The 70,326-nt window shown below is 45.3% G+C and overlaps 4 protein-coding genes, 2 long non-coding RNA genes, 1 other non-coding gene and 1 pseudogene across 57 annotated transcripts in view; 2 read left to right on the top strand and 6 right to left on the bottom strand.

The window, feature by feature from the left end:
- The window catches only part of LOC125517947 (uncharacterized), an 8,819-nt gene extending 4,978 nt beyond the window's left edge, over positions 1-3,841 (top strand). The window contains exons 6-11 of the mRNA XM_048682907.2: positions 1-192; positions 261-439; positions 540-628; positions 720-769; positions 2,664-2,716; positions 3,602-3,841. The exon at positions 1-192 is cut by the window's left edge and continues 124 nt beyond it. Coding sequence (XP_048538864.2) covers positions 1-192; positions 261-439; positions 540-628; positions 720-769; positions 2,664-2,716; positions 3,602-3,700 — 662 coding nt within the window. The 3' untranslated portion in view covers positions 3,701-3,841. The remainder of the gene's footprint in view (positions 193-260; positions 440-539; positions 629-719; positions 770-2,663; positions 2,717-3,601) is intronic.
- An 18,301-nt stretch (positions 3,842-22,142) lies between these two features.
- On the top strand, positions 22,143-25,061 carry LOC147958839 (uncharacterized). Its single transcript, XM_087537272.1, has 2 exons — positions 22,143-22,888; positions 24,443-25,061. Exons 1-2 carry the CDS (start codon positions 22,143-22,145, stop codon positions 25,059-25,061), a joined length of 1,365 nt encoding a protein of 454 aa, XP_087393398.1.
- A 2,986-nt stretch (positions 25,062-28,047) lies between these two features.
- On the bottom strand, positions 28,048-32,359 carry LOC125522212 (uncharacterized). The gene is made up of 2 exons (XR_015612090.1): positions 28,925-32,359; positions 28,048-28,825 (listed from the first exon to the last, which is right to left on the bottom strand). It is a non-coding gene; the product is annotated as an uncharacterized LOC125522212 (long non-coding RNA).
- Positions 32,360-42,644: 10,285 nt separating this feature from the next.
- On the bottom strand, positions 42,645-47,762 carry LOC125521318 (uncharacterized). 4 transcript variants are annotated; one of them, XR_007289205.2, is made up of 5 exons: positions 45,880-47,762; positions 45,318-45,664; positions 45,137-45,233; positions 44,777-45,023; positions 42,645-44,679 (listed from the first exon to the last, which is right to left on the bottom strand). It is a non-coding gene; the product is annotated as an uncharacterized LOC125521318 (long non-coding RNA). The 4 variants fall into 4 exon arrangements; XR_007289206.2 differs by having other exon boundaries at positions 44,777-45,019; XR_007289203.2 differs by having other exon boundaries at positions 44,777-45,233.
- A 1,247-nt stretch (positions 47,763-49,009) lies between these two features.
- On the bottom strand, positions 49,010-60,166 carry LOC125521296 (uncharacterized). 7 transcript variants are annotated; one of them, XM_087537411.1, is made up of 23 exons: positions 59,613-60,166; positions 59,244-59,311; positions 58,981-59,152; positions 58,140-58,363; positions 58,012-58,059; positions 56,873-56,955; positions 54,818-54,923; positions 54,609-54,731; positions 54,408-54,521; positions 54,136-54,276; positions 53,974-54,057; positions 53,625-53,716; positions 53,240-53,312; positions 52,740-53,140; positions 52,526-52,668; positions 51,896-52,006; positions 51,705-51,817; positions 51,052-51,225; positions 50,399-50,465; positions 50,223-50,290; positions 50,047-50,114; positions 49,641-49,691; positions 49,010-49,309 (listed from the first exon to the last, which is right to left on the bottom strand). In XM_087537411.1, the coding sequence occupies exons 10-16, from the start codon at positions 54,188-54,190 to the stop codon at positions 51,940-51,942; spliced, it is 915 nt and encodes a 304-aa protein (XP_087393537.1). In that variant the 5' UTR covers positions 54,191-54,276; positions 54,408-54,521; positions 54,609-54,731; positions 54,818-54,923; positions 56,873-56,955; positions 58,012-58,059; positions 58,140-58,363; positions 58,981-59,152; positions 59,244-59,311; positions 59,613-60,166; the 3' UTR covers positions 49,010-49,309; positions 49,641-49,691; positions 50,047-50,114; positions 50,223-50,290; positions 50,399-50,465; positions 51,052-51,225; positions 51,705-51,817; positions 51,896-51,939. The 7 variants fall into 7 exon arrangements, with proteins under 7 accessions (XP_087393537.1, XP_087393538.1, XP_087393536.1 ...); XM_087537412.1 differs by having other exon boundaries at positions 54,408-54,456; XM_087537410.1 differs by lacking the exon at positions 54,408-54,521.
- LOC125526098 (small nucleolar RNA Z118/Z121/Z120) lies at positions 55,598-55,703 on the bottom strand. The gene has a single exon (XR_007291561.1). It is a non-coding gene; the product is annotated as a small nucleolar RNA Z118/Z121/Z120 (small nucleolar RNA).
- LOC125526099 (small nucleolar RNA Z118/Z121/Z120) lies at positions 59,538-59,652 on the bottom strand (annotated as a pseudogene).
- A 506-nt stretch (positions 60,167-60,672) lies between the features above and the next one.
- LOC125521297 (uncharacterized) lies at positions 60,673-68,208 on the bottom strand. Of its 42 annotated transcripts, none has more exons than XR_015612024.1 (10): positions 67,629-68,208; positions 67,219-67,511; positions 66,215-66,632; positions 66,026-66,114; positions 65,783-65,911; positions 65,458-65,633; positions 64,778-65,141; positions 64,092-64,170; positions 61,315-64,000; positions 60,673-61,064 (listed from the first exon to the last, which is right to left on the bottom strand). XR_015612024.1 is itself a non-coding variant. In XM_087537426.1 (10 exons), the coding sequence occupies exons 5-9, from the start codon at positions 65,885-65,887 to the stop codon at positions 63,990-63,992; spliced, it is 396 nt and encodes a 131-aa protein (XP_087393552.1). In that variant the 5' UTR covers positions 65,888-65,911; positions 66,026-66,114; positions 66,215-66,632; positions 67,219-67,511; positions 67,629-68,208; the 3' UTR covers positions 60,673-61,064; positions 61,315-63,989. The 42 variants fall into 42 exon arrangements, 12 of the variants coding, with proteins under 12 accessions (XP_087393552.1, XP_087393544.1, XP_087393545.1 ...); XR_007289183.2 differs by having other exon boundaries at positions 64,840-65,141; XR_007289186.2 differs by having other exon boundaries at positions 61,315-64,170; positions 64,840-64,922; positions 65,026-65,141.
- Positions 68,209-70,326: the final 2,118 nt, after the last annotated feature.

Below are 70,326 nucleotides of genomic sequence, written 5' to 3'. Positions count from 1 at the left end.
ACCAGAATAGGGAGGTCAGAGTGAAGAAGGATTCACCACATAAATTGCGAAAAGGTGATGTGAGCAAGCTGACCTCACATGTTGATGCGAAAGTACCACAATCATCCAACCCATCTAAAGGCAAACGGAAAGCTGGAAAGACTGAAAATACCGCTGTAAATGAAAGGGCACCGAAGAGAGCACGGAAGAATCGTATGTTCTCTGACAATTTGGTTTAAGTTTGTTAATGGGTACTATTTCTTATACATGTTATTGTGCAGGTGGTGTTCTGACAAAACCTTCCAACAGAACATCTCATGGTGGTCATGCTAGAGTTCCCTATGCAGGAGAATCTTCTGGAAACATTAAACGCCCTGTGGGACCTCAATATGTAACTGGCAACCAATCTTACCCCATTGCGGGCGCATCTTCCAGATCTAAACCAAATGCTCGTGACCTGGTATACATGAAAATTCTTGATCTTAATATTCACATTCTCATAATCTTATGTCATACGTGTTTCATGTATAAATTAGTATATGCTGCCTCCATGCCTTTAGGAACCTCATGCTGGATACATCCCTCCTACAAATCGTGTTCGTGCACCTGCAAATCATGTTCCAGTCACCTATGTTTATGATCATCCGAGGTTTTGTTTCCAATCAACTTTCTGCTTACTTGGTACTGATGAGATCTTTGCCAAATATTTAAATTATCTGGGGTTTTCCATGGTTTTGCAGAAGCGCACCATCCACTATCCATCACATTGACGGTCTTCCTTATGCTAGAGGTACAATCTTGAAAATTGTTATTACATGTACATGTGCATATTTTAATAACTGTAATAACTGCACATAATGGACATTGTAATTTAATTGTGATATACTTTTAAGTATATCTTATAGACTGGAAGTTGTAGTTTTTGTTTATCTTGGAATAAGCGTATGTTTACCACGGTCAACTAGCCTGAATCCAGAAATTACCCACCAGTTGCAAAGGCACGTTGCAACTCTCGACGACCAAAACCGGTTTGATTACAGCCGAGGCTTGTTTCATAAGCGGTTTTCTGTCTGTAGGCCGCCGCATAGCCGTTGTTTCCATGTTGCTGGACACATCCCCAGTGGGTCCATATGACAACCCTCCACCTGTTAGATTTACCCTGTCTTTCTTAGGCACCAATAAGAATGTCGACTGCAGCTCCTGCTTGCCTCAGCCATCTATGATGCACCGATACTTTGTTAAGGCCACATATCTATAGCAATACATGTATGTGACACCCGGTAACTCTCCAACATGTAAATTGGCTAGCAGATTTAAATACTTCAATTCTCAACACAGACTGTCTAATACAGCCACAGCCCATTAAGCATGTACTGCATGAAAAAAAGTAGTACACCCTGGGAGGGAGGGAGGCTTGCTCTAGCGTTTGCTCTGGATGTGTGAACATAGTTCTCATATCTCCAGAGTTGTAAAAATAAGGACAACGTTGCCTCTATCGGCAACGAGCTGCCGAGGCCTGTTGTACAGGTATTGCATCTACCCTTGCTCTATTCTTCTTCCCATCACAGGCTTCTTATCTCATCCACTGTAGCCACGACTTCTATCCAATGGGTCTTCTGCATGAGGAGACGATGACGCCACCCCTCCTGCACTACAAAATGCCTGCCGGTATCTATGTCCACGGGTAATGTATCATATTCACAATAGGTGAAGGCGGCGCGCCTGGCTGGGTCCGATCAGTCCTAATCTCCATGGGGCTCGGTGCGACTGCCTCAATGCAATTGCCCTCGATCTGGAGCTGGAGGACTTGTTGGCCTCCCCCCCCCCCCCCCCCCCCCCCCCTTCCCCTGTGGAAAGATGTCATCAGCAGCGCTGGCTGTAACCGAGCCCTTGGCCGTGGCTGAAGATCATTTAGCCCCACACTTGCTCAAGAGCCCACATAACCGAATAGCTAAATTTTATACATATGGTACTCAAAGTGGCGTTGTGTGATTCTGTGGGGGAAGAATAATTTCGGCGGTACATCAGAGAATCCTTGAACCTTTCCCCCCCATTACCTTAGGTCCATACTGCTGAGATAGCAGTAGTTAGAATACCTTGTTTTTCTTTTAAGGCATTCTACCTTTTTGCTTGGTCAGTCTTCAGCTGTTTTTTCTTTATTTTTTTAAATTGCATTACTCAAAAGCCAAAGGCCAGCTTACATAAGATCATTACAACGAGAAGCAAGATATAGACCATGACATGGCGGTCGTCTTTTTTGACTTTGGTCCCTAACACAAAAAGTCGAAAGGGTGAAACCCAAAACAATGTTTAAAATGGGTGAGCGGTAGACCACCTCGTTTCGGACACTATCGGAGAACATGTGCACTTTCAACGAGCAAAGGCCCAGCTGAGAGCAGTTCAAAATGTTTTTTGCCGAAAACCGGTGGTCAAATTAACCAACATTAGACTTGGGACAATGGTTTTTGTGTTGAATAGTAACCACAGTGGAGAACACCAACTCAGTCTTCAGCTATGAATTTGAGAACTTGATTAGAATTGAGTTGGATACATTTTAGGTGGTGCTATTGAATTGATTTTGTTTGAACTCTTACGTTAGGTTCATTGTTTATTGTATCCTAGTACTTGCTCTCAGTTAGGCAAAGATAGTTCAGTTTGTAATACATTTTTGTTGCATTTGACAGAAATAGCAGCTCCACCACCAGCCTATGGGTACACAAGCAATCCTCAATACCAGGTTTGTATACTTGTCCTACTCATTCACTGCAATGTCTTTGTATTTTCAGTCTGAAGTAGTATCAATGTACAGTATGCATACCCCACAAGAGCACAATGCTGGTTCTGTTCCGAAGTATTTGTGTCTGCTGCTAAAAGATACTGCATTTGTTGGAAAATTAAATTGATATAATTTGCCAAATACACTTTATTGTGTCAGTATAACTGTATTCATCCTGATGTCATAATTAAAGGTAGTTATTCATATATTGGGAATTTCTTTTAGAAACCAGATATGTCACTTCTTTCTGGGACCAACCATCTTAGAAATCGTTAAACCCACATCCAACTCAGTGGTTGACTTTTCACCCTACTTCAAGATTTCAAGCATCGTTTTAGTAGTGCATACTAGAGAAGTAAAAAAGTATATACCATGGAGTTACTTTCCATGATAAATCTTTATTATGTATCCTATATGACTAGATAGGTGATCCTGATCCCTACTAACATATTTCCCTCAACATGCATGGGAAAAGTCCACCTCAACATGCTACCATCTATGCGAAAAGACTCAGCCGTTTACATTTTATCACGCTAACTTGTATTAATTAAATATTTTACAACTCAACAATATACAATAACTCGTGTATTTTCAGTTTCATTGTCATATTATTGATCTAGATATGCATATACCGTGCAATCAAAACTCTGGAATATATTGCAACCAATTCTAGTATCTAGTATTAGTGGTGAAGCTGTTAGAAATTTGGTAGTATTACTATGTATGTTAGTTATGGAAGTGTCAGAATGGCCTTTTGAGAACGTGAGTAATGTTTGTAAACCTTTGTTTATCATCTTCCTGAAATCTGTGGTCGGTGGTCCGTAACCGAGCTATTTTGGTGCGCAGGATGGATATGCATACGCCTACCACCCCCCGCCTCATCCAAGTGGATCTTACCACTACCCAGGAACCGGCGCATATAGCCCTCGAAGGAGATACTACTGACTAAAATCCTAGTGCCAAGTCAATGCTTTCATCTCATGTAATACTACAAATACAGAACGTTTGCAGTTTTCAGGGACCCTCATGTTGTTTTGCTAGATGGCTGACGCTGGAAAGAAGTAAAGTTCAGTTTTGTCGGCGCTTAGATCTTCGGTTTATATTTGAATGAAAGTGCATCATTAGGAGAATGGCGTTTTGGATCTCGGCCTCCATGGAGGCTGGATTTTTGAAAAATTCAAAATTAAAAAAAAATTGGTTTCAAAAAAATCTGATTTTTTTTTACAAGTAAACAAGGATGTGAGGCATATGTGTGTAAAATTTCATGATGAAATATGTTGAAACGCGATTTGTACAAAAAGACAAATTCATGGCCTGGGAGGATGAATGGTATCATGTGTTGCTTCACATAGTTGCTCCTTGATCTTTCCAACCATGTCGCTTGATCGTTGCCTTTGCATCACTCGCCATAGTATAGTTAGCAACGAAAGTTGTGATTGCCATTGCTATGAACTTAGGTTCATGGACCTTTTCATTATGCACTAACTTTCTCCTCTCCCAGAATTAATACCAAGAACCAATAGCAATTGCTTTCATTGAATTTTCCAGATGGAGTACACTTCCTCCCAAGGCACTACATCGAGCACCACATGGCACATGCGCAAGCCAGCAAGTGCCTTGCATGCTTGCCTCCACACTGCCGATGAATGTCCTACCTGCGCAGAGTCCCCCGATATCGTAGGCCCGGGCATGTGTGCTTGATCATGTGGCCGCGTTTACCACACAACACACTCCCCGAATTGACTGTCAGAGAGGAGGGGCAAAAAGACGCGGCGAGTGTTGTGAAGGTCCCTGACTCGTCAAGTATTTCATTTTTTGGGGAACATAACATAGGGTATTTTTCCATGATTACGGAGTACAGTCGGTAGCGACAAGTCCAAAACAAGCAGGGTTGGTTAAGTTAGCACACAGTGTTATCCCCGCTACGGTGAAAGTTGTTTTTGACATCAACGGCAAAAGATAACTAAACAAATTGTAACCCTATTTCGTTCATGAATAAATTTTTGGAGGAGTAAACAACCCATCATTCATTGTTGATCTCAGCAATGTAATGGCCATAAGCAAACCTGGTCAAGGAGCCATCCTTGATTGCTGACAATGCAACAATGCAATCAGACTGGAGCAGCACAGACAAGAGCCCTTTAGGGTATCTGCTCGCAAGATCATACCAAAAGCCCACCTTAGCAGTCTTCTTGGAGAAAGAGCCATGCACAGACAAGGCAAACCATCCACCCGGCAGCACGACCATGGCCAGGCTCGGTGGCTTCGGAGCAGGCTACTTTAGGGGGCGTTCGATGAACACTAGAGACTTCCCTGTAATGAACTCATCGACGCTGAGCTGATGAACTTAAGGAGAGAGTTGAGGTATCTGCTCAAGAAAAGACACGACGTCTCTGTCATGGGAGTAGATTTTGTTGAGTAAATTAGCAATTTTATGATAGTCCAGAAATAAATCATGAGCATGGCATTGACAGCTTTAAACTCATACAAAAATCTTACCATGTAAGCACACCCTAGACATATAGCGAAAACATCTACATGAACAACTAGTGCGGCCAACACAGTAATAAACAAGAGTGGGATAAAAACATTATACCCTTTGGTCGGCCAAGTGATAGCCTCGGCGGCGGCAGTCTCCTCAGCAAACATCTTGGCTCCAGATTGCCGACTTCTCGAGCGGCACGTGCTGGTGCGCCTGCGCCTTGTCGAGCAGGCTGGCGTCGTTGGCGCCAAGAACACCATCACTGTCGTCGGGTCTGTGCCTCCTTCGACAGCCTCCTCTAGCACCTTCAGCGCCCAACGCGTGTTGTACCCGCTGAGCTTGCATAGCACCACACCCGCCTAATCAGCAAAAATCCTATGTCACGCCTACACACACAACAAGCTAGTGCAGGTGCAACCGGCAAGGGGAAGAGGTACCTTGGATGTACTTACCCCGCAAAGTGGGCATCCATCGGGTAGTAGTACACCCGAGCCCCTGCCGTGGCCGCCTTGATGTCAGGAGGATTGTCGCTGTCTCTTCGGCGCCACGAATGAAGGACGACGGTGACGACACCACAGACTGGTTGACCTCCTCGTCTATCTCTCTGTCGCCACACGACGAGGAGAGAGGACGATGATGAAGCCGCCACGAATTGCATCCCTTCCTCAGGTGGCAAGCGCAACAACGGCGAAGGATTAGGATGGGAGGTGGTGGCGGCAACCCTAGCCGGAGAAGACAAGAGAGAGGACGTTGGGTGTTGGGAGAAAGAATCGCAACCCAATCACCGCACTTGACTAAAACGCGTTTTTCTTCCCTCGCCAGCTCCTAGTGCCCACGTGGCTAGCGTGAGGAGACACCCTTTGTACGACCCTTAATGGGGGTTAATATGACCAAGAACACATGCCAAGACATGTGTGAAGCTACATACAGACACGGGTGTACAAATGTACACCCATTATTTTAGCAAAAGGTTATCTACATGGATCTAATTCACATATAACATCAATTGGATTTGTAGAAATCATAACCGAATTGTTAGCTAACAGACTACATAAGCTCATTCTCAGTATGGTCCAGAAAAATCAATATGGTTTTCTTAACCACAGATGTATCCAAGATTGCATGGCATGGTCATATGAGTATATCCACCAATGTCAACAAAGCAGAAAGGAATCCATTCTACTCAAGTTAGACTTTGAGAAAGCTTTTGACATGTTGAACCATAACACCATTATTGAGATTCTACAAGCTAAAGGTTTTGGTGAAAGATGGATTCATTGGATTAAAATGATATATGGCTCTGGCTTTTCTTCTGTTCTGCTTAATGGAGTTCCTAGTAAACAATTCCTTTACAACAATGGTGTGAGGCAAGGAGACCCACTGTCCCCACTGATTTTTGTGATTGCTGCTGATCTGCTACAGTCAATTTTTAATGGAGCCTGCAATGTTGCCATGATTGAGTCTCCACTCACTCACACCACTTGCCCAGATTACCCAATTATTCAATATGCAGATGATACCATTTTAGTGGCCAAGGCTAATCACAGACATATCCAGCACATCAAAAACCTCCTCTTACACTATGCCCAATACACTGGACTCAGGGTGAGCTATGCAAAGTCCACAATGATCTCAATCAATACACCTGCTGAGAAAATGAATGCTCTATCACATCTTCTAGGCTGCAAGATTGGTATATGTTGGGAAACGTAGTAATTTCAAAAAATTTCCTACGCACACGCAAGATCATGGTGATGCATAGCAACGAGAGGGGAGAGTGTTGTCTATGTACCCTCATAGACCGACAGCGGAAGCGTTATGACAACGCGGTTGATGTAGTCATACGTCTTCACGGCCCGACCGATTAAGCACCGAAACTACGGCACCTCCGAGTTTTAGCACACGTTTAGCTCGATGACGATCCCCGGACTCCGATCCAGCAAAGTGTCGGGGAAGAGTTCCGTCGCAGGGCTTCGCCTAAGCACCGCTACAATATTATCGAGGAGTATGGTGGAAGAGGGCACCGCACATGGCTAAGAAAACGATCACGAGGATCAACTTGTGTGTGTAGAGGTGCCCCCTGCCCCCGTATATAAAGGAGCAAAGGGGGGGGGGGGTGCGGCCGGCCCTAGGAGGAGGCGCGCCGGAGGAGTCCTACTCCCAGGAGGCGCGCCGGAGGAGTCCTACTCCTACTGGGAGTAGGACTCCCCCCTTTCCCTAGTTGGATTAGGACTTGGGGGGAAGGAGGAGAGGGAAGAAAGGAAAGGGGGGGGCGCCGCCCCCCTCCTTGTCCAATTCAGACTTGGGGGGGAGGGGCGCGCGGCAGCTCCTAGGCCTCCTCTCCTCTTCCTCCACTAGGCCCATTAAGGCCCATTAGGTTACCGGGGGGGGGGGGGGTTCCGGTACTCCGGTAAAATGCCGATTTCATCCGGAACACTTCCGATGTCCAAACATAGGCTTCCAATATATCAATCTTTATGTCTCGACCATTTCGAGACTCCTCGTCATGTCCGTGATCACATCCGGGACTCCGAACAAACTTCGGTACATCAAAATATATAAACTCATAATGAAACTGTCATCGTAACGTTAAGCGTGCGGACCCTACGGGTTCGAGAACAATGTAGACATGACCGAGACATGTCTTCGGTCAATAACCAATAGCGGAACCTGGATGCTCATATTGGCTCCCACATATTCTACGAAGATCTTTTATCGGTCAGACCGCATAACAACATACTTTGTTCCCTTTGTCATCGGTATGTTACTTGCCCGAGATTCGATCGTCGGTATCTCAATACCTAGTTCAATCTCGTTACCGGCAAGTCTCTTTACTCGTTTCGTAATACATCATCTCGCAACTAACTCATTAGTTGCAATGCTTATGTAATGTGCATTACCGAGAGGGCCCAGAGATACCTCTCCGACGATCGGAGTGACAAATCCTAATCTCGAAATACGCCAACCCAACATGTACCTTTGGAGACACCTGTAGAGCTCCTTTATAATCACCCAGTTACGTTGTGACGTTTGGTAGCACACAAAGTGTTCCTCCGGCAAACGGGAGTTGCATAATCTCATAGTCATAGGAACATGTATAAGTCATGAAGAAAGCAATAACAACATACTAAACGATCGGGTGCTAAGCTAATGGAATGGGTCATGTCAATCACATCATTCTTCTAATGACGTGATCCCGTTAATCAAATGACAACACATGTCTATGGTTAGGAAACATAACCATCTTTGATTAACGAGCTAGTCAAGTAGAGGCACACTAGTGACGTTTAGTTTGTCTATGTATTCACACAAGTATTATGTTTCCGGATAATACAATTCTAGCATGAATAATAAACATTTATCATGATATAAGGAAATAAAATAATAACTTTATTATTGCCTCTAGGGCATATTTCCTTCAGTCTCCCACTTGCACTAGAGTCAATAATCTAGATTACACAGTAATGATTCTAACACCCATGGAGCTTTGGTGCTGATCATGTTTTGCCCGTGGAAGAGGCTTAGTCAACGGGTCTACGACATTCAGATCCATATGTATCTTGCAAATCTCTATGTCTCCCACCTGGACTAGATCCCGGATGGAATTGAAGCGTCTCTTGATGTGCTTGGTTCTCTTGTGAAATCTGGATTCCTTTGCCAAGGCAATTGCACCAGTATTGTCACAAAAGATTTTCATTGGACCCGATGCACTAGGTATGACACCTAGATCGGATATGAACTCCTTCATCCAGACTCCTTCGTTTGCTGCTTCCGAAGCAGCTATGTACTCCGCTTCACATGTAGATCCCGCCACAACGCTTTGTTTAGAACTGCACCAACTGCCAGCTCCACCATTTAACGTAAACACGTATCCGGTTTGCGATTTAGAATCGTCCGGATCAGTGTCAAAGCTTGCATCAACGTAACCATTTACGATGAGCTCTTTTTCACCTCCATATACAAGAAACATATCCTTAGTCCATTTCAGGTATTTCAGGATGTTCTTGTCCGCTGTCCAGTGATCCACTCCTGGATTACTTTGGTACCTCCCTGCTAGACTTATAGCAAGACACACATCAGGTCTGGTACATAGCATTGCATACATGATAGAGCCTATGGCTGAAGCATAGCGAACATCTTTCATTTTCTCTCTATCTTCTGCATTGGTCGGGCATCGAGTCTTACTCAATTTCACACCTTGTAACACAGGCAAGAATCCTTTCTTTGCTTGATCCATTTTGAACTTCTTCAAAACTTTGTCAAGGTATGTGCTTTGTGAAAGTCCAATTAAGCGTCTTGATCTATCTCTATAGATTTTAATGCCCAATATGTAAGCAGCTTCACCGAGGTCTTTCATTGAAAAACTCTTATTCAAGTATCCCTTTATGCTATCCAGAAATTCTATATCATTTCCGATTAGTAATATATCATATACATATAATATCAGAAATGCTACAGAGCTCCCACTCACTTTCTTGTAAATACAGACTTCTCCAAAAGTCTGTACAAAACCAAATGCTTTGATCACATTATCAAAGCGTTTATTCCAACTCCGAGAGGCTTGCACCAGTCCATAAATGGATCGCTGGAGCTTGCACACTTTGTTAGCTCCCTTTGGATCGACAAAACCTTCTGGCTGCATCATATACAACTCTTCTTCCAGAAATCCATTCAGGAATGCAGTTTTGACATCCGTCTGCCAAATTTCATAATCATAAAATGCAGCAATTGCTAACATGATTCGGACAAACTTAAGCATCGCTATGGGTGAGAAGGTCTCATCGTAGTCAATCCCTTGAACTTGTCGAAAACCTTTTGCGACAAGTCGAGCTTTGTAGACAGTAACATTACCGTCAACGTCAGTCTTCTTCTTGAAGATCCATTTATTCTTAATTGCTTGCCGATCACTGGGCAAGTCAACCAAAGTCCACACTTTGTTCTCATACATGGATCCCATCTCAGATTTCATGGCTTCAAGCCATTTTGCGGAATCTGGGCTCACCATCGCTTCTTCATAGTTCGTAGGTTCATCATGATCTAGTAGCATGACTTCCAGAACAGGATTACCGTACCACTCTGGTGCGGATCTTACTCTGGTTGATCTACGAGGTTCAGTAGTATCTTGTTCTGAAGTTTCATGATCATCATCATTAGCTTCCTCACTAATTGGTGTAGGTGTCACAGAAACCGGTTTCTGTGATGTACTGCTTTCCAATAAGGGAGCAGGTACAGTTACCTCATCAAGTTCTACTTTCCTCCCACTCACTTCTTTCGAGAGAAACTCCTTCTCTAGAAAGTTTCTGAATTTAGCAACAAAAGTCTTGCCTTCGGATCTGTGATAGAAGGTGTATCCAATAGTTTCCTTTGGATATCCTATGACGACACATTTCTCCGATTTGGGTTCGAGCTTATTAGGTTGAAGCTTTTTCACATAAGCATCGCAGCCCCAAACTTTCAGAAACGACAACTTTGGTTTCTTGCCAAGCCACAGTTCATAAGGCGTCGTCTCAACGGATTTTGATGGTGCCCTATTTAACGTGAATGCGGCCGTATCTAAAGCATAACCCCAAAATGATAGCGGTAAATCAGTAAGAGACATCATAGATCGCACCATATCTTAGTAAAGTACGATTACGACGTTTGGACACACCATTACGCTGTGGTGTTCCGGGTGGCGTGAGTTGCGAAACTATTCCGCATTGTTTCAAATGTACACCAAACTCGTAACTCAAATATTCTCCTCCACGATCAGATCGTAGGAATTTTATTTTCTTGTTACGATGATTTTCAACTTCACTCTGAAATTCTTTGAACTTTTCAAATGTTTCAGACTTATGTTTCATTAAGAAGATATACCCATATCTGCTTAAGTCATCTGTGAAGGTGAGAAAATAACGATATCCGCCACGAGCCTCAACATTCATCGGACCACATACATCTGTATGTATGATTTCCAACAAATCTGTTGCTCTCTCCATAGTACCGGAGAACGGTGTTTTGGTCATCTTGCCCATAAGACACGGTTCGCAAGTACCAACTGATTCATAATCAAGTGGTTCCAAAAGTCCATCAGTATGGAGTTTCTTCATGCGCTTTACTCCAATATGACCTAAACGGCAGTGCCACAAATAAGTTGCACTATCATTATCAACTCTGCATCTTTTGGCTTCAATATTATGAATATGTGTATCACCACTATCGAGATTTAGCAAAATAGACCACTCTTCAAGGGTGCATGACAATAAAAGATATTACTCATATAAATAGAACAACAATTATTCTCTGATTTAAATGAATAACCGTCTCGCATCAAACAAGATCCAGATATAATGTTCATGCTCAACGCTGGCACCAAATAACAGTTATTTAGGTCTAATACTAATCCCGAAGGTAGATGTAGAGGTAGCGTGCCGACCGCGATCACATCGACTTTGGAACCATTTCCCAAGCGCATCGTCACCTCGTCCTTAGCCAATCTTCGCTTAATCCGTAGTCCCTGTTTCGAGTTGCAAATATTAGCAATAGAACCAGTATCAAATACCCAGGTGCTACTGCGAGCATTAGTAAGGTACACATCAATAACATGTATATCATATATACCTTTGTTCACCTTACCATCCTTCTTATCCGTCAAATACTTGGGGCAGTTCCGCTTCCAGTGACCAGTCTGCTTGCAGTAGAAGCACTCAGTTTTAGGCTTAGGTCTAGATTTGGGTTTCTTCTCCTGAGCAGCAACTTGCTTGCTGTTCTTTTTGAAGTTCCCCTTCTTCTTCCCTTTGCCCTTTTTCTTGAAACTAGTGGTCTTGTTGACCATCAACACTTGATGCTCCTTCTTGATTTCTACCTCCGCAGCTTTCAGCATTGCGAAGAGCTCGAGAATTGTCTTATTCATCCCTTGCATATTATAGTTCATCACGAAGCTCTTGTAGCTAGGTGGAAGTGATTGGAGAATTCTGTCAATGACGCAATCATCTGGAAGATTAACTCCCAATTGAATCAAGTGATTATTATACCCAGACATTTTGATTATATGCTCACTGACAGAACTGTTCTCCTCCATCTTGTAGCTATAGAACTTATTGGAGACTTCATATCTCTCAATCCGGGCATTTGCTTGAAATATTAACTTCGACTCCTGGAACATCTCATATGCTCCATGACGTTCAAAACATCGTTGAAGTCCCTGTTGGAAATATGCCCTAGAGGCAATAATAAATTGGTTATTATTATATTTCCTTGTTCATGATAATCGTTTATTATCCATGCTAGAATTGTATTGATAGGAAACTCAGATACATGTGTGGATACATAGACAACACCATGTCCCTAGTAAGCCTCTAGTTGACTAGCTCGTTGATCAATAGATGGTTACGGTTTCCTGACCATGGACATTGGATGTCGTTGATAACGGGATCACATCATTAGGAGAATGATGTGATGGACAAGACCCAATCCTAAGCCTAGCACAAAGATCGTGTAGTTCGTATGCTAAAGCTTTTCTAATGTCAAGTATCATTTCCTTAGACCATGAGATTGTGCAACTCCCGGATACCGTAGGAATACTTTGGGTGTGCCAAACGTCACAACGTAACTGGGTGGCTATAAAGGTACACTACAGGTATCTCCGAAAGTGTCTGTTGGGTTGGCACGAATCGAGACTGGGATTTGTCACTCCGTGTAAATGGAGAGGTATCTCTGGGCCCACTCGGTAGGACATCATCATAATGTGCACAATGTGACCAAGGAGTTGATCACGGGATGATGTGTTACGGAACGAGTAAAGAGACTTGCCGGTAACGAGATTGAACAAGGTATTGGGATACCGACGATCGAATCTCGGGCAAGTATCGTACCACTAGACAAAGGGAATTGTATACGGGATTGATTGAATCCTCGACATCGTGGTTCATCCGATGAGATCATCGTGGAACATGTGGGAGCCAACATGGGTATCCAGATCCCGCTGTTGGTTATTGGCCAGAGAGTTATCTCGGCCATGTCTGCATGACTCCCGAACCCGTAGGGTCTACACACTTAAGGTTCGATGACGCTAGGGTTATAGGGAATAGATATACGTGGTTACCGAATGTTGTTAGGAGTCCCGTATGAGATCCCGGATGTCACGAGGAGTTCCGGGATGGTCCGGAGGTAAAGATTAATATATAGGAAGTATGGTTTTGGCCACCGGAAGTGTTCCGGGCATCACCGGTAGTGTACCGGGACCACCAGAGGGGTCCGGGGGTCCACCAAGTGGGGCCACCAGCCCCGGAGGCCTACATGGGCCAATAGTGGGAAGGGACCAGCCCCTAAGTGGGCTGGGGCGCCTCCCCACCAAGGCCCATGCGCCTAAGGGGAAGAGGGGGCAAACCCTAAGGGCAGATGGGCCTTAAGGCCCATGCCTGGTGCGCCTCCCTATCCCCCTCCACTTGGCCGCCACCCTAGATGGGATTGGGGCTGGCCGCCGCCCCTAGGGTGGAACCCTAGGTGGGGCGCACCCCTCCCTCTCCCCTATATATACTTGAGGACTTGGGGCTGCCAACAGATGAGTTCCTCTCCTCCTTAGCGCAGCCCTACCCCTCTCCCTCCTCGTCTCTTGCGGTGCTTGGCGAAGCCCTGCTGGAGTACCACGCTCCTCCACCACCACCACGCCGTCGTGCTGCTGCTGGATGGAGTCTTCCCCAACCTCTCCTCTTGCTGGATCAAGGCGTAGGAGACGTCACCGGGCTGTACGTGTGTTGAACACGGAGGTGCCGTCCGTTCGGCACTAGGATCATCGGTGATTTGGATCACGACGAGTACGACTCCATCAACCCCGTTCTCTTGAACGCTTCCGCGTAGCGATCTACAAGGGTATGTAGATGCACTCTCCTTCCCTCGTTGGTAGACTTCTCCATAGATTGATCTTGGTGATGGGTAGAAAATTTTGAATTTCTGCTACGTTCCCCAACAGTCCCGATTCTAAGCCGTAAAGCATGGCACACTGAACTATCGAGTAGTCATCAGCTTTGCTCTGCCAGACGTTCATAACATCTGGTGTTGCTCCAGCAGCAGGCCTGGCATCCAGCGGTGCTTCCAGGACGTAATTCTTCTGTGCAGCAATGAGGATAATCCTCAAGTCAAGGAACACATTAAAATTCAACGGAACAACAGCACGGGCCATCTATCTACAATCAAACATAAACAAGCAAGATACTATCAGGTACTAAGTTCATGATAAATTTAAGTTCAATTAATCATATTACTAAAGAACTCCCACTTAGATAGACATCCCTCTAATCCTCTAAGTGATCACGTGATCCAAATCAACTAAACCATGTCCGATCATCACATGAGATGGAGTAGTTTCATTAGTGAACATCACTATGTTGATCATATCTACTATATGATTCACGCTCGACCTTTCGGTCTCCGTGTTCCGAGGCCATATCTGTATATGCTTGGCTCGTCAAGTATAACCTGAGTATTCCGCGTGTGCAACTGTTTTGCACCCGTTGTATTTGAACGTAGAGCCTATCACACCCGATCATCACGTGGTGTCTCAGCACGAAGAACTTTCGCAACGGTGCATACTCAGGGAGAACACTTCTTAATAATTAGTGAGAGATCATCTTAAAATGCTACCGTCAATCAAAGCAAGATAAGATGCATAAAAGATAAACATCACATGCAATCAGTATAAGTGATATGATATGGCCATCATCATCTTGTGCTTGTGATCTCCATCTTCGAAGCACCGTCATGATCACCATCGTCACCGGCGCGACACCTTGATCACCATCGTAGCATCGTTGTCGTCTCGCCAATCTTATGCTTCCACGACTATCGCTACCGCTTAGTGATAAAGTAAAGCATTACAGCGCAATTGCATTGCATACAATAAAGCGACAACCATATGGCTCCTGCCAGTTGCCGATAACTTGGTTACAAAACGTGATCATCTCATACAATAAAATTAGCATCGTGTCTTGACCATATCACATCACAATATGCCCTGCAAAAACAAGTTAGACGTCCTCTACTTTGTTGTTGCAAGTTTTACGTGGCTGCTACGGGCTTAAGCAAGAACCAATCTTACCTACGCATCAAAACCACAACGATAGTTTGTCAAGTTGGTGTTGTTTTAACCTTCGCAAGGACCAGGCATAGCCACACTTGGTTCAACTAAAGTTGGAGAAACTGACACCCGCCAGCCACCTGTGTGCAAAGCACGTCGGTAGAACCAGTCTCATGTAAGCGTACGCGTAATGTCGGTCCGGGCCGCTTCATCCAACAATACCGCCGAACCAAAGTATGACATGCTGGTAAGCAGTATGACTTATATCACCCACAATTCACTTGTGTTCTACTCGTGCAAATAACATCAACGCATAAAACCAGGCTCGGATGCCACTGTTGGGAAACATAGTAATTTCAAAAAAAATTCCTACGCACACGCAAAATCATGGTGATGCATAGCAACGAGAGGGGAGAGTGTTTTCTACGTACCCTCGTAGACCGACAGCGGAAGCGTTATGACAACGCGGTTGATGTAGTCGTACGTCTTCACGGCCCGACCGATCAAGCACCGAAACTACGGCACCTCCGAGTTTTAGCACACGTTCAGCTCGATGACGATCCCCGGACTCAGATCCAGCAAAGTGTCGGGGAAGAGTTCCGTCAGCACGACGGCGTGGTGACGATCTTGATGTTCTACCGTCGCAGGGCTTCGCCTAAGCACCGCTACAATATTATCGAGGAGTATGGTGGAAGGGGGCACCGCACACGGCTAAGAAAACGATCACGAGGATCAACTTGTGTGTCTAGAGGTGCCCCCTGCCCCCGTATATAAAGGAGCAAAGGGAGGGTGCGGCCGGCCCTAGGAGGAGGCGCGCCGGAGGAGTCCTACTCCTACCGGGAGTAGGACTCCCCCCTTTCCCTAGTTGGATTAGGACTTGGGGGGGAGGAGGAGAGGAAAGAAATGAAAAGGGGGGCGCCGCCCCCCTCCTTGTCCAATTCGGACTTGGGGGGGGGGGAGGGGCGCGCGGAAGCCCCTAGGCCTCCTCTCCTCTTCCTCCACTAGGCCCATTAAGGCCCATTAGGTTACCGGGGGGGGAGGGTTCCGGTAACCTCCCGGTACTCCAGTAAAATGCCAATTTCACCCGGAACACTTCTGATGTCCAAACATAGGCTTCCAATATATCAATCTTTATGTCTCGACCATTTCGAGACTCCTCGTCATGTCCGTGATCACATCCGGGACTCCGAACAAACTTCGGTACATCAAAATATATAAACTCATAATGAAACTGTCATCGTAACGTTAAGCGTGCGGACCCTACGGGTTCGAGAACAATGTAGACATGACCGAGACATGTCTCCGGTCAATAACCAATAGCGGAACCTGGATGCTCATATTGGCTCCCACATATTCTACGAAGATCTTTTATCGGTCAGACCGCATAACAACATACTTTGTTCCCTTTGTCATCGGTATGTTACTTGCCCGAGATTCGATCGTCGGTATCTCAATACCTAGTTCAATCTCGTTACCGGCAAGTCTCTTTACTCGTTTCGTAATACATCATCTCGCAACTAACTCATTAGTTGCAATGCTTATGTAATGTGCATTACCGAGAGGGCCCAGAGATACCTCTCCGACGATCGGAGTGACAAATCCTAATCTCGAAATACGCCAACCCAACATGTACCTTTGGAGACACCTGTAGAGCTCCTTTATAATCACCCAGTTACGTTGTGACGTTTGGTAGCACACAAAGTGTTCCTCCGGAAAACGGGAGTTGCATAATCTCATAGTCATAGGAACATGTATAAGTCATGAAGAAAGCAATAACAACATACTAAACGATCGGGTGCTAAGCTAATGGAATGGGTCATGTCAATCACATCATTCTCCTAATGACGTGATCCCGTTAATCAAATGACAACACATGTCTATGGTTAGGAAACATAACCATCTTTGATTAACGAGCTAGTCAAGTAGAGGCACACTAGTGACGTTTAGTTTGTCTATGTATTCACACAAGTATTATGTTTCCGGATAATACAATTCTAGCATGAATAATAAACATTTATCATGATATAAGGAAATAAAATAATAACTTTATTATTGCCTCTAGGGCATATTTCCTTCAGTATATTGCCCCACACCTATCTGGGCCTGCCACTGTGTCTCACAAAGCCTAGAGTGGAAGATTTCATTCCCATGTTGAACATAATTGAAAATAGATTGCTGAGCTGCTCTACAATGTTATCCTCTGGAGATAAACTGACACTGATCAAATCCATTTTCACAAGCATGCCTACTTTCTTCATGAGTACACTGATGATACCCAAAACAGTCATCAAGCAAATCAACTCATACCTTATGAACTGTTTCTGGAGAAAGTATGGCTCAATGGACAAGGGTATTGTGCTTATTTCATCGGATAAAGTCAGCAGACCAAAGAACCATGGAGGCCTTGGGGTTTTAGATCTTCACATACACAACAAGGCCCTTCTTCTAAAGTTCCTGTATAAGTTCTTCAACAAGACTGATACACCATGGGTGAATATCATTTGGGAGAAGCACTATCAAAACAGATTACCAGGAGAACAAAAGGTGGGGTCTTTCTGGTGGAGAGATGTTATGAAGCTTCTCCCTGTTTTCGAGCAACATGCCATATGTAAAGCAGGCATTGGAGATTCTGTTTACTTCTAGTCTGACAAGTGGCAAGTATTACCTCTACACACCAAATTCCCTGAATTACACTCTTTTGCAATCAATCAGACAATCTCTTTGAATACAATGTTGGAGCACAATGATATCAGTCAACTATTCCACATGCCACTATCTCAGCATGCCTTTGACCAGTTCAACTCCTTGCAAACTATTCTGAATGGCCAAGCATTATCTACAAACCAAGACAGATGGTCATATACTTGGACAACACAAAAATACTCATCCATGAAAATGTACAAAGCTATCAAGGGGGAGAGCACAACACATGACATCTTCAGATATCTTTGGAAAACAGCATGCAGACTCAGGCATAAGATCTTCTTCTGGCTGTTACTTTGTGATAGCCTCAGCACCAGGAACCTAATCCACAGAAAGAACATGTATTTGGAAGACTACACTTGTGCCTTATGTGTTGATGCCACAGAAGAAACAATTGTCCATCTCTTCTGGGATTGCCAGTTTGCTAGGCGATGCTGGCACTCCATAGCTCCAAACAAGTTAAGAGGCATCTCGGTATATGACGGAATTCATCTTTCCATGAACCACCTCCCTGTTGGGGAACGTTGCAGAAAACAAAAAATTTCCTACGGCTTCACCAAGATCCATCTATGAGTTCATCTAGCAACGAGTGATCGGATGCATCTACATACCTTTGTAGATCGCGAGCGGAAGCGTTCAAAGAACGGGGATGAGGTAGTCGAACATGACGCGATCCAAATCACCGGAGATCCTAGCACCAAACGGACGGTACCTCCGCGTTCAACACACGTACGGTCAGCGTAACGTCTCCTTCTTCTTGATCCAGCAAGGGGGAAGGAGAAGTTGATGAAGATCCAACAGCACGACGGCGTGGTGGTGGATGCAGGGCGTCACAGTAGCAGGGCTTCGCCTATACTACGAGAGAGAGATGTAACAGGGGAGAGGGAGGCGCCAAAAGGCTGAGGTGAGATGTCCTCCATCTCCCCCACTATATATAGGGGTGTCTAGGGGGGGAGCCGGCCCTAGGAGATCCAATCTCCTAGGGGGGGGGCGGCAGCCAAGGGGTGGGGGGCTTGCCCCCCAAGCAAGGGGCGCCCCCTTTAGGGTTTCCCCCAAACCCTAGGCGCATGGGCCCTTTTGGGGCTGGTGCCCTTGGCCCATATAGGCCAAGGCGCACCCCCTACAGCCCATGTGGCCCCCGGGGCAGGTGGCCCCACCCGGTGGACCCCCGGAACCCTTTCGGTGGTCCCGGTACAATACCGGTGACCCCGAAACTTGTCCCGATGGCCGAAATAGCAATTCCTATATATAATTCTTTACCTCCGGACCATTTCGGAACTCCTCGTGATGTCCGGGATCTCATCCGGGACTCCGAAAAACATTCGGGTTACTGCATATACATATCTTCACAACCCTAGCGTCACCGAACCTTAAGTGTGTAGACCCTACGGGTTCGGGAGACAGGCAGACATGACCGAGACGACTCTCCGGTCAATAACCAACAACGGGATCTGGATACCCATGTTGGCTCCCACATGCTCCACGATGATCTCATCGGATGAACCACGATGTCGAGAATTCAAGCAACCCCGTATGCAATTCCCTTTGTCAATCGATATGTTACTTGCCCGAGATTCGATCGTCGGTATCTCAATACCTCGTTCAATCTCGTTACCGGCAAGTCACTTTACTCGTACCGTAATGCATGATCCCGTGACCATACACTTGGTTACTTTGAGCTCATTATGATGATGCATTACTGAGTGGGCCCAGTGATACCTCTCCGTCATACGGAGTGACAAATCCCAGTCTTGATCCGTGTCAACCCAACAGATACTTTCGGAGATACCCGTAGTCTACCTTTATAGTCACCCAGTTACGTTGTGACGTTTGGTATACCTAAAGCACTCCTACGGTATCCGGGAGTTACACGATCTCATGGTCTAAGGAAAAGATACTTGACATTGGAAAAACTCTAGCAAACGAACTATACGGTCTTTATGCTATGTTTAGGATTGGGTCTTGTCCATCACATCATTCTCCTAATGATGTGATCTCGTTATCAATGACATCCAATGTCCATAGTCAGGAAACCATGACTATCTGTTGATCAACGAGCTAGTCAACTAGAGGCTTACTAGGGACATGTTGGTGTCTGTTATTCACACATGTATTACGATTTCCGGATAACACAATTATAGCATGAATAAAGACAATTATCATGAACAAGGAAATATAATAATAATGCTTTTATTATTGCCTCTAGGGCATATTTCCAACACTCCCATCAAACATTGCCATGGATATCATTATCATGGGATGCCGGGGCATTTGGATGAGCAAAAACGATAAAATCTTTAGAATGGTTGCACCTTCTGTGGACACCTGTGACCCGTCGACAAAGACGGGACGGGGCACGCGTGTTGCAGGCGATGCTACGAGCAACGAGAATGAGATAGGCGACGCATGCGGCCATGGAATCAAATACGCAGTATTTACAGAAAAAAGTCTTCGTTTATTGGGAAAGAATCAATATACTTTTAATGTCGAATCGGGATTCACTAAGACAGAAATAAAGCATTGGGTCGAACTCTTCTTTGGTGTTAAGGTGGTAGCTGTGAATAGGGTTGCCAGCGCCTACTGCGAGCAGATAGTGCTACGAGCGGGGCCGAGGCGTGCGACACACTGATGTAAGAGGCGTCTTGGCGTTTGTCTTCGTGCGGTGGGACAAGGTGTGCGTGGTGGGCAGCGTGCTGAGACGAAGCGGGTGCATGATCCGACGGTCATCAACACCTAATCCTACGGCGCCGAAGGTGACCTATTAGAAACTCCCATTGGTCGGACAACGGCCAACCGCATATATATGACAGGAGGCTCATGCATGACTTTTTTTCTCTGTGTGGGCTCACGTAGCACGTAGGACTCGGATAGACAAAACACTACTAGTACAAGACTTCATGGCAATTTTCAAACGGAAACACTAACGCCCACACGTGTGGGCGTTACCCAACTCGTCAACACGCCTGAATCGTCGTTCGCTATCTTTTGCACGAATCCTGACACGAAAAGGTGGATTTGATGTGCCACGTAGGACAGGGTTGGTGTGTGGGCGTTGGAGAGTTTGGCCACATGCCCACACCACGTTGTTTGTCAGCTGCGCTGTGTGAGCGAATTAGTTTCTGCCCACACAACCACCACCTAGGTCATGCGCGTGTGGGCGAACTGCTTTTCGCCCACACGGCACTCCTAAATTGTGGATGGCAACTGCAGTTACGCGAACGTGGCAACTAGGTAAATACACATGGCAACTGTGATTCTTTGCTAGACGGCAACTGCAGTTGCGCGTACGTGGCAACTAGATAAACACACATGGGAACTGTGATTAACAATACATGGCAACTATGGTTGGACCACACGTGGCAACTAGGTAAACACACATGGCAACTACTGTTTGACCATATGTGGCAAGTAGTTAATCACACACGACAATTACGGTTTGATTACACGCGGCAACTACCATAAATAAGACATGACAACTATAATTAATCAAAACAGATAGAGTTGCCATGCTTTTACAACTACACTTGCCATCCCGAATAACTACATCTGCCAACCAGGATGACAACTAAGTCGTCATTCCACAGGGTACCTAACGTAACTGCGCCAGGACGTATGGGCATTTTTGCTTCGTGCCACACACGCGAGATGGAAATGAATAGTACTTGTTGGGCGTGTGGCACGAAGTAGCCGCGTCCACACGTGTGGGCAATTCTAATATCCGCCCACCCACAGCCCGTGTGGGCTGCCTCCTGCTTACACCACACACGGTGTGTGGGCACATATCGAATATACCACATGTATGACAGTTATTGGCGTCCTTTTTAAAACTATAGCAGGACTTCATGGAAGTTCGGACGCCGGAGCGCTCTGCGGGCGCGCGCTGATGATGTCCAGAGCACATTCACGTTGTCCGCAGGCGCGCGCTGATGATGTCCAGAGCACATTCGCGTCGTCCGCAGGCGTCAACAACCACCACCTTGTCCAGGAAGAGGAGGGGAGGGGGAATCCTACCCCGTCTCCAACAGCCCACGGTGCCCCAGCTCCGACTCGGACACAGGCACTAGAATCCACACGCTATAAGAAAACACTCACCAAAGGGAAAAAGGAGCGAACAGCCCAACAGCAAGCAGCGAGCACGGGCGAGAGCGATGGAACAGCAGGGCGATCAAACGCGGCTGCTGCCCGAGGACATGCTGGCGTGCGTCCTCGGCCGCTTCGCTCCACGCAGCCTCGCCACGGCCCGGTGCGTGTGCAAGGCGTGGCGGGACACCATCGACGCCCGCCGCATCCTGCGCGCGGACCTCCTCCCGCTCTCGCTGGCCGGCATCTTCATCAACTTCAACGAGCTGAGGTTCTCGGAGTTCTTCTCCCGCCCGCCACGGCCAGAGGGGCTCGTCGGCAACAGAGAGAGCAGGCCTGTCCAGTGCGCGATGGAGGATCACTGCAACGGCCTCGTCTTGCACTACAAGAGGGTGGCCAACCCGGCGACGGGGTGGACGGCGCCCTTGCCGCCGCCGCCGCCGCCGCCCAAAGGCGCCGGGATGGAGTGCTTCGTCGACGAAGCCTATCTTGTGTACGATCCCACGGTGTCGGCTCACTATCAGGTGGTCTTGATACCTTGCGTTCCTTACATCGAGCTCCATATAGAGCCGGGCGAAGAGATTGACTTTGACGTCGACCCGGCAGTTTTAGAATCGGAATGGCCGCCGTCTTCGTGTGTACAGCGGGTCTTCTCGTCGTCCACCAAGCGATGGGAGGAAAGGACCTTCTTCCGGGACGGGGAGGCTGCAGGAACGGTAGCCTATCTGGGAACAGATTGTTCATGGAATAAGCGCCACGCCGTCTACTGGCATGACGCACTGTATGTGCATTGCCAGAAAGGTTTCGTCATGAGGTACGTAGCTACTGGTCACTTCTTGGGCATTATTATTATTATTTTATCATTTTCATTTCTATTTTTATCTGCTGACACGTTGGTTAATGATACTAGAAGAACGCACGTGCGTTGCAACGGGGCCACATTAACTTTAAGAGTTCAATATTAATTATGTTAATAATACATTTGATATTCTCATACATATCAAGTGACACTAGCGACCTTTTTTGTCAATTTAACAACGGGCTCAATTGCAACGGGCTCTTTATACATATCAGACAACTCGCTACTACTTAAACTACAACTATGGCTACCAATATTTTTTTGTCAATTTAGCTCAGCAATAGTGCCTGGCTTAATAGACTGCTTTGCATTCACCCCTTCAGAAGACAGAGAGAACCAACTCAACATGTCAGAAGATTAACAGAAATTTCATTTGTATGGCATGAACATATAGCAGGAGCACCAACACATAGATCAGCAGAGAGCAGAGCACATCATACACACACTCGGGCCATCTATATCATACACACACAGCAACGCACACACGCATCACGCTAGCATACACATACAGAAAAGCAGGCACACACGCATCATGCGCATTGGCCGGTGCGACGCACGCAGAGCAAGCTAGCAAGCACGCACGCGTCCAACCCCGCCGCTGCATGCGCTGGCAGAAGGTGAGGCAGCAAGGGAGACTGCACATTGAAGCTGTCCATGCAAGGCTGGAGGTGCTGGGCCGGCGACGACGGTGTCGGGACGGCGCTTGATTCGTTACCGGTGGCGTGGAGCTTGGGGCGGCAACGCGGCGATAGCTAGTGCTCGGGGATGGGGGTTTGGGGCGGGGGCAGTCGACCCGGTGGCTGGCGAAGTTAACGGGCTCGGGCGGCTGGAAATTCGGCGGGTGGCGGCGGCACAACGCGAGGATGGGACAGGCGGAAAACCTAGCGGGCGTTCAACTACCAATACCCACGCCTTTTTTTAGGGGAATTGCTTGTGAAAATAACGTGCGACGACGACTTAGCGAGCGGATCCCCTTAAAAAAGACATAGCGAGCAGATTCCCTTAAAACTGGTAGGAATGGGTACGATTGATGACGTTGATAAATAGTGATGAATGTTGGCCTAATTTACTATCATCATGCATGGAAACGAATCATCAAGAAAAAGAATACTTCCTATTACTACACTCATAGGAAGCTTCCTAATCTCTGCTACCAAACAGTTTCTGCCCAAACAAGAAAGGAAAGTTATGGACGTGATTCGGAAGGAAACAAACGTTATGAAGATTAATTAATTTAGATTTGATCTTTAGAGATGGATTGTGGTTGATTTTTTTTACATAAAGACATTACTAAATAATTTGCGTCAGTATGGAAAGTTCTGATCCGTTTAGTTTTTTTTGTTGTGTGAGAGGGTGAAGTGAAAATAAACCAATGAAGTGGGGGAGGCAACGAAAAAAATCTATGACGGTTAACCTACGAAAAAAACCGGACGAAAGTGGTCGGACGAAAAAAAACCTGGAAGCGAGACTACCAACTGCTCCATTAAAAATAGAGATGATTTCTTGCAGGTTATCGTTATCAAATAGCACATACCAAGTAATTAAACCGCCAGGAGATCTTGAACCCGAGAGCTGCACGGATCTCAACCTCGGAAAGTCGAAAAAAGGAGTGTATTTTGCATTAGTTAGAGCCTCGCAGCAAATTCAGGTGTGGGTTCTCACTGAATCGTGCAGTCATATTAAGTGGGTGCTGGAGCATGACACGCGCCTTAAGGTACCGCCGCCATGTCTAAACCATGGCCAACAAGGTTATGGGCCGTGGGTCTTGCAGGAAGTTAACTATAATAACGAAGAGTACATCAAAGATTTCGGCGGCAATGCCACCACAGCAGCTGAGACAACAATTGAAGAGAACTTTGAATGGAACTCCGATGATGACAACAAAGATGGTGTCGACACAAAAGATGTAGTTGACAAATGCAACCGTGGCATTGATTTCCTGGGATTTCACCCTTTCAGAGAAATCATCTTCCTGAAGAGAAATTTAAGCAGAGGTCTGGCGTATAATTTAAATACTTCCAAGATTCAAGACCTTGGAAACTTGTGTCCAAAGTATTACGACGCTATTGCCGGCCCACGTGGACTTATTGAAGCATCTTTTCCGTACACGCCTTGTTGGATGAAATAGTTCCATGTAAAAAGATCATATAGGTTGATTTTGAGTATTAGCATATATTGGCTCTGTAGAACACGTACAAAGTATAAAGCTTACTCACTTTCATGATAAAGTTTCTACACTGTTTCGTTCACATGGAAAGTAATTTGCATCGACCGAGGACGCCCTTCGTGCCTGGATCCTCGCCAAGCAGCAAGCCCCGATGTGTGTGCCCTCGCAAAGGAGCAAACCTAGGTGGCCCGTGCCCTCGCTAGACTACCCCCCAAAAAGGAGGAGGAGAAGGCCGGTGACGAATCATATGGCTCCGACAGTGGGCATATGCGGCTTGATCCATATTGCGTTTTTGACCGCTACTTCTGCGATGAAGATGACAAGGGCAAGGGCTAGAGCGGCTGTGGATGAACTTCCTCCATAGCTATATATTTTTTGGCAGTTCGATGACATGTATGAACTTCTCTATGTCGTGTGTGTTGATCTAGATGAACTACATGTGTTATTTTTAATGTTGCATGAATTTGAGGATTTTTTTAGAACGAAGGCTCGCGGAGAGCCCGGCTTTGAATTAACAAAGCCATCAACCGGCTAGGAATTACAGACACACAACAGACCACATCGGCCCAACGATACAATGGAGCACTCTAGGAAGCTTACAGCTCAACGCAGCAAAGATAAAACAGAGCCCGTTGCTTGCACTAGTCGAAGACCACAACAGAACTGGTACCAAGGGTAGCGACCGGCAAGAGCAGGATGAGGACATGCTAATACAGAGTGTGGGAACGAACTAGCCTGACTCCCAGGATGAAGAAATCCAAGCATCTTCCTCCTCTCGCGCCACAGAGGGACCCTTCCCTCTCGCCTTGGATCGAAAGGCGTCGAACCAACGGACCTGAGAAGCGCTCACCCTAGAGGAGCAGAGATGCCGACCTCGAGACCTGGAGCAACCGCAGAGTACAACCCCTTGGATAATGAGCACATAACATACACCATACCACCGCAACTTAGGACACCAGTAAACTGCAGGAAAGCCACCGGGAGCAGCTGGTGAAGAAAGGCCAGCAAGGACATCAAGGAAGCCTGCAGAACGTTGAGGAGCAAGGCCCGTCTGCCGTTGAAGAAGAGAACCGGGAGCCCATAGCTGAAAACGTGTTGCTATTGATGGGAAAGGGAACCCTATCCCCTACCGCCGGATCGAAGGAACGGCACCGCCAGCCTTGAGCCAAACACGCCGCCACCAGTGGGCATCACCCTTGAGGGGAACGGAGACAATGCCGGCCATGCAAATCCTGACGAAACCACCGCCGCCAGACAACCAGAGCCACCCAAAGCTTGGACCTTTGACACACCTCACCCGAACACGAACCCTCCCCAGGCGGCACCTCCAAGGAGGAGCACGACACGAAATGCGCCATTGCCGCCCAATCCTAGCCGGATTTTGGGCTTTCACCCGGGGAGGGGAACGAGGGTGGAGAGGCGAGGACCTCGGCTGCACCTCCAAGGAGGAAGAACGACGCCAATGGTGTCGCTGCCACCGGGCCGGTCAAGCCGACCAATGGTTTCCCGCAGTCCCAAGCCGCACCACCGAGCACATGAATTTGAGGATTTGCTATGAGAAAGATGGTCGTGGAGTAGACATTTGAAGAATGGACGGTCATTGTCCATAGACACATTCGGACGCGTCGACAGACGTTTAGGGGCTCACTTTTGCCCAATCCGGTTGTAGATGCCACGACTACAGCAGTTGGACAGTAGCCTGGCATGGGCGGCGCATGATATCTCTCGATTGGCTAGGGCCATACGCAAAGTCATCTTGAGAGCAATAGTGGACTGAACTTGCAAAGTTTTTGTTCGTGCCAGGGTGTCCCGTTTTATTTAAAAAGAATACACGTTTGAATCACTTAATTACTTGAATTACTAATTTAGTAAGTGAATTTAGCATAGAAATACGGAAAAACTAACGCCCACACGTGTGGGTGTACGAATCTTGGCATGTTTGAGGTGCCACGTAGGACTGGGCTGGTGTGTGGGCATTCACCCGGTCGCGCACACGTCTGTTTCACCACACGGAGGAGTCGATGTGTGGGCGTTTAGCAGTTTGCACACATGCCAATTTCCACTCACGCACAAGGGCTGGTGTGTGGGCATTTGCCATCTCGCCCACACGCCCATCTCCTCTCCCACACCCAAGCTGCCAGTTGCCATGCATTTTGCAGTGTACATGGCAACTGCCCTAGTGTGCTTGTAAGCAGATAGCAACTCTCTCTTTTTTACCCGAACATGTCAGTTGCCATATGTTTTGCAGGGTACACGGCAACTGCCCTAGTGTGCTTGTAAGCAGATGGCAACTCTCTCTTTTACCCGAACATGTTGTTTTGCCATGTCTCTTTAGCGCTACACGCCAACTGCCTAGTGTTAGTAGATGGCAACTCCTAAGATTTTCAAATCATGGCAACTGTAGTAAACCAGATCATACATGGCAACTTCTTAGTGTTAGTAGGTGGCAACCTCTAAAGTTTTCAAATCATGGCAACTATAATAAATCAGACCATACATGTCAACATCTACAGTTGTCCAAAATGGCATCTGACACTTGACCTAAGATGGCAACTGCAGTTGAGCAACCATGACAACTGTAGTTCAGCAATATGACAACTGCAGGTAAACGGACATTGAAGAGGGTCCGAACCATGGCAACTGCGGGGACGCGTGGTGACTGTCACGCTGGCGCGCGGGACCGTTGAGACACGTCGTGTGGGCGTTATGCATTTTGACCACACGTAGGCGTGTGAGAGGAACCACAAGGAATAAAAGAGGCGTGTGGGCGTTAATTGTTTGCCCACACGTAGGCGTGTGGGCTGGTCCTTTTAAACACCACACAAAACGTGTGGACAGATCTCTTAACGCCCACACGAGTGGCAGTTATCGTCATCATAGAAATAAGAGATAACCAGCCATAGCCCGTAGATACATCATGGAAATAGACATGTTTCTAGAAAGAACAGAAGGAAACAGAGATAGATATGTGGACAAACATCTCTAGAAAGAGATAGTACATGTGGCAAATAATAAAGATAATAAAACAGGGTGCACATTAACAGAGTTGTTACTAGTTGTAGAAATTGGGACGGCACAAACTAAGGAACAAAATAAGCAAACTGAATCCGGCAAGAGAAGTGGTTCCGGGCACGCCTCTATCTCGTCGTCGATCTTGTGGGACATGACCACTACCTTCTCGTGCAGCCTCCGCTTCTCCCTCCATCCCCTTGGACGTGTAATGGCGGCTCATGTTGTCCAGGTGCTAAATGCCGGGCAGCTCTTTCCCTTTGATGGCCATGATAAAATTAGTGGCCCCGTCCGCCATTCGAACCCGCCGAGGGCTGCCTCCGCCACCGCTGCCCTACGTTCCGTTAAAGATATAAACTTCTCTGCCTCCAACTCCCCCTCTTCTTCTTCACCTTCTTCTTCTTCTTTGGAGTCAGAATTTTCCTCTGCCTCCTCATCCTCATGACCACCATCATCATCATTGTCTTCTGAGTCAGAGTTCGAGTCTGATTCCGAGTCCGGGTGCAAGCATGAGTATATTTCTAAGTATAAGTCGGAGTCAGAAAGTTTCTTGTAGCCAGGAAGTATGCCACGCCTGAGATTCGCCTTATGCCTTTCATCTTGTATCCTGATCCACTGGTTGATCTCATCCACGTAGTCAGGGTCGTTGGCCAGGCAGTCGTCCCCACCTCGAGCTCGAGGTAGGCCTCCTCGCCCAGCTCCTTGACGATCCGAGCCTGGCGTAAAAGGGGACTTGCTTTATTTTAGAATTCCGTAATGAAATCCAAAATAGTCTAGCAATTATATTAATCCTAAATTAAAGCCGTCATCCGAACCTTACGGTCAGCGCGTTTCCTCCTGTATCGAGCGACGATCTCGTCGTATGCCGCCGCCGCCGCATCTTCCTCTTGCGCCTCGATCATCTCCAGCTCAAAGATGGTTGAGTTACCTTGTACGTCGCCTACAGCCATGGTCAGGTCCTTGGAGTTCCTCTCCAGGTCGACGTGTTCTTTGGTGGAACTAACTTCGGCCATCACGGGTGGATCCATGAGCTTCGTCTCGACTCGATGCGGGTTGTGGATTTGAGCTGTGTTCTTCACCCTGAGTCTCTGCCTCCAGATTTAAAGAGGATGGAGGGGGAAGGGAACCCTAGTTAGCAGAGTCGGCTTCCTCTGCTGCGGTCGGAATCGGAACCAGAACCACGCGCCGTACGAGCCGGAGCCGGAACCAACGCCTCCATCGAGTCCGGTCAGGTTGCTACTACCTTCTCAAGCTCCAAGGCCCAACTGCAGGTACGCATTGAGTCTCGAATAAGAAGAACCTGTGCGCGCAGTGCACCTATATATATGAGCCGGCCCAATAGCTTTGATTCGATTTTTTTTATTCCGAAAATAGTTTTTCACCTAATTGACTTTACGGAAGTAAAAAATATACTGTATATTAAAATCAGTTCAAACGGCGAAAATTTTACCCTTCATCTAATAGAAATATTCATATTGCACAAAAATTGTTCCTTTGCTGCAAAGAAAATATTTGGGTTTTTTTCCCACAAAAAATATTTTGTTTTATTTATCCTGAATAATAATTTTTATTTAATTGGACTCGGGATAGAAATATTTAATTCCCGATGATGAATCACCAGCTCAGAAAGCTATATGTGTGGCACTCGGCTTTGGCAATGTGATGGGCGGGGAGGGGGAGGAGGATGTGATGTGGACGGCGCCGGAGCGCGGCTTAAATAGCTGCGGCCAGGCCATGCGTAGGGTCGGTCAGCCGCTTCAATGCGGCGCAGCGGCCGGAGTCGGTTCCTTGAGAACTTGCGTCCGCGTGGAAGCGGCAGCTATCGAGAGGTCGCGTCGGTCAGTATTTCCCTCCCGCCCTCCAGACACATCGCGGCATCGATGTTGGCCTGCGCGTGCTCTAGGCCGGCATGAATGTGGGGTAAGCGGCGCGTGCATCAGAAGGAAAGCACGGGAGAGGCGGGTCACATGTTTTTGGTGGGTCGTGGCGGTCAGAAACGGGCTTCGGAGCGGTCTGGACTCTCGTAAACCTCCTTCACTTTTGTCTCCGGTTTGCAGGAGAAATCACAATCCAGACCACCCCACGGACCAATACAGTCCGGACAACGCGACCCGATGGTTGTGGGAGGTTTTAAGAGTTTTAGGCTTAGCTTTGGAGATGCTATTGTTGAGAGAGAGAGAGATATGTAATCGAGCGAGACCATCGAACAAAATGATCGAACCATTCTTTATTGTTGATGAATGAACACTTATACACAATGGGAACAGTCGCCTCCAAGGGATGCAATGGTCCATAGAGACGTCGTTCCAGGAACCACCGTGACGGTTGGTGAAAGTGTTCAACCGCACATGTGAGAAGGAGCGGGGATTATTCCCTAATAACCGCGAGGGTTATTTATTTTTAACACTCCCTCTATTCACCGCTTGATCACATGAGAGTTCATCATCTTACTAAGTCTCCTCCAAAAACCCTGTGGAAAAAATATGAGGAACATACTGTTTGATATGTTTCTAAAACTCCTGCAAACCCAGTGGAAAAAATAAGGAGAAAATGCCGCAACATATAACAGTTATTGCCTCTTTCAACTCAATATGAGAATACCCATAGAATTTAGAGGACAATAAATATGTTGTATATACTTTCCTAAAAAACCTGATGGGAAAACAGAAAGTATGACATATAATCTCATATTGATATTACCTCATTAAAAACCTCTATGAGAACCTTTAAAGTAAACTCATGAAAGGAAAAAGAGTATAATATGATACTTTGAACAGGAACAATTCAGGAAGATACTCCCCTTGATTCTTGCAAGTTCCGAAGCCATCACATACCAATTCCATGACCATATTTATGGCATGTAGAAATTGGTAAAGACTTGGTGAATAAATCAGTCACATGATTTGACTTGCAAGATATGCAATATAGCGATATTGCTTATTACGTAACCTGTTTGCATCCGGGCAACACATGCAACATTATCTTTGAGATAATGGTTGGTCGATGTAGCCATGAGGTCTGTTTTGAAGACTCTTCTTGAGAGGGCTACCACACCTAGTAGGAACACTAAGCTTGTCTACGATCTGGCATAGTGGGGATCTGATTGATGTATCCAATGATATCGGCATTCACATTTCTGTGAAACTGCAAAAAAAACTAGGACAAGATATTTGATGCCTTGGAGATATCGAGAGATATTCTTGAGTACCAACCAATTGTGTTTGGTGGATCCAATGGCGGTATGGAACGTTGAGTCCCAATATCTCATGTCCATGATCTCTTGGTCTAAATAGACCTTTCTCTATGTCTAGAGAATGAACTACCATGAGAGTTATGGATGGATAAGATTTGTCCACAATGAAAATTTTCCAATATATTTTGGATATAGACAACATAGTATACCATAAGGTATGAATGAAGGTGCTCAAATTGTAGTAACGAGCAGTATTTTGGTTTACCCAAATCCTTCATTTTAAACTCCGTAATTTAGATGATTACATGTGTCGTCATTGCAGACACACAAACATGGATAATCATCATTGTAAGAGTAATCTTTGTGAATAAGGGACTTACTACGTCGGTTGTACCAAATGTACCGACGATAATAATGTCATATGGTGACTTATTGATTTTTACACAATGTATGTTACATTTTGTACTTCGATTCAGAATTGAGGTTCCGCCGGGAACCATCTATATCTGAATCTAGTGATTTACATGGATATGTAATCACTACATCTATCAACTGCAGAGATAGATGATTTTGAACTGCCAATGACATAAGTTATCGGAATGAGATTCCACCTCTCGAGAATAGTTGGGTCTCTGCGTGAACCCTTGTGCTACAATACTTGCACTTTGTCTCACCACCGTGTTGTTCTCAATTCTGTTTCCAGAAGAAAACTGGTGTAGGTATTTCTTATGAATACCTTCCCATTATTGAGCAAAATCATTTCTACCTAGATTATACCATTTGCTTGAGTTCAGTCCGAGTGTTGTTCACACTTTGCCATGGCCATGGTCTTTGGATCTGAATCATTTGAAAGGTTTTTGCAGTCTAGTAGATGGAAATATCGTTACCCATCACTAGTAGGGAAAACCTTATACACAGAACCTTAGCGGTAGCGCTGGATAAAATGGGCGCTACTGCTACTTAGCTGTAGCGCATGTCAAGAACAGGCGCTACTACTATCGACTTAGTAGCGCGGCATGAAAAAAAAAGCGCTACTACTAAAATTGTCACACCCTTACCGCCAGGCTAGGTTTAGTAGTAGCGCGCCTCAGATAATCGCGATACTGCTAACTGAATAGTAGTAGCGCGTTTTTTGGGTAGGGCGCTACGGCTAAGTTTGAACCTGGCCACATGGCGGGCCCCACTTAGCAGTAGCGCCTCCCAGGGGCGCGCTACTGTTATCTTCTTAGCAGCAACGTGTTTTACTCCCCAGCGCTACTGCTAAACCGCAGACACCGCCTTTTTCCTCCCCCTCCCCCCTCCCCCACCCTCTCTTCCTTCACTTTCCCCTGGCTCCCACCTCCTCTCTCCTCACTTTGCTTCTTCCTCACTACTTCTTCCCCCCCATTACTCTCCTTCTTATACCTCTCTTTCTCTCTCTTTATTGCTCCTAGCTAACTACACCACCTCCATTAATGCATCTCATTTCTCTTTTTCCTTCCTCCTCCATTAGTTGAACTCATCTCCTTCCCAAACTAGCTAGATAGATCTAGCATTTAGTGAAGTGACCTATGTACCTCCCTAACTAGATCTAGCCATGTCAAGAAGTACTCTTTGTCCACTTTTGATCATTCCCTAGGTGTGTCATGACACCGATCGACATCATCACCACCGTGCTCGATCTCGAGATAGGTGATTAAAAATTTGTGATTTTGCAAGAATGGAAATATGTGTATGTGTGTGATATGGAATAATCGGGCGATATGATGGAAATTGTGTGACCGGTAATGGCGGCGGAGAAGGGGTCGGACATGGCGGCGGGGAAGAGGCTGTACATGGCGGCGGAGAAAACGTGGACTCCACGCCACAGACTTCGTCGGTACTAAGTTCAATCATGCAGGACCCTCATGTTCAGGAACTGCTTCGCAAGGAGACGAGTACTGACAAAGCTGCTTCTAGAGAAGAGGTCAAGCTGCAGCAACTGGTGGTAGACTCAAACACTCCATTGTATGATGGTTGCGATCCCGAGGTGACCCTCTTGAGTTTCACGCTTGAACTTCTGAAGACGAAGGCTAAAACCAAATGGACCGACACTACCCTCGATGAGCTTCTCAAAGTACCTAAATGATGTTCTTTCCACGAGGAATATATGTCTTACTAGTGTGGATGAGGCCAAGAAGATCGTGTGCCCTCTTGATCTGCCGCACGTTAGATACCATGCATGCATCAACGATTGCATAATTTATTGGGAGGAGGACGCAGAAAAAACCAGTTGTCCGATGTGCAATGCTTCTCGATAAAAGAAGGCCAGGAAGAAATCTCGCCAGAAAGTTGTATGGTACTTACCGATCACTCCCTGTCTGCAACGTTATTTTGTAGATCCCAAGGAATCCAAGCTCATGAGTTGGCATGCGTAGAGGACAAAGCCCGACAATGAAGATGATCCAAAGCTGAGACACCTCATGGATGAAAGCAAGTGGAGAGCGTTCAACGGCGAATATCGATATTTCGCATGTGATGCAAGGAACATCGTGCTTGGCGCGTGTACCGATGGCATGAATCCGGTTGGCAACCAGAACACCAACCATAGCACATGGCCCGTGTTTGTACGCATGTAGAACATCCCCCCCTCCCCGCGCAGGCTTCCTCCTCTACTTCTTTCCTCCATCCCATTTCCCCCATTCGATCCCTCTCGTCCGACGCCATCGTCGCCCTCCGCGCACCCTCCGTCGTCGCCCGCGCACCCTCCATCGCCGCCTGCGCCCCGTCCGTCATTGCACGTGTCATCGACGCCCGCTCCTCCACCCGCACCTGTCTCCCCCGAGCTCCACCTCACCGCCGGCATCTCCCCCGAGCACCAACTCACCGCCGACATCTCCCCTGGCACCTTGTAAGTCCTCCGCCCCTTCTTCTCTCTCTCTGTCTCTCTGCCTAAGGGTTCTAGGGTTCTAGGATTCATGTAGTTAGGTTCTAGGGTTCATGAAATAGATAGGTTTAATTTACAATTGAAAAAATGTAGCTTTCGTGAATTCAAAATTCAGAAAATGATGTTCTGCATTAAAAATTCAGAAAATTGTGAATTCAAATTTCAGAAAATGTGCTGATGAAATAGCTGGTGTGAACCCCTATAGTTAGTTAGTTGGTATGAACCCTAGTTAAAAACAAAATTAGTATGGGTTAAATGAATTCTAGGTATTTTAGGTGTTTAGGTGTAGTTAACAGAATTCTAGGTATTTTAGGTGTTTAGGTGTAGTTAACAGAATTCTAGGTATTTAATTTCTTTTAGTAAAAGCAATTGTTGCTATTTAAATATAAAATAGAATTGATTAACCTTAGGTGAATTAGTATGAACCCTAGGACAGATTAGGTACTATGAACCTAGTTAATTAGTATGAACCCTAGGTTTTCAAATTAGGATGGAAATTTAACTAGGTTTCAAATTAGGACAGAAATTTAGGTAGGCTGAATTTAGTTTCAAATATTGTGAAGAAAAAGGACTTCTTGCATTTTCTTCAAGTTCTATATTTTTCTTACTGTTATATGCAAATTTGAAGTGGACATCTGATATTTGGACATGTGATGTTTGGAATTTAGACATGTGATATTTTGGACATGTGATGTTAGGAAAATGATGGTTATGTGCAGGGTAAATGATCCGAGTGGCCTATGTTTCGCCGGAATGTTGATTCATTTCTGTTTCGGTGAATTTCAGGCACTCGATATGTCCATGTTTTAGCATAGGTCGTGCGGAAATGTCCCGTGAATTTTGGCATGACTTGTGCTAGAAAGTAGGCATATCGAGTGTCGGTATTTGCTGGGAAATGACATTTCGGCAAACCATAGACCTTTTTTATGTCATTACTCATTTTTATTGTAGTTTAAGAATTAAACAAGGAGACTTAATTGTAGGAAACATGTCGAACAACAAAGAAACCGGGCCTTCTGACCACGATGCAGACGAGATGGGTTGTGAGGGTGAACAACAGTACACTACTAGGGAAAAGCTTATAGGTAGACGCTTACTAGTAGCTGGGTTTATACCCCCTCGCTACTGCTACTTACTAGTAGCGCGGGTCTATATCCCACGCTACTACTAAGTTGATAGTAGTAGCACGGGTTTATAACCCTCGCTACTACTAAGTGATTTCCATCGTGCCCCCCGGGACCAGTCGTAGTAGTAGTGCGGGTTATAAACCCACGCAGCTACTAAGTTGATAGTAGTAGCGCGGGTTATAAACCCCACGCTACTACTAAGTGGTCTCCACCGTGCACCCGGGACATGCCATAGGAGTAGCGTGGGGTATAAACCCAGAGCTACTATTATCAACCCACTGACACATGTATAAACATAGCGCACGGAGGACCAATCCCAGACCCACACTCTCCCGATTTCACTTCTCCCTCCCACATGTGATACCCTTCCTCGCCCACCGCAACTGTCAGCCTCGCACCTCAACGTCTCCCTCAAATCCAGCGACCTCCTCTTCCACCGCAGCCCCCTCCCCTGCCCCTCCTTCCTCCTCCTCCTCCCCTGCTGGAAGGAGAGGGAGATCCAGCAGAGCGCCGCCCAGGACGATGGCCAGATCTCTGATGGACGCAATCCATAGCGTCTTCAAGGGTTTCGGCTCCAACTCCGGTGGCCACCGGTGAGTTGCTGCACCTACTCCTGTCTATCTCTCTCTTCCTCTTCTAATCCTTTTCTCTTTTCTGTAGAAGCAGCAAATGAGGGGTGTGGAGAAGAGTTGGATGGGGAAGCACCATCACCATGGACAACTTCATCCTCTCCAGGATCAGCATCTGCCATGGATGAAGAGGGCAATGACGGCTAGCAGCAGCCGTGGCTGGAATTTATTTATTTTTACTCCTAATTAGTTAGTAGTAGCGCGGGTGGTACACGCGCTACTACTAACGGGCGTAGTAGTAGCGCGGGTAGCACCGCACTACTACTACCAGTTAGCTGTAGCATTGTAGTAGTAGCGCGGGCACCCGCGCTACTACTAGTCTTTTACCCCGCGCTACTACTAGGCTTTTTCCTAGTAGTGGTACCTCGACTTTTTGTCTGCTAAGCATAGTCAAGGTTTGCAAGGCGGCCTCGATGATGGTACTGACGCCAACATCGACACCGACGGCGCCGGCACCGATGGCGGCGCCGAGACCCCGTGCACCGTACTCTACTTGATCAAAGGCCAGAAGGTGGACGTGGGTAAGCCGGTGATGACGAAACCCTTGGAACTCACATTCCACGGCCAGCCGATGCCTGGTGGGCACTTCAGGGTTACCTTGTCGAGTGTGAAATCGAGGCATGAGGATTTGCCTCCTCTAGTACGGCTAGGGGGACACTACTAGGGAAAACCTTATACACAGAATCTTAGCAGCAGCGCAGCACAAAAGGAAGCGCTACTACTAATTAGCAGTAGCGCGGGTTTTTAACCCTCGCTACTACTAAGTTGATAGTAGTAGCGCGGGTTTTTAACCCTCGCTACAATTAAGCGGTCTCTACCGTGCCCCCCGACACATGCCATAGTAGTAGCGAGGGGTATTAACCCGTGCTACTACTAAGTTGATAGTAGTAGCGCGGTTTTATACCCCTCGCTACTACTAAGTACGAGGTAGGTGAAGTCGCCATATCCTCGGCCGAATCCCCATCTTCTCCCCCAAATCCCTCCTCTCTTCCACCACTCTCTCCTCTCACTTTCCATACGCTCTCACATGGACCTCTTGCCCATGCACCCATCCTCCTCCATGGCGCCGAAAGAGGCCGCCGCCTCACGCCACTGGCGTCTAGGAGCTCGCCGGTCTTCCACCGACGTCTAGGAGGCCGCCGCCCTGCGCCACCACACCGGAGCACCTCGCCACCGGTGACTAGCTCCGCTGCTCCCTATATCACCTTCCTCTCTCCCTCAGTTTTCCTTTTCTCTCTCTCTCCCTCTGGTTTGACTCACCCTCCCATGTCCATGCCCGTGCAGGTCGTCGCCATGGATGACCCGGAGCTATCTGGCATGGTCGGGAAGAGGAGCCCCACTCCGCGGCCTAGCTCTGCCATAGAAACGGGCCCTCTCCAACAGCCACTGCTGGATTTGGTCTTCCGCTGTCCGTTCATGCCTCCGGCGACGCCAATCATCGCTAGATCTTACCATTGCTGCCATTAATAGCACGCACGGGATCGAGATTTTTTTTTGTTTTTGAAAGTAATAGCAGTAGCGCGGGGTATAAGACCCGCTACAGCTAATTAGCAGTAGCGCTGTTTGCAACGCACGCTACAGCTAACCATGTATAGCAGTAGCGTGTGTCAACACGCGCTACTGCTACAAGTTAGACCCAAAACCCGCGTTGCTGCTAGGCTTTTCCCTAGTAGTGGGAGAGGACGATGAGACCCCGCCGCAGCTTGGAAACTACAAGGGTTGGGTGCTGCTATGGCCAAAGAATCTTCTTCGTCTGGAGCCGGCCGAGAGCACACCAATAACCACACATCAGCAAGCAGGTATGAACATCACCACCCACCTACGCAATTACCAGCGGCTGTAGTTATGGGTGAGAGCGGCGGACTACGCGAGGAAGCGGGCCCAATAGTGGCTGATGTAATCGCCCCCATAGAACAAAGAATGGATGATGAGATGGACGAGGATGACCCTTTTAGGTTCCTCAATACGGGCGCCTATGACGATGACTTAGAAATGATGAGTCATCCATATGATGACTCGGGCTATCAGCATGCTGATGAGGAGATGGATGATCTGCCCGAGCAGGAACGTCCTAGCAGGGTTGATTGCAAGAAGTCTCTCTTCATGCAATCCTCACAACACACGCCTGAAGATGCCGCCTCAACACAGGCTCAACTAGCCAAGAGTCTTACAGTGCTTAGCCCGACAACACTAGAGCGAGGGTTAAGGAAGGGTATGGAAGGTTAGCCCAAGAAAAAGGAGAGGAGGAGACTGGCAAAGAAAGCCTCTACTACCTACAAACAAGCCAGAGCACATAGCAGTCAGACGGCGGGTTTTGAAGAGTGTGTACCCATCAAAGGTGAGGTCATGTTCCATGTCACGGGCGAGCTGATGCTACCGATGAAACCGCTGGAGGAAATATCAGGGCATCTCAGGAGACTGCACGACCATGTGTTGTCGACTGAGAAAATCCTACTAGCCTCGAAGGATCCAGGATATCCGACATACACGGCTCGTGTGCCTGAGGGGAAGTGCTACCTCGACACCCGGCCCGCGGAGGTGTTCTCCCTGCGGTTTGAGCATATCTTCGAGATGTTTCTAACAAGGCGGATCAATTTTACAATCGTCCGCCTTTTTGTGCTACATATGAGCTCCGTCATGAAGAGAGAAGTCTCGCAAATCTGTATGGCGGATCCATACTACATGCACGAGTCCTTCTTGATTATATCCGCAAGTGGGTAGAATCTTAAGGAGAAGCGGATTATAAACTTAGAGATGACTTCTTTCGCATCCAGAGGGACATTGTGACGATCATCACGAAAGAAGTCGTCGAAGAGAAGTGGATGTTCCACCACGGCCCTATATCGCGAGCTGACTTCCGAACTCGCATAGGCATGCAACGTCAGGACCTCGGGCCATTAAATAAGCTAGGGTGCATCCTCGATGATACAGAAGGATGGAAGTTCTAGTGATTTACGATGTCGGTGATGCTGATATGTGTTGGTTGAACTTGTATACTTTCTGTAGCAATGAAACTTTGTGATGTCCACGGTCCCTACCGAACTTGTGTAATGCTACTTCGTTAGTTTGGGTACGATGACCTGTGTACCTCTAGTTAATTAGTTTGCGTATGATGAAACTGCGTTGATTATTTATGTTTACTATATGTTGCATCTAGTTGCTAACCCTTTTTTCGTGTTGCTCAAGTATATTTTGTTGCATATGATTGTACATTCTCTTGATGAAGATGCATCTCTAACAGGTACCTAGATTCTTGATGGCGAAGAAGCAGTGATATGTCGTGTACAAAGGGAAGGTTCGGGAGTGTACGACAAGTGGCCCGAATGTCGGGCGCAAGTGGAACGGGTGTCGGGCACCGGCCTTAAAGGCTTCAAAAGCATATAAGAAGCAAAAGCTAGTTACTTGAGGTTCGCGCTAGCCCAAGAGAGGACTCATAACCGCCGCCTCATGTACTGCATAGTTCTGCTCTCACTCATAGTGATAGCTCTTCTTATGTATATCATTGTTCAGATGGATGATGATGTAGTTGCAAGTATTCGAGACTTGTATCGCTATTTTTGAGATGATGATGAGAGAGCACTTTGTGTTGGATGATGATTATGATGATGACATGATTTGATCAGACTATTTGTATGTGTATGCTATGATTACATTTGTATGTGTATGATATGCTAGAGATTATTGTGTAAAGCCTGTACAAATACAAAACAAATATGTAGAAAAAAATCAGAATCTAATAAAACTAGCAGTAGCGAGGGAAATAAAGTTAGCAGCAGCCCGCACTTAGCAGTAGCGCGGCTTACTGTAAAGCCTACAGCTATTATCAGCGGCGTGTTCCGATAAAGCTCGCTACTGTGTACCCATGTATAGCAGTAGCGCGGGTCAACACGCACTACTGCTACAAGTTAGTTGTAGCGTCATATTAGTAGCGCGGGTTCCCGCGCTACTGATACACCTAAGGCCCGTGCTACTGATAGGCTTTTTCCTAGTAGTGATGGTGATTGCTCGCGATTTCCCAATGTGATTGAGTCGGGTATTCCGATGTCCCGGTCATTATGTGCACTATGAGCTGAGTTGGTGAAGGTTTCCCGTCCACTGGGTGTATACTACCCATTAGGTGTATGTCAACATGAAGATGACTTGAATTTACTGATTCACAGATCTTGATATCCTTGCTTGTGCGAAGCTGGATCTTGATGTACTTCTGCCATGCATCTCCCCCTGTTGCTTTGAACGGGGAGTGGAGTGGATTTCGCTGGTACCTCCACTCTTTCAGGTGTACTTTTACAGGATTGTAGGATTGTGTGACGCCTTTATAGTCAGTAAATGAATCTGGTAGGTTATTTGCAACGTGTTGCAAATCTTCTGAACGCATGGTTCAGATCTTTGAGTATGTGGATTTGAGGCAGAAATGTGTTGAACATTCCAGTAATTTCCTTGCATTCTTTATGGTACTTGAAATCTCCCCCTAATGCTTGGAAATGTTCCTCATTGAATCAGCATACTGGCCTTGAATAACTCCCCATGCGAGGGGCTTGAGGCATTGACGGAAATACAGTTATCATGCAATGAGCTTAATTCTTTGGATATAGGATTCTACCAAACCATTTTGAGTCTAGACATTAGGACAAATTGCTAAACTTCAATCCAAGGGCCATACAGAAGGCACTCAAGGAGAATTCTACAATGTTGTCCATTCGATTTGCTTGAAATCGATATCGGGATAATGAGCCAATGGTTTCATGTGGAAAAACCACGGTTGGGACCATCATGTAGATGTGTCTTTTAGAACCATGGAACACCTGAATAGTCTAGTCAATGGATGGGAAGAGCCACTTACCTCAACTTGATGCATTCAAGGAGTTTGAGTGGTTTAGTGTAGACTTTAAGGTGCGTGAGCCTTAAAATTAGCTTCCCTGTGTCACATGTAGTGCACACAAAATCCAAATATTGTTAGAATTTAGCATCATAATAATCATAAACCAACGGAATTTCTGATCAGTTTCAAGCCAATGTCTGGATGACCAAGGCGAGTATGCCAAGTTTGTCATGTACAAGACACTCTAGAAAACTATCTCGTACGCAACATGTGCTACGGGTTGTGTCGTATGTGTAGTACAATCCAAATGATACATAGAGAATGTGCTTGTCATATTCTTTGCATATGGTAAAGAGAAGTTATTTCTCTTGTTGTCATCATAAGTTTCATTAGAGAAACTATTTTGACGAATACTTGTATAGTTTAGTAGGGTACGAAATAAACCGGGAAGCAATAAAGAATCCTTAAGTTACTTGAGTACCCACAGGGATAGTAAATATGACTTGAGTTGAGCCAACAAATACCTCATCGCGTCTAGTGATTTTAAAATATCTCCATTTCTCCCAACGAGAGTGGAAACATTTTACTTCCCTGATATAGAGTTCGTGGTGCATATGTCCACAAGGCACAAATCATCTTTCATCAAATTGACCCCCGTAGAAATCTATATATATACATGAAGATTCTCAATATGAAAATCACTCAGATATATAGAATACATACAAATGTATTTGTACCAAAGTGCTCATACAATATATTGTGTTATGTTCTTATTAGAACATCGTAAATGGACATAAATTATGTTGTCCACTCAGGAGATTGAGAGACCAGTCATAGTCTCGAAACATGTCGGTTGAGGCATATTCAACCATCACGTTCTCCGTGTCCAATGGGTCCCGTCACCGATGCTAATGTCAGGTTGAAGGTTGAAGTGAGCTTCAAACCTTTGCCCTGGAGGTCCTTGCTACCTCTTGAGCATGCGTTGGTTTTCCCTTGAAGAGGAAAGGGTGATGCAGCAAAGTAGCGTAAGTATTTCCCTCAGTTTTGAGAATCAAGGTATACATCCAGTAGGAGACCACACGCTTAATCGCCTCGTACCTACACAAACAATCAAGAACCTTACAACCGACGCGATAAAGGGGTTGTCAATCCCTTCTTGGCCACTTGCAAAAGTGAGATCTAATAAAGATAGTAAAGTAAATATTTTTGGTATTTTTGTTGTATAGATTGGAAAGTAAAGATTGTAAAATAAAGTAAGACGGAAATAGTAAAGTATAGGAAAATAATATGATAGAAGATAAACCCGGGGGCCATAGGTTTCACTAGTGGCTTCTCTCAAGATAGCATAATCTACGGTGGGTGAACGAATTACTGTCAAGCAATTGATAGAAAAGCGCATAGTTATGACGATATCTAGGCATGATCATGTATATAGGCATCACGTCCGTGACAAGTAGACCAAAACGATTTTGTATCTACTACTATTACTCCACACATCGACCGCTATCCATCATCCATCTGGAGTATTAAGTTCATAAGAACAGAGTAACGCATTAGGCAAGATGACATGATGTAGAGGGATAAACTCAAGCAATATGATATAAACCCCATCTTTTTATCCTCGATGGCAACAATACAATACGTGCCTTGCTGCCCCTGTTGTCACTGGGAAAGGACACCACAAGACTGAACCCAAAGCTAAGCACTTCTCCCATTGCAAGAAAGATCAATCTAGTAGGCCAAACCAAACTGATAATTCGAAGAGACTTGCAAAGATAATTAAATCATGCATAAAAGAATTCAGAGGAGAATCAAATATTATTCATAGATAATCTGATCATAAACCCACAATTCATCGGATCTCGACAAACACACCGCAAAAAGAATTACATTGAATAGATCTCCAAGAAGATCGAGGAGAACATTGTATTGAGATCCAAAGAGAGAGAAGAAGCCATCTAGCTAATAACTATGGACCCGAAGGTCTGTGGTAAACTACTCACACATCATCGGAGAGGCCTTGGAGTTGATGTAGAAGCCCTCCATGATCGATTCCCCCTCCAGCGGAGCACCGAAAAAGGCCCCAAGATGGGATCTCACGGGTATAGAAGGTTGCGGCGGTGGAAATAGGGTTTCGTGGTGCTCTCGGATGTATAGGAGAAGAAGTATGTCGGTGGAGCAACGAGGAGCCCACAAGGGTGGGGGGCGCGCCTACCCCCCCCCCCCCTGGGCGCGCCCTAGTACCTCGTGGCCGCCTCGTGGCTTTCTTGGCCTCCACTCCAAGTCTCCTGGATCACGTTTGTTCCAAAAATAACTCTCCCAAAAGTTTCATTTCGTTTGGATTCCGTTTGATATTAATTTTCTACGAAACACTGAAATAGGCAAAAAACAGCAATTTGCACTGGGCCTTGGGTTAATAGGTTAGTCCTAAAAATAATATAAAAGTGTATAATAAAGCTCATTAAACATCCAAAATAGATAATATAATAGCATGAAACAATCAAAAATTATAGATACGTTGAGAATAATCATATGCTGAGATCTGGATCGATATAATGCCTTATGATGTATAAGACAAAATATTTTTCTTCTGTTAGCGATGTGATTTCGACCCACAAGACGTAAGAGCGATCATGATGTCCATGGGCCAGGTAGGGCATTGGTGGCCATTGAGGGCGAATGTCGGAATATTCAAATCTAAGCCCAGGCTCAGCTGCTCTTGATATCACATCCGTCAACACGCATGGGGATGTGCTCCTTTAGATGTATTCGCAGCTGTATTCAGACAGTATCGATGTAAAACATAACGTGGGCCTCAGTCGCATTGAAAGCGGTACGCCTTGTCACCTCTCGGCCGGAACAGGCCCTGGCGCACGGCCCGTTTAGTTTTCTGTGCCATCCCGAGCCGTCGGGCTTACACGGAAAGCAGGCATAATAACGGCCACCAACCCAGCCGGCCTTATCCTATGCCACTCCCTCCCGATCTTGCCGCCCTTTTCTTTCGATCCCTCGCCATGTCCGCATCAACACCGTTTCCGTCGGTGCTTGCTGAACAACATCAATTAGCATCTTCTCTGAGAGTTGTTAGTGCATGCTGGGTGCGTTACAAAGCGTGCAATTGCAAATGGCATCGGAAATGTTTGCACAAGTTTGCTTGTAATGGTTTGACCTTACAATTCGAAATTTATAAGTCTCATACTGCTGCTGGAGCAAGTGTCACGTGAGTACAACTCTCCTGCAGCAGGAAAGTTTTCAATCGAAAATGTTTCCTCGCATAAACTCTACTGTTAGATTTTGCTGTACTACAACAACTCTCATACTGCTGTTGAAGTGTCACGTGAGTGCAACCCAAAGAAACTGATTCAGGAATTTGTAGCTCATTAGATAGGGCGTCAGACATGTATTCGGGCCTAGATTTGTGATTACATGAAGTGCTGACTGGTTTGTCTAAATAGCAAGTAGATGAATACAAGGAGAAGCAAACAAATGTGGCGATGTGGCCAAAGAGTTTAGGCTATCGCAAACATTCGTACAGAGTACACTGAAGGATGATTGTAAAACAGTGATTGTTCCTTGCATGAATCTAAAAAACAAGCTACGAAGTGAGCAAAAAGCAATATACTAGGCTCAAATGTTCGATACAACATCTTAAAATGATGGTCAGTGGAGATCGTAGTAATGCCTAAGATGGTACATTAGGTAAGGCGCATGGGACAATCTGCTAGAGGAAGTTCGCTTCCAGGACATGTTTTTAGGCAGAAGAGGGTTTCATACGAAGTAAGAGTCACCAGGTGCTAGGACTGCCCACAATGCCTCGCGTGCCAACGTCGAGGTGTTTCCTTGTAACTTCAGACACTCGTGGAGGGCTTGCCTCTTAAGTTTGTTCATCATATTGTACTGTGTATGAAAAATATTTGCAGACTATAAGGATAATGAAGTTAGAGCTAAGTCGGTGAACACATCTTCACAAAAATAAATTGATAGGATGGTTCACCTTCATCAAGGGAAGTTTCAGTTTTATGCTGTCGTAATGTTGTGCAATGTGCAAGCTGCATGCCCTGGTATCCTCCATGCAGTATATATGTATCACAAAAAAGTTTTTTATTTCGTTTGAAAGTGCACTTCAGATAGTTTTACGTGATCATTCAAAAGACAACAGATATTAACTTCCCAAAAGTGTAGGCAGCAACAGCAGGGCAGTGGGTAGTCCAGTGGCCGTACGTCATGAGTTGGCCATCTGACTTGACCAAGGTTGGAGGTAATTACCATATGCGAAGAAGTGCACACCAGTCAAAGACAGCACTATGTATGTTATCACGTTCCAATGGTGGATCACAGACAGTGAGACACTTACCACACAACACGGATCGAAAACTCCTCTCCTAGTTCTTCCTTTCAGGTCTTGCTCGAACATCACCGCGGCAAATGGATTGACGTGCCTAAACCATTTCCTGGTGAAAAAAGAAAACACATCTCGTCAGTTAAGCTATCCAAAACTTCCATGCACTTAGTCTCACATCAGTTACAAGACTTACTTTGAAAGTTTCCTCAGAACAACCCAGCATGTTGTCGTAGAACCAAAGAACATCCCGAAGCGACGGCTCGTCATGGTTTAGTCAGATGGAATGAGGGAACTTCTCTCCCCACTCACTCTTCACCGCCGGATCACCTGTCGGATTCCTAGCACCACTCGCCTTAGTCTACTCCCTTCCTCTGGAAATGACCCTCTATGAAATTCTGCACTTCTGTACCACCGTGAGCCCCTGTTCCACCACAATCAACACCTGCATTTACCATCATGTCAGTATACCGACAACTGAAGGCCGACAGCACTCATTCTCGAGCCAGAGTTCTGTCTGGTGGTGCACTGCCCAGCCGCAACCTGAAAAGACCATGATTCAATTTCAGTTTCCAAATTCAGTGAACATTCTAGTACCACACAACATCTATTTGCGGAGTTAAAATCATACACCACACAGCTTGACGTTAATATTTCATCAATTGTACATTCAGCCGAGCGTATGCCTCCCAGGTTAAACAGAAGAAACGTAGCATTTGCTCCTTCCAACTGACAAGCAGGGTAATCTCAAAAATCACCTTTTCGTCCACCCAGTGCTTCGGGGTTCTCCCTCCCATTGGATTGTGCAGAAGAAGTCGTAGAAGCGTTGTTTTTGCCAGGAATTCCCCTCCCGGCCTCACGGGGCCGCGGTTACCTTCATGCCACGCGCAGCCTGACCCAACATTGGAATCAGCCGGCATAGCCGGATTGCATCACGGGGCGGCAGCAGCTTGGGGGAGACCGGATCTTGATGTTCCAGGATGTCCGCAAGCTCCTCCCTAGGAGGAAACGTGCGAGTCGAAGCATAGTCACCGCTCACCGGCGGTGGTGGTGAGCTGTGGGCGGTCACCAAAATCGTGGACCGAAAATCCGGGCCCCCAAGGCAAACAAGCAATCGAAAGACGAACACCGGGAAAGGAAAACTCACCGGTCAACGGGATCCGTCGGAACTCCAGCCCGTCGGCCGACATTGCCGCGCCGCCGCAGAAAGCACGGGACCCAGGGTTCTCGTGTCGCCATGGCTCAGGTTTTCGGAACGACCTGGACTACCGTCGTGGACCACAGCTCAGATGACTCCACGCGTTCTGGTCGACGGCTCGTGAACGCCCCCTGTGACGGAGAGACCCCGACGCTACGAAGATGGCCCACTCTTGCGCACTGTTGCGGGCCGTATACCACGAGTATCCTTAGTATTCTTCGGCCCTGCTCGTCAGGCCTATTTTTTACCATCCCAATGCAGCAACCAGCGGCAGAGATTTCGGGAGCATCTAAGCCCGGGCACCAAATCGCCCTGTCCGGCGAATGTCTCACATTCTCTAGCCACCGGGAGTTAATTGCTCAAAACCACCAGATTTATGGCTAGGGTACTCCGAAACTACCGTTTTTATCAAAAATCACAAAAAACTACCAACTCTGTGGCAAGTGAGTAACGCACTGATTCGAAATTGAGTGTGTCTAAAAAAAAACTGACGGGTGGGACCCGTCTGTCCTGGCTGATGTGGCAAAGACTAGTCCTAGTCAATGTTTGACCTGCTGAGGTGGATTGGAGTCCCACCTGTCAGCCACATCTCTTATCTCCACTCTCTCCTCTCCTCCTCCTGGATACAACGGGAGCCCAGCGCCGCCGCACCAGGGCCGGGGCGGAGAGAAACCCCCGCGCGCGCCTACCTCCCCTCCTCCCGCGTCCTGCGTCGGTCGTCGCCGGTGGCGCCACGCCCCTGCCTCCCCCGCGCCTCACCGGAGCCGCGACCTATATCCCCAGGGCCCCTACCTTCCCGCTTCTCCTGGATCCGGCGGAGCCCAGCGCCACCACTTTGAGACGGGGAGCCGCGCTTGTCATCGGGCCTGAGCAAGGAAGCGGGGCCAGCTCCTCCTAGCCTCGACGTCGGCAGAGGGAGCTACGGGCCCAACCCCGCTACGACAGTCACCACCGCTATCCACGCGTCGCCGTCCTTCGTCGCTGATGGCACCACGCCCTGCCTCCCCTGCTTCAGCCGGATCCGGCGAAATCCCAGCACCGGCACGCTGAGGCCGGGCGAACTCCTCCTGGCCTCGACGCCTCGCCCTGCTATTGCAGCCACAGCCGCTGGCCACGGCCAGAGGCGAGCTCCTCCCCCTCATGCCACAGACAACCTCTCCTCTCCCCGTCTTCCTAGCGAGCGCCAAGCTCAGATGCACAAGAGCCACTGGAGCCAGAGGCGGGGAAGGTGTGCTGCTCGCCGTGGCAACACTGGTGGCGGCGGCGCACCAGAAAACCCAAGGCGCATTGGCTCTTCTCCACGAGGGCGTGCTAGTGAGAGGGGACCGGCTCGCCGCGCACAGAGGAGGGGGCGGAGCTCGTCGGGGTAGGGCGGACTGAGGGGCAGCATCGCCGGAGAAGAGCCGGACAGACGGAGTAGGTGGTGTGCGTGCACGCGAGATGCTCGACGAAATGCTAGAGACGGACGAGAGAGAGAGAGACAGAGCGCGTGATAGACTAGTCACTTGTCCACGTGTTTATTCTTTGCCAAGTCAGCCTGACAGGTGGGCCAGGAATGTCAGTTTTCCACTTAGTTGCTGCTAGCAGCTCGTTTAGTTCATTTTGTTATTCACTTGCCACAGAGTTGGTGGTTTTTTATGATTTTTGGCAAAAGCGGTGGTTTCGAAGTACCCTAGCCACAAATCTGGTGGTTTTGAGCAATTAACTCAGCCACCGGAGATAATTAATTTACTATCAGTAAATTAAAATTAAAGACCATCATGGTTGATGATGTAATGAACTTTGTGAAATTAATGATATTTCAAGAAGTTAGCTTCAAACCATTAGTGTGAACTTCAAATGGTTAAGCATGACACTTTGTAGATACTCCCCAAAATAAATTTTGGGGTCCATCTCTCAGCACTAGAGAGTATAATTTGATGAAATCAGTAAATACTCATATTTCTAGTACACTATGTCATAACTTAATAAAATGTATAAGAGAACACATCGTTTAGCAATCATAATGTCAAATATGACAAAATGTGAGCTTAAACAATAATGGTGATAATCTGCAAAGCAGTTGATCTGCACACTACCATTGAATCTTGCCTTCTTATTTGCGAACCCCGTACCTCACTGGGAAGGCGTTGCGCGCTGGGCATCGGCGCGGTCGCGCGTTAAACAACCGTTGGCGGCCTTGCGCCGAGGCTGAGCCGCCTCGTTTCCGACGGAATCGCTCCGCCGGAAGCATGCTGATAACTTGTTGAGAGAGAGATATGTAATCAAGCGAGACCATCCAACAAATGATCGAATCATTCTTTATTGCTGATGAATGAACACTTCTATACAGTGGGAACAGTCGCCTCCAAGGGATGCGAGAGACGTCGTCGTTCCAAGAACCGCCATGACAGTAGGTGAAAGTGTGCAACCGCACATGTGAGAAGGAACAGGGATTATTCCCTAATAACCGCGATGATTATTTATTTTTAACAGCTACAGTATCACTCATTATATACCAGAACACCATAGTGCCCATGACGAGCCGACACCGGTCAAGCAAAGCTGATCACACCGCAACCTGGGTGAAGACAACGGCTGGCTGCACGTCAACAGTCGGCTTGTGCGAAGTCTGCTCGCGCGACTCGGTTTATGATTTCATGAAATTTCCATTGCTGTTATTGAACTACAAAATGCAAGTGGCATATCAATAAAACTAATGACGAGGTAGCATGCCACCCCACATGTTTCACCGAAAACAATGTAATACAGCAATGTGCTCAAGCTGACAATAAGCTGTTCAAGCGGTAGCAGTAGAAACCTAAACAATATTTGTCCAGTAACATCATAATATTCACAACGATTTCACAAGTATGATTCTGCAGCAGCATCTACACGGCGGCATTCCATACGACCAGCATCTACACAGCGGCATTCCATACGAGCAGCTTCTACACGGTGGCATTCCATAAGAGCAGCATCTACACGGTGGCATTCCATACAAGCAGCATCTGCACAAAAAACAAATGTAGAATGTAATTTTACAATTAAGAGAAATGATAGATGATAATGAGGAGTAAACATGAGAAAATTCTTGAAAACAGAAGGCAATGTAACAGATTCCACTCACAACAGAGAATTGAACAGTAATGAAGAGTTAAACATGAGAAAAAAATACAATGAGAACGACATATTTCACCGTTAACATTCTAATTCAGCCTGAACCGTTACTAAACAATATGCATGACACACTATAGTGAAACACAAAAGCCAGGTGACAGAAAGAGGAAAAAGAGTTGTATTAGTTCAAACAGTCAAAAGCAGTTGATGTCAAAAGTTTACCAGCAAGACTTCTGAGCGATATTCTGTAGTAGCATCCTAGAGTAACAGCGTCTACACACAAAGAACCAGATATTAGACAATAATTTTGAAATGAAGAGTAAAGGAGACAAGATAATAACCAAGAGCAAACATGAGAAGATCTAGAAAATAAGTTTCCATGTACTCCCTTAGTCCAGAAATACTTATCAGAGAAATGTATAAAAATGGATGAATCTAGAACTAAAATTCATCTAGATACATCAACTTCTCCAATAATTATTTCCGGCAGTAGGGAGTAATATATTTCACTCCATACAAAGAATTGGAGATCAATGAAGAGGTACAGGATGGAAAATTTAGACAATGAGGGTCGTCGTTAACATCATAATTCAAATGGTACCAAAAGCAGTTAATGTGAAAAGATTACCAGTAACAAAGATACTAACTAGAAATACTTTGGATTATCATTCTTTAACAGCATTCGAGGAAGAGGACCTACAGACAAAGAAACAGATATTAGACAGTAGTTTTGAAATGAAGAGTAAAGGAGCAAAGAGAAAACATAAGAAGATTCTAGAAAATAAGTTTATGTGAAAAGATTACCAGCAACAAATATAGCAACTAGAAAGACTTTGGATTATCATTCTTTAACAGCATTCGAGGAAGAGGACCTACAGACAAAGAAACAGATATTAGATAGTAGTTTTAAAATGAAGAGTAAAGGAGCAAAGAGAAAGCACAAGAAGATTCTAGAAAATAAGTTTATGTGAAAAGATTACCAGTAACAAAGATGGTAACTAGAAATACTTTGGATTATCATTCTTTAACAGCATTCAGGAAGCGAACCTACAGACAAAGAAACAGATATTAGACAGTAGTTTTGAAATGAAGAGTAAAGAAGAGATAATAACAAAGAGCAAACATGAGAAGATTCCAGAAAAAAGGTTCCCATGTACTCCCTCGGTCCAGAAGAAATGGATAAAAATGGATGTATCTATAACTATAATACGTCTAGATACATCCATTTCTCCAAGAAGTATTTCCGGACAGAGGGACTAACATATTTCAGTCCATACAGAGAATTGAAGAGCAAAAAAATTAGACAATGCGAGTCGCAGTATTTTGAAATGAAGAGTAAAGGAGACAAGATAAAAATGAAGAGCAAACATGAGAAGATTCTAGAAATAAAAGCCAACGTAGCATATTTCACTCCAAACAGAGAATTAGACAGAACTGAAGACTTAAACATGAGAAAGTAGTGAACATCATAATACAGCTTGAACATAACAAGATGGTAACAATATGAGGAAGCTACTGAAGCTGTAGCAGTTGAAACACATCAAACCTTACAAGTTCATTTACAAGCAGTTCATGTCAAAAGTTCAATCAAAACAAGCATTAATTACAATAAGATTAGGACTTGGAAGTTTACCATCAATTTAACCTCGGAAGATCATCAAAAACATTGGGACGCGGAGGGCAGTACCACCCCGCCGCCAAGATTTCAGCAATTTTGTCGTCAACACACAGTACAGTCTTAACGAGAATCTTATTGATTTTGTCTGTCTCTTTACCAGAGTAGCCATCAAGATATTTATATAGAGCCCTGAAATATCAAACTAAACCATTAATATAGTGTTAACAAAATTTTCTAGAGAGAGCAGAAGAAACAAGGCACAGATTATAATAATATACACAAAACAACTAAGATCAATGCCTAGCTACTAATTTGTATAATAAATCTTAACTCACAGCTAATTTACAGGACAAGTTAGTTTGTTAAGTGTTAATCATTACTCTAAAACTTCAATGACATTGCGCTATCTACCAATTTATCAAGCAACCATACCTTCCTGCTCCACAAAAGGACATATATAACACCACTCACAATTAGATCAAACAAGTGCAGGTAATAATTGTAAAGGACATTCCAATTTAGGAATATGTAGAAGATTGCATTAGACGGTGAAAACTCTAGAAAATAAAAGCCCATGTACCTTAAGTTAACACTTCATATGTATACAGTGATGCATACAGATTTAACATGAGATCTCTATAACAGACATTACAACAGTTAATTCTTACCTCTGCCGTAATGGCATCATCATATTATACAGAGAAACTATATCCCGTAGCTTATTCACAATGTGAGCCGGCTGAATTAGAAGACCTTCAGGAATTGTGAAGTAAGCGAGCTCCTACAAGCAATACAATTTTCTAGTTATTACTGTTACAATCTAGACCTGCAATAAGAAGATCACTCAAAATGAAATTACCATCTTATTAACACGATGGGAGTTCTCTAGGCGCCTGTAAATTCTCAGTTGTTGATCATAGTTCTTGTTCTTCTTGGAAAGATTCTCGTTTCCAGGCCTCCAATAAGCCCACTGATAATTCAAAGGAGTTGTTCGGTCATGACATATATGTTCATGCAAACCAATAAATTGCAAAGGTTTAGAGAATAGCACCACAAAAAAAACGTGCAGCCCACTAATAATTCAAGGAAGTGGTTCTGCCATGACATTATGTGCATGCAAACCAATAAATTACAAAGGTGTAGAGAATAGCGCCACTAAAAAACGTGCAGCCCACAGCTAAGTAACAAGGAAATCTAGTGCGGTGTCCATGTACAAAATCCAGTGTTCTAAGCAAGCACATGTCAGAAAATTTAACTAGTTCATTAGCGGCATTGCATTGCCCGCTACACAGGCATATATTAAAGTCGAGGTGCTGATAAGAGGTGTACACTGCACAGACATGCATGAACAGATATAACCGTTTAGAGCCGTTTAGAGCAGATCAAATTGGTACAAAACAGGACAGGTCAAACATCTCTAGATCACAAGAGTACGAGGAAGGGTTCGTCATGAGCAGAGAGAAGGGGAGGAGATGGCAGAGGGCGTCACCTGTGGGGGGGTTGGGGTTGGGGACGGGGGCTGCTTCCTGGGGCGGGCCCTGCTGCACGGCGGCGCCCCACCGCCCCCCCTGAGCGCGGCCAGGGCCGCCGCGGCCTGCGCGAGCACCATGGAGAACGGCGGCCATTGATAACCTGCGGGGATGAGGTAAGCTTGGCGAGCAGACGCTGGAAACCCAGGAGGGGAAACAGGATTAGAGTCGAACCAGGAGGTCCAACCGGTGGTGGTGGGCGTCTCCGGCGAGCGATCTGTGGCGGCGGGCGTCTCCGGCGAGCGATCCGTTGCAGATGGGGGAGATGTGGCGGTGGGAGGAGGATAGACAGAGGGGGCACACCGACACCGGTATATATACCGGCGGCGTGGCGGGCCCACATGTCAGCCTGCCTGGTACCGCGGCCGGCGGGAGGAGGCGCGATGGGGGCCGTTGCAGTTGGAGGAGGCGGGCCCACGCGTCATTGAGCGAGGGTTCGAGCGATGTGGGGCCGCCCCCTCCTTGGCCTGGGGGCGCCGCGCCCTTCCTTTGCTGGTGCATCTTGCTGCGCCGATTCGGTTGGTTCATCGTCGGTCCAAGCCTTGGCTTGGCTTGGCTGCTGTGTGTGGAAGGCTCTGCGTAAGGAAGAAGAAAGAAAGAGGAGGGGAGTGAGGCAGTGAGCAAAACAATGATGGCCATTGAGAGGAGGGGTGGGTGGGTGGGTGCACGCATACCTGTGCCCATTGATGGATGCCCATTGAGAGAGAGAGAGACGCCTCGGGGCTGAGGAGCCGTCGCCTCTTTCACCTGCATGCAGCAGTAAAGAAAGATGGGTAAATAAATTATAAAGGAAATGGGATGGGGCACGGGGCCCGGGCCCCGGGGTTCACTTTTTACCGCGCGCGGCCCCGTGGTAAATTTAATGATCCAACGGATACCGAGGGGTCCGCGTGGTCTTCACGCCAAGCCCCATCCCTCTGTACACAGAGAGGAGAGGAGAGGGCACGCGCGAGCAGAGTTCCTGAAAAGCCTACACACGCATAGGGTTACTGCAGCAGCTACGATGGAGCCTAGAGGGCATCCAATGCAGCCCGGATCAAATTGAGTAGAGTATCGTACCATATCACCCAGCCCAAGCTGGGTCATGCAATTCAATCTTCTCAACTTGAAAGATTTGCTCGCTGACTGCACCTTCTTGTGCAAGGCCGTCGCTGATCAATCAAAGCCATTTAAACAATAAATTTTGGTTACTAGTCAGGCAACTAAGAGTACAAGAATAACAACTAAGTACTTAGTTGATGGAGTACAAGCACTTATAGCGTGATACTAGTACAAGAACTAGTACAAACACTAAGAGTAAGAGCGCTGAATTACTGAAACCCTAACAAATGCACTCCATCAACTGGCTGAAGCAAAAACTGAAACAATAATACTCCATGCTATTGCTAGCAGAACAAGCGCTACTCACCAGCTGCTTGGCGTGCAGATGCATATTCAGCTACAGCTCCAGCTCCTTGGCGTGCAGATGCATATCTGGAAATGATCCATCTTCCTGAAACATATAATACTCATCAGAACAACTATCATACTACAACAAGATACTGGGACATGGGGGGACACACTAATTTACCACACCTCAGCTTCAGCAACTGATTCACCATCGTCACTTCGTCAGTGCAGACCATGTTCGACACTAGGACATAAATTCAACAAGTGTAACCACAACTCAAGCAATCCTTCAGGAGGCATGTTCTCATCAGAGTACGCTGACCTGAAAAAAATTACTTACAGTTAGTCCTCTAAGCAAATATGAGCTTGGTGGAGTTAAGATAAATATGCAAGAACTAAATTATGTTCAGCAGCTGTAGCCTCTGTACAATTGTGGATATGCCGGCTACCTACAATTGCATAGCAGCAAGGTAGCAGCAGCAGCACCTTTTGGCATATGTTGCTGAAATATTTTGTGCATCCAGTTAATTCCACCAACAACGGGAACACTGAGCAAGCAATGAATGCCTATCCAGCAGCAGTTTTAGGTACTAATAAGTAACAACAGTGAGCTAAATGAGGTACAAACTGAAACACCAGTGGCAAAACAACCACCTTAGCTAGTACGTGAGCATCAACCACACACGCATCATCATACAAGACCTAATATGATATGAATCAGAAGCAAAGCCTCATACAGGACCTCATCAGGCCACCCTAGCTAGTTTGGTTGCTCTCCTGCAACCCACACATGAAAAACAAAGACCCAATTCAGTTAACAGGAAGCAGCAGAGAGGATATAAAATGTAGAGTAGGAGCATTACCACCATCTCTTTGAGCTTGCTTGGGCCGAAAGATTAGAGGTGCTGGTGCATCTGTTCGGTGGCTGCATCTCAGGTTCTCGAATGCCTCCTCCAGGGGTATGTTCTCCTGCAACATGAAGCAGCACGGACTTCAGGATCACAACAGCAAGGATTGAAGAAAGATCAAACTCATTGTCCATACAGCTAATACTTTTCCTTTTTGGCTTTAGCAGCTCAGTTGCACCACTTGAAACAAGGGTATATATAATTAAAAGTAACTCTCTGCATCTATAGCTACTACACTTGCAGCAGCTCCATTGCACCACAAGTGAAAAATAATATAGCAAGACCATCAAGGAAACCACTAACATTTAATAACAGGCCACAACTTTCGACAAAATGATAAACAGTAGTACACCAACCTGCCAAAGTCAATCTTGAGTTACTACTATATATTCTGTTGCTAGGACAAAAATCAAAACTTCCTAGCACTCACTGGATTCAGATTTGAATATGTTTGCTCGGAGTGTACGATCAGTTTAGGATTAATGATCAAGGAAGTTGGCCTTTTCCAAGACCCAACTTGCTCAGATACCATGGAAGGATGTTTGCTCAGAATATATGATCACGGAAGGGGGCCTTTTTTCAAGAGCTAACCTTACTCAGATACCGACAAAGGTAAGAAAAGTAGTCATATTATGCAACCCATGAACAAAGCAAAGTTACATGGTTTACACTTCAAGCAGGAAAGGATGCACGTGAAAGGTCATTGTGGATCCATGTTCAATTCAGATTTTTGCATGCTTGCTCAGAATATATGATCAGTTTAGGATGTTAATCAAGGAAGGAGGCCTTTTCAAGAGCAACCATACTCAGATACCGTCCTTGTGATTCATCACAGCAAGCATACAAAAATGTATGGAAACTAGTCATACTCATGCTACCCGTGAAACCCAGTGAAGTACATGGTTTACAATTCAAGCAATAAAGGATGATGCAACAGAAGATCAAAAGACATTGTACAAACGATATCAGCATGTTGACGAAACATGCTCCAAGTACAGCCAAACATTAAGGTCTATAAAAGAATACTATATACTGCATTGGATATCGATCTTCCTTTCTCATGTCACATAAGCAAGCATGAGGGAACTCATGGGGTATCCGATTAATAAAATTGTAGAACGAATCTGAGATAGGAATATTTCTCACACATCTTCCAGAAGTTGAGCCATATTAATTAGCTCACCAATGCTACAACTCTGACTTACCACACAGACTATAAATGTCTGTATCAGCAATAATATATCTGAGTTAAAATCATTGGTGCGAACATGGTAGATAAATGTTGCACCGATACTTCCGCAAAAATAAAATAAAATAATGTTGCAATGATACTTAAGGGCAAGTTAACCTTCCCCGCGCAGGCCCTCTCCTGCCGCACCCCTCTCACACCCTCAGGGACAGCCACCTATTAGCGTCAGTTGGGAGTAGAGACAGTTTTCTACTTGTCTCTGTTATCAGTCACACTAACGGGGTAGTTACTGAGAGAAGTAGCATCCATTATTCTACATCTGCCTCTATTAGTTATTGCTTAAAAGTACCCCCTCCGTCCCAAAATATAAGAATGTTTTTGACACTAGTGTAGTGTCAAAAACGTTCTTATATTATGGGACGGAGGGAGTAGTTAGTTGTATATTGCCAAATCAGCGTTTTACTGAGAAAAGGTAAATCCCTGAATTAGGGTAGGGGCGATAACTGTCGACGTATCTGCACCAGAGAAGCGTATAAATCACAAGAACAGATATCAAAGAATGGCAATGGACAACTAAACTACCACTTAGAGGTAGGTGGTACACATTGATCACTGATACTGCTCAATTCCTACAGATCGACAGGAAACTCAGTACTACCAAAACAATCGCTTCTGGTTTGATCGGATTAGGTCTTAGCCCTCCCTACCTAAACAAACCCTAATGGAGGTCCAACTCCTAGAGGAAACTCACCAGCAGCACAATGCACTAGCTGACAGCCATGCAATATGAAACGACTTTGATACACAAGCAATTGACATACCTATCAAGCAGTTGCCAGCGGTTTCTGATATGTTTATCCACATCATCAATCTCCTTTTCCAATTCCCGAAGCGTAGCATCAACCTAAAACAGAGCAAAAATATATGTCAACAAATAACCCATAAATTATTCAATAGCAATGTATGGATGACCAACATCAATGGTAGCTCCACCAAAGAAATCTCTCCAACTAACAGACTTGGGGGAAGGCAAATGTAGGCATAGAGATCAGTGATAAAGCCACAGGCTGTAACTTTGTTAACAAGAGCAACCAAGACCCTTATACTTCTAATGCTGACATGCTATACTTCAATCGTTCTTTTTTTAGGCTAAAGAGAGAATTTGCTGCATTAAGAAAGAATTGTCACAATCATTTTGACATAAAGAACACAAGGAGGAGCTTGTGCCAGTGACCAAGCATAAGTGCCTAGAGCTAACTTGTGAGTAACTCTCAATCGTATACTTGAATGTAAACTACCACAGTACCTTGTAGTATAACTCTTTTGATGCTAGTTCAGCATTTTATTCCAAATGAACACGCAATATAAAGGTGGAAATGCAATCAAGCAGGTGTCAACAGTATATGCAGGCCAGGACCGAGTGAAAGTTAAGACTAATTCAGGATGCAGTTTATGATGAAGAGATCCATTCATACAGTCTAATTTAGGATGCGGTTTATGATGAAGAAATCCATTTGTTCTGTTTAGTATCTCCAACTAACAACGGAATGATACTAAAGTAGGTCTAGTAAACTACTAGGCCAAAAACTGGTACCACGTACTGCCACCGGGTTACAGGAAAAACTGGTATAAGGCCGAATACAAGGCCAATTAACCCATGTACTCACTACAAAGTAGAAACCCATGGGTAACAGTTACCTTGTATCACAACAGCAGGCGATCAAACGATACTTATTTCTACAAATGTTGAGAAAACTATTTAAGATGTTCAATTAAGTACTACTCAGACTCCTCTGTGTCTTCTCTTTCAAGCATGGAGTTATATAGTTTTATCTGCATTCCTCAACACTTAAGTACTACTCAGACTCCACAGTAAAACAGTTCATACATGCAACAAACAAACAAAAAATGCTGTATGGTAATTGTCCCTCTGACCCCACTTCAAAAATTCACATCGTACCTCCTTGTTGACAAGGCTCAGGAACTCTTGATGCTCCTTGCTAACAGACTGCAATGTAAGTAATTATGGCACTATCACTAAGAGTCCGCGAAGTAACGACAGAAAATACAGATGGACTAGGATCATACCGATGCAGATGCCAGCACAGCCAATGCTCGACTGATATTACAGAGCTGCTCCTGGTCAAGTGTGTCATGCCGTTTTGCTTCTATCATTTCTTCTTCCCTAGCAGTAGGGCCAGTCATTTCCTTTAAAGCCAAATCTTCTTCAGCAGCCCCCTGTTCTGTGAGATTTGCTTTTTCTTCCTTCTTTTGTTTTGCCTTCTCTTCTTTCTCTTTCTTCTTCTCTCCTCCTGAATAGTTTCATTCAAAGCATTAAAATAACTGATTACATGTTCAGTAACAGCATTACGCTAAGTTAAAATAAACAGGTAACAGCTGAGTGTTAGAAGCAATACAGCACTATGCCAAAACTAACATACTTGGGTAAGAAACTTATGCTAAAACAATTGGTTAACAGTTCAATGTTAGCAGCACCATGCAGGCTTCCCCACCGCCGTATTACACAAAGCTGGTCGGGCGGTGCTTTAATGCTATAAACTGCTCCATTTTGTTTAATGCTATAATTGGTTAACAGTTCAATGTTAGCAGCACCACGCATATTATTTAACGCTATAAACTCCTCCATTTTGTTTAACATATCTGAATTTTCTATTAGATGAGTTGCTTGAAAACAGGTCATTTGGCTACACTGTCTGAGAAACTAGTGATGATGCTAAATGAGCATAATTATAGACTTATCAGCAGAAATTAAGTGCTTCTCTTAAATCAGTAGAATTTGGATCATCACAATCCTACACAACTAACGTTAGATCAGCATATAAACAGGCTCTCAAAACCTTTGGTTCATCCAGACATTCTCACACCTATGTATAAAAAAAACAATACAATCTACGTATGTGTTACACACCTTGATAAGTTCTTCCTGCATCTCAAGGAATTTCAGTTTTCTCCTCCTCTCAGAAACCGAATCTTCAGATGGCAATACTGTCCCAATTGTATCCACAACTTCATCTGGCAAAGAAGACACTGTTGCTACAACAGCATCCATGGGTTTCATTCTCCCAGCCAGGGTAAAAGCTCTGACAGCATTAGCAAAGATGAGTAAGCACGCAAGCCCAAACAGATCTGTTCTAGCCAATAGCCAGTGGGAAATACATTAACCAAATTTACCTTGAAAGTATGAGAAGAGAAGATGGCACAACAGCATGATTAAGCGATGGATCCAACCAGTCTCGTAGCTGGGCAGAAAATAAAATTGCAAGGAATTAATACCAAAGTTTAATATCCATTTACAAGGTAGCAGTTTAAAAAATTGAACACAAAGTTGTGGTGAAAGGCAGTGCAATCCAACTTCAGATATGCTTAATTTCTAAGTGGAAGCTGAGGCAATGGATGCTGTTTTCCTTCAACAGTGCGTCAGGATAAAATGTAAAATGAACCGGCTGATGAATTCATATCTGTATATGTCTGCTCAGAATAATATATGATCAGTTTAAAGTGTACAATCAAGGAAGGAGTCCTCTTCAAGAGGCAACTTACTCAGATACCGGCCTTGTGATTCATCACAGCACTGCATACAGAAGGTCGCCGGAGTAGAGCCGCCAGATCTGGACCGGCCTGACGCCGTTGGCCTTCGGGGTAGCCAGCTGAAACGGGAGATCAGGTCGACCGGCTGGAGAGGGACGAAAGATCCCGTTTTTTGAGCCGCTGTTGGCGCCGGCGCCGGCCCGGGGGAGGGGGAAAATCTGGATCCGCGGTTTGGGGACGGGAAGGGGCCATAGGTGGAAGCGGAGGCGGGTAGGCAGGGAAGTGGGGAAGGGCATGCGGCGGGGAGGAAGGCCGGAGACGCCGGGTCGCCGGCGCCGAGGGGGGAAAGTTTGGATCCTCGACTCGGGGGTGGCAAGGCAAAGTCTCCAGGGCATGAGAAAGCGGTGGCGGGGGGCGAGGAGGTGGGAGGGGATAGGTGTGGCGGCGAGGAAGGAGCCGCCGGGGCGCCGGCGACGGCGGGGACGGGGGAGAGGCACGGGACGGGAGATCGCATCTGGGGCGTGCGATGGAAGAGGGAACGGTTGGTTCGTGGTCGCCTGGTGCTCTTTGGATGCGAGCTTTTTTTTTTAGAAATCTTTGGATGCGAGCTATGACCGGTTGCTGGGGTTGGGCGGCCGAAGCACGACGGCCCTTGTCGACCTGGCCCAACCCGGCCCGAACCCAATCACTAGTTCTCACCAATCCCGATGCAATGAGAGTACTAGTAGACTGCCCGTGCGTTGCCACGGGCCAACGAATAAATTTGTAAACAATGCTCAAGTTATCCTCCCCAAACGAACACATTGCACGCAATGTTCAACCAAAACACAAATGCAAGTATCTTCTCTCTGTTCCAACAAATGCCATGCACCCCATCTAGCCTCTCTTTTCTGTTGAACTTCTCCCTAGCACTCTATGTCCATACATCAACCATACTCTCAATTTACTGCCCCTCGATTCTTTATGTGGCTTCTATGTCATTGTTTTGTTGTCTCGCTCTACTACATATGTTAAAAATATGGCATATACAAGGCTCCTTACCTTAGTAGAAATAGTAAGAAAATGTGGCATATGAACATGAAAACATTCTTTCCACCACGAGTTCATTCACAAACTAATAATGTTTTGTTTATCTCTGGGCTCTGCTTCCATCTCCGCCTAAGATGCATATCTCCGTCACTTTATCTCACTAATACATTTTTTCCTACGGACCTCAAACATACATACAAGAATCACACTACAAGGTTGTGTCATTGTCATTCCATCTCTTCTTTCACTTCGACACTTTTGGTCATTGCAACACCAGCGTGCGCCGTCTTCACACTACTCCAAATCTGCCCATATTTTCATCCGGCTCCAAATACGCCCATTTTTTCTCTAAGTCAGTCATGTCGTATGAAATTTGTACTTTCAGCCTCATAGTTTCATTGTTTGGAATGAGGAGGGATTTCATAGTTCACTTCTCTGAAAGAGAACACAACACATATTGATACAGATTAGTGATGAACAAAAAATTGCTTCCATAGATGTAAATTACTTCTGTACAAAAATATATTTTGTTTCAAATGTTGACACTCCTTGCTTTTTTTTTATAGAAAGACACTCCTTGCTTTTGGAAGGTTTTTTCACTTCCTTTTTTTGGATGGTCGTCTACATTTATTAGTTCTCGACTTGAACATGAATTGACTGGTGTTTTGAAATTTTAATGATTTACCGTGAAGTTGTGATGCTGCGGCCGTCACGCGTGACGGTATGGGGTGTTTGTGGCGGTGGTGGGCTCTGAGTGACTTGATGATGGTGTCGCGGCAAGAGGACTGAGCAAACAGAGACCTGCACGTGCAGCGGCGTGGGAACTGAAGCCATAAAAGAATTTGTAAACTGCAGTAAGTAGAGTAGTAGACAAATTACCATCGGTCTTGTTATGCAAGCATGAGATGATGGATTTTGCATAGATCGTGCGTTGTCTGAAGCTAACTCTTCAAATATAAACTATATACTTGCACATGAACCTGCTTGTTCTGGTCCTCAGGTTAATAGAAATCTAAGAAGTGGTCAGCGGCAATCGACAATTCTGAGCGAATAACCTACAGTTGCTTTTAGGTGGACATCAGAATTTTAACATTGATGATTTGGTCCATACGAGTAAAAATAGGTGGTAGTGTATCACGTTCATACCTTGATGCTCTCGTAACTAAGATACATAGATAGGTAAGTCTGTATGGCGTACCTCAAGCCTGTATCACATTCGGACCTCCATGGACGACCTCGAGGGATGGCGGCCCACCGGTGCGGCTGCGGATCTGGGCGCTGCCTCCCCTTGCCGCCGGATCCCTTCCATTCCCTTCCCTCCCTTGGGAGAGGGAGAGAAGGTGAGGGGGAGGAGGAGGCCGCCGGCGGTGTCGCCATGGCTGGGCAGGGCTCCTCGCGCCTGCCTGCTAGGTCGTTGTGGCATCGGGTGGGCTAGGGTTTCGCCCGAGCTGCTAGAGGGACGGGTTGACGGAGAGGGCGGGGTAGAGGGAGGTCGCTGGCGTGGATGGGGAGAGGAGGCCGCCGGCGAGGCATGTCACCGGGGAAGATGGGATCGGCGGCGGCGGCGGCGTTCAGTCCCTAGGAAACAGATCGAGAGAGGAGTCATGGAGGCCTCATTCCTCTGATTTCGTTTTGTGGGACAGGGCTCAGTTGGTTTTGGTTGGTTTTTTTGGAACTGTGGGGTGGGAGGGAGAACGAAAAAAACATGGTAGATAGGACGAAAATTAACCGACGAAGACTACCAACTGAGACATTAACAAAGGCCTTTTAATTTTTCGGTTATGCATTTTTGCATTTGTGCTCAAAATCAATGTCTTCTCATGCTAGACCCTGTATTATATTTCCCCTTGTCGTTTCCAGGTTCACACAAAACTCTTCACAAAAATAGGTAAAGATATCCATCTGTTGAACCAACATCACCTTGATTCAGAAGAGATCAATTGTCTCCTTACGGACGAGTCATTTTTTCTCCCCATCAGAAGTGTGCTTCATTTCACTCATACCACCACTTCCGGTACTGTGCACCAACTTGCATAAACTTCCAGTACTGAAATAGTACTATTCAGCTATCTTACCATGCGACTTCAATAATCAGTAACAATTTCCAATCGAAGTTCCCAGTTTAAAAAGTAGAGTGGTCTACTTCATCATGCTCTCGCTGGGTGGATTTCGTCTTCCATTATATAAACTTTATTTATCATGCACTCTTTCTGATAGATTTGGTTGCATAAGTCTAAAATAGCATCAGATTAAATCAAACAGCATTATACATAACAAGCTGCAGTTCTACACAATCTGCTTACCTCTATAGGTGCGCGATATCCCGGACGTCATACTGGCCACCCTTAGATGGAGCCACCTCGTCATCGACCGCTCCTGCATCCCTCACCCTGTCAAATCCAGTTGCGGCATACTCGGAACCGCTCCTGCATCCCTCACCCTGTCAAATCCAGTTGCGGCATACTCGGAATTCAAGAACGCCCGCACGGCGTTAGTGAAATAGATTAGTAGATTCTCGCCAAACGTAGCGCCTTCCAGTAGTCCCTGTGGTCATTACGAAGGATCAACGTCCCTGCCCCTATTCCACTTTCAATATGATGCATCCAAATTATGTTTATAATAATTCCTCGCAGGTTTCAGTTGCATAATCAACAATTTGATTAGGCGAACCAATTAATGAACCAGAGAAGGATTTTTATTGTTACCTTTGGCTTTAAGTCATATATGTTTCTGCGGTGCTGTTTTTTCTTTAGGCAGCTTCCAAAACAAGTGATAATGTTTTTTTTGGGGCCTGCTTCGGAAATGGGTTTGGCCATCTGTTCGACAGGTTTTACATCCAACCATAGGAGTGTATTCACCATCTCCATTGGCATGAACGTAACTTATGAATCAGACAAGATAGAAAACAAACTTTAATGGTAAAGATAAAACGAAGGAAAAAACAATCCAAGTAATTAGATTAGTATAAAGAAATACATTCGAGTTATTTCATCAATTCAATAAGCACATTAGTAGGACATTATAATCATGGTCGCTTTCTTTTTTATGCTATAGATACACATACAGGAAATTTTGCAACAATAAACAACAAGATGATTTTTAGCTCACCTTCTCGTTCTATGGTCGCTTTATCGTGAGATCATCGAAAGTGAAATTAGCCTACAAAAATGACATTACATGTTGAACACACGACAAAAACACAAGTTGAACACATCGGCTTTTGAGATCCTTGGCAGATGCCATTAGGTTGAGAAATATGATGTTATGAACAAGGCATGAAGTGAATTGTGTGTTGGCCCACATTTGCAGGAGTAAGCTGGCTCAAGGATGAGTTTTTGCCTTTAGTAAACAGGGAGTTGTTCATGTAGAAGCTGTAGGAATAAACTTTAGCATTAGTTACTGAATAGCAAACAAAATTGTGTAATGTACTGCAAACTTTCGCGCGCCGCCTCGCTGCCACACCTTCCCCTCGACCTCCGCCCACTGCTGTTGCTGGCCGCCGCCTGGCCATCCCTCTAAGCCCCGCCGCACCAATGGAGAACTTGAAAAACAATTTCCCATTAAGACATGAAATGCCTCAGAAATGATTAAAAGACATGCTACCCATCTTTATAGCAAGTTTTCACCTAGACCATCATTTTAAGTTTTTAACATGGTCACACTAAGTATTTTGTTCATCTGACACCATTATGGTAATCACCATGCAAATTATCTCTAACAAAATAAGATGAGCTGCTACATGCACTTGCATGCGACCCATCATGATATTAACATGACTTTTCACATGGCATATGATGCCTGATATATATTAAACATTAGAATGCCACCAGCATACTAAATTCCAGAAGTTACATACAGCTGATTTCTCTTTTTTTTTCTCAAGATAACATTCTTCTAAAGATCCAAGAAAAGTACACAACTATCAAGAACCATGATCAATGTATGATCTCACACAGTGCTTACCTAGGAAATGCAAAGGTCAGATAGCAAAGAAACAGAAATTAAGAGTCTTAGGCTGGTATCATGAACTATTTTCACTTATATCAAGACATCAAACATATATGTATGTATATGATTTCCATTTAGGAAGGACATTGAGAACCCAGGCACCCGCCCATTTGCTGCCAAAATATATGCATGGCACATACCAAAACTCAGGTGCCGAAATATGATGGTGTAACAGCTGACCAAATCTTGGTAATCTTAATACCTTCAGGAAAAAACCATCTATTGGGTTTCCTCGAGGACCCCTAGCAACATCTGTAGCCATCTATTGAGTTTCCTCGAGGACCCCTAGCAAGAATCAGTGCATGATTGTTGGCCACTAAGAAATTAGGTACGCAACATTCAAGTAGAGACTGAAAAGTATCAAAACACCCAGCAGAAGACATGCAACCTTCACCTGCGAGGGCACCTTGCGTGCTAGCTAGACTTACTTCAGAAAAGGTAATGGTTTCAAGAATCGAGTGAATGAATCGTCCAAGGCTGAGAGCATTCTTTTTGCTGCGGCATCTGAAATAAAATGTGGGACAAGAAAATTTGATAAGATGGCATAAGAACTGTAAAAACACGACATCTCTCAGTTCTGTACGGATTGATGCTTTATACTATATCTAAGTGGTTCATTGTGTTTCTAACAGAATTCAGATTCAACCAAAGCAAATACAATACATATAACTGCATTTGATCCAATTATCAAATTCAATCGTATTTTCTAAAATATGAAGACTTGCAAAAGTGTGAGCCGTTGAGGCAGCTGATAAACTATATGATTCGTTATTGGAAAATTTTAGTGAGTTCTTGTATGAATCACTGTGATTCTACCTACCTTTCTATTAGTAATGTAATTTCCACGATCCGTTGAACTCACACCTCATGTAGACATTAGGGTCGAGGAACGTGTAGAAACGAAATCCCACAACAACAATACAATCATGTGCCTTTTTAATTCCTACAACAACTATCCAATTTGCAAGAGAATAGTTTCTCCTCGGCACACAACTCCTGCATAATAAGAGAAACATATTTATCAATCTTGAAGTCGATGACCCGCAGCAAATTAGTGGCAGCAGTGTCAATGAGCTTCGGTCAAGGAATATATTTCTATATACTTGAAGCAAAGAAAATAGATAAATTCAGTATAAGGAGTTTACCTATCACCTCATTAATTCCTCAACTTCTTTGGCGCTAAATGCACATGTTTTAGCCAACAAGTGTTGTGAGGTGAATGTGTTGAGATCAACAAGTTTTAGTGCCATAGATAACCGTTAATGGCCAACAGTCTGGTGCAAAAACAACCAACAAAATTTTCAGATCATACTTTTATATAGAAATTACTAAGTGGACTATTACTATGTACTACAGTGTATTGTGAACAAGTGTTCAGATCATTTTACCTTTAAGGCTGATGTAATCTGCTCTAATCTGTTGTACACTCTGATAGTTTTGAATATACTTCAGGTAAGCGTAAGCCCGCCGTAGTTCTCTATCAAGCAAAAAACAGTGTATTGGCAATGGAATATTAAGAAAACTGTAAAGTAAAACACGCGACACTGAAGAAATCAATCTTTAAGAAAAAATAGTACCTTAGTCAACACAGCTATCACTAAAAGTAGTTCCCAAGTATAAGTGATGGCCAAACCTCATTTATTTCCAACGGGCCATCGTATTGACAAGTAGCGGAAATATAAATCAAGTCGCTGCTGACTCTGTATGGAGAAAATATCAGATATAGCCTGCACATATGGATTTGGAGTGTCCCATATTAAGTGCAAGTGCCATTTTCTGAAGGACACTTTGCAGAATAGAAGATTTCAATACTATGGGAATATTGTATTGCATAACTGGCCATTTAATTATTCGGAAATCCATAATTCTAGAAGCACAACAGATCAACATTTCGTATGAGGATTTGACATGTATAGTCTTCACACCCTTTCCCTGAGTACAGATGACACCAAAACCTCCGTTACTTGTTAAGCACCTCAAAGGAGTTGACTGAACCTGCAAACGAAATAGTATTAATCATGTATGAATTTTACAGTATACTTCTATATTACCACAGGGAGGTAAAAGTGCAGTTTTTTATTTAGTTATGTACAAATTTAGCAAAGCTTACAACTGATCCAGTTCAATCAAGTTGCCATTTGCAACTAAAGTATAGAGGCTATAGAAAATACATCTGTAGCATGTAATTCTCAGGAAGTGCTTAAAGATGCAATATCAAAATTTAATCTAATGAGTGTGCTGATCTTTGAACATGAAAAGGACAAGAATAGAAGGCCATGACATGCATATTTGTCTACATGAAACTGCTATTGCATAGATATATATGAAACAACAACTTCATACCAATGAACTAAAAGAGAAATCTCTTCAAATAGGCTGTGGACAACGTGAGTAAATATAGTCCATTATATCTACTAAAATCCCAATGGAGGGAATGTCTGGTGAGCTTGCTGACAGATATAGGCAACATGAATAAATATGGTCCATTGTATCTAGGATCCTAAATCTTTTTTTAGTTGGCCAACACAAACAATATGAAAAATCAACAGAAAAAATGCAAATAGAAAAAAAAGGTGCAAACCTTACACGGTGAATGGATTGTGTACCCAGCGACCCAGCCACAAACATCGACGCAGATGAACCTCGTCCAAAGTCTTGTACATTGTTCTAAAAAAGTCTTGTACATTATCCGACAGTACCATCATGATTGGAACACCCATGCATCAATGAAACGCCAGCCGGCGAGCCTCCTATCCCCCGCTGAGTCGACTGCATCATCACCATGATCCAGCATGGAACCGCTGTGCCCGTTGCATTCATTATACCCGTAGCCACGCACGGGATCTTAACAGATGTATGTACCATGGTTAATGGCTGTATCAACATGCAAATTCACATAATGAAGGCGGATGGAAACATGTGTCTGCGTGCAAGTACCTAGCGCCGCTCTGACTGGGATTAATGGTTGTATCAACATGCAAATTCACATACCTAGCTCTCTCTGACTGGGGTTTGAACCGCCTTGCCCTGGGGACTGGGGTACGATCCGCCCTGGCCTGGGGATTGGCGCAGACCTCCAGGTCCGGAATGAAGGTGGCGGCGACACCTCTCGGACCTCGACGGCGGCGACTACGGACCTCGGCGGCGGGGATTGTGGACCACGACGGCGGCGACCTAGAGCACCGCAATGAAGGCGTCGGTGGCTCCCGTAGGGCCTCAGCGGCGTCGAAGAGATCCGCAATGGCGGCTGGGGCGTGGTTCCCCTCAACACAGCGAATAGATCGAGGGGAGCATTATTCCCATCGGCGTTTGAGGCGGGCTCGTTCGTCCGATGGAGGGCGGCGGCTTCGATGTGCGGGGCGACGGCGAAGGGATGGATCGGCGGCGGAGGGATGGAACGGCGGGCGGCGAAGGGATGAACTGGCGGTGGCGAAGGGATGGATCTGGGGCGAGGGGATGGAGGGTGGCGTCTCACGACCTGCTGTGCGAGTCGTGGGGCGCTCGAGGGCAGGAGGGCTCACTCGTACGCACAATCGATCCTGTGGCCGGGACCTCGTTCCTCTGATTTCGTTTCGTGGGACGGGGCTCAGTTGGTTTTGATTGGTTTTTTTGGAACCGTGAGGTGGGATCGAGGATGAAAAAAACCCGTCTTTAATAAAACAAAAATTGACCGATGGAGACTACCAACTGCTTCATTAGGAGTAGAGATGAGGGTTAGGGGTGAATTCGAAACAATGTGTTATGGACAAATATAGGTCCCGTTCGGTGTGCAGGAATTTTCATGGGTCTGATTTCCTTGGAGAAAATAACCTGTGATGCATTCGGTTCAAAGAAACGTCATCACTCATTCTACAGAAAAGTTCACATATCCTATACACTTTTTACTACAGGAACAAAAAAAAAAGCTACTCTAACCCAATGTTTGGGCGGAAGCCCGATGCAAGGTGTGAGTTGGCCGGTTTAAAAAAATCCTTGCATGTGAGTGTCAAGCTATCTGCTAAGCAACATGCATGTATGGGTGAATAAAAAACTATTTTTATATAATTGGAGGCAAGTGCATGCACTGGTTTTTATTCACCGGTTCCTTCAGTTTTACTAGTTCACGTTGAACTCATCAAAAATTTGCATCCCTGTGTCGAACATTTCTAGGTTTTTCGTAGACAGGCAAAGCACATTCCTGTAAAGTTTTCAATTCCTTTGCTTTCTACTCTTCCACTCCAAACGACCCATAAAATGTAAGTGTCCCCTCAAACACAAGCAAATCAATGTCGCGTAAAAAAATGAACTACTCAACGCTCTTATATTTCTTTACGGAGTAATAACCATGTGATATACTATTAACTATCGGAGCACTATACATTTGATTCGACATTTAACTTTGTGTGCCTTCCATTAATCTTGTTTGTGAGGAGGCTCTATGACATGTATTCTGTACAAATGAGTTATCCTCGTTATAGGATTGATCTCAATATGCAGCCTATCCATGTCATCACACATGTCACCTCAACGGTTCCATTGCATATCCGAACAACCATGTACCACTGAGACAAAGTGGCAGGTTTGGGTCCCTTCCTTCCATCCACTGTCATGTTGTTCATCATCCATATACCCGTTTTATTGGGATGAAGCCCGGTTCTGTTTCAATTATGCACATGTGTCATTCTGCCTTCAAATCTACTTACAAATCATCATTCTGCCTTTTCAACTACCATATGTGCTCTTGCTAACATGAAACGCCAGCGGGCAACCATCACGTAGAAGCGCACTGACGCCTATAGACTAGACGAATAGGTGGGAGACAATCAGACATGCAAACGTAGCAGAGGCGGGGCGTCATGCGACGACGACATCGACCATAGACTGAACTCTCCGCCTAGGGTAGCAAAGGTATGACAACAAAAAATCAATCAATCTCTTTGACTTGTTTCCTAAATCTCAAACTATAAAATCATAAATTACATTAGTTGTGGCCTGATTTTTGATGACTTGGTTTATCTACCCCGGCCATATAGATGGTGAGGTGTAATTCCAATTTGCAAAGCAATTTGTGAAACATAGATTGATTCATTTTTACTGAAAAATCATGCACCCATGATTGGGTGTTACTACAATGTTGAACAAGAATGCCACTACTGAGGGGACACAATCAAAGCGGAGTTGCGCGCTGTCATTGTGGCGATCACTGTGGACATGGATCCGAAGGGTCTGAATTACTCTAGATGCCTTTGTTCCTACAAACCTCCAATGTTTCAAAGAACCTTTTAATTCTAATTCAACTTTGTTGCATGCAGGGAGGTAGCTCATGAAGTTTTTCAAAGTTTAAGTGTTCCATGCAACATTTTCACCCTAATTTGGTTTCACTGCATACACCCCTAATCAACACTTTTGGGATGAAACTAAGCTTCACCAAATGGAAAAACATGGATGGTTGCGCACGAGACAAGACAAAACAAAAAGAATTATATCTACCTGGTTTCTAAATAGGAGCTCCCCACTACCTGATTTTTCTTTCATGCAACCTACCCACATCATCAATTTACAAGGAGCCATCCGCCTCATCAAATTTGCCATCTCAGCAAAAGAATTCCACTAAACAAATTGTGTGATTTAATTCAGCTTCTCCATAATATCTCTTCACAGCTTATCATTTATTTCTCTAAAAAAATCAGCGGCCAAGGCGGCGCCTATC

This window comes from Triticum urartu, chromosome 7A (genome assembly GCF_056163025.1).
Source record: "Triticum urartu cultivar PI428250 chromosome 7A, HENAU_Tu73, whole genome shotgun sequence".
NCBI lineage: Eukaryota > Viridiplantae > Streptophyta > Magnoliopsida > Poales > Poaceae > Triticum > Triticum urartu.
This window is presented reverse-complemented; position numbering and strand designations above follow the sequence as displayed.

What these genes read in the sequence shown, in the direction of transcription:
- LOC125521296 (XM_087537411.1), bottom strand. Translation starts at nt 54,190, where the DNA reads ATGGTCTGCACTGACGAAGTGACGATGGTGAATCAGTTGCTGAAGCTG. An exon ending in GTTGCTGAAGCTGAGGTGTG is followed by an intron (nt 54,058 to 54,135) that starts GTAAATTAGTGT and finishes TATATGTTTCAG; the next exon opens with GAAGATGGATCATTTCCAGA. An exon ending in GCATCCATCAATGGGCACAG is followed by an intron (nt 53,141 to 53,239) that starts GTATGCGTGCAC and finishes TTCCTTACGCAG; the next exon opens with AGCCTTCCACACACAGCAGC.
- LOC125521297 (XM_087537417.1), bottom strand. Translation starts at nt 65,887, where the DNA reads ATGGCACTAAAACTTGTTGATCTCAACACATTCACCTCACAACACTTG. An exon ending in GAAGTTGAGGAATTAATGAG is followed by an intron (nt 65,634 to 65,789) that starts GTGATAGGTAAA and finishes CTTATTATGCAG; the next exon opens with GAGTTGTGTGCCGAGGAGAA. An exon ending in AAACCATTACCTTTTCTGAA is followed by an intron (nt 63,174 to 65,065) that starts GTAAGTCTAGCT and finishes TAATGACCACAG; the next exon opens with GGACTACTGGAAGGCGCTAC.
- LOC147958839 (XM_087537272.1), top strand. Translation starts at nt 22,143, where the DNA reads ATGGAACAGCAGGGCGATCAAACGCGGCTGCTGCCCGAGGACATGCTG. An exon ending in CAGAAAGGTTTCGTCATGAG is followed by an intron (nt 22,889 to 24,442) that starts GTACGTAGCTAC and finishes GATTTCTTGCAG; the next exon opens with GTTATCGTTATCAAATAGCA.